This window comes from Sparus aurata, chromosome 8 (genome assembly GCF_900880675.1).
Source record: "Sparus aurata chromosome 8, fSpaAur1.1, whole genome shotgun sequence".
NCBI lineage: Eukaryota > Metazoa > Chordata > Actinopteri > Spariformes > Sparidae > Sparus > Sparus aurata.
This window is the reverse complement of record NC_044194.1, coordinates 13,741,822-13,795,081: the sequence shown is the minus strand read 5'-3', so window position 1 is coordinate 13,795,081 and position 53,260 is coordinate 13,741,822. Positions and strand designations below refer to the sequence as shown.

The window sequence follows — 53,260 nt, the reverse complement described above, 5'->3', positions numbered from 1 at the left end:
GATCAAGAAAGCCAGTTTGTCATATGTAGGTAAAAATGGACCAAATCTTGTGGGAGAGATGCTTACTGCACATATCCAGTGGGCTGCATAAGCAGGACGTAAACCTAGCTAGAAGCTAGAAAAAAGTTTTTGGTTTACCCGCTAGAAGAGCAATTCAATTGGATTGAACAAGCAGCGTCTGTGTGTCTACTCTGTAGTTCTTCTATATAAATCTTTGGCAGTTCACTGGTTCACTGTATCAATATTTATTCAGTGGAACCAAAGATATAGCTTTTTTCACACATTCTTCTTCCCTTTCTGGACCTGGAGTCTACAGGACTCAGTCACAATGACACTTAGCCACTTAAAGACATCACTGGAAAGCTTCATCTGTAACCACAAAAGGATTTATACTAGGGATGTCCCAGTCAGTTTTTTTTTTAGGGTTAGGGGTTAGTCCTTTAATATTTAGTATCTACTGATACCGAGTCCCGATCCGATATTTAACCTTAAGTAATATTTTCCTGGATAATAAAACTGCATTAAGGAAAAAAGTACCTACATTTTGGTTGAAACAAAGTATGTACTTTCATATGGCTCTTTCTTATTCTGCACATGCTATTGCAACATGGGCCTACCACCTTTCTTGTGTTAGCAGGTGAGTCTGTTATGCTGCACTGTAACAGCAGACCCTCGCGTACAGCCAGCTGAAGTGTGTGCGAGACGCAGCGCACGCTTGGTGTCTCCATATCATCCATTGCTTTTTTTCATATTCCTTACATTGTCACGTAAAATGAAGTGGACGCGTTGCTTGTCTATTTCACATGAATTCAGCATCTCTGAATTACCTGTTTTACATGTTTTGCTGTATGAGACCCCTGAAACTAGTGCCCATACCAGCAGTGCCGGCCCAAGCCTTTTGGGGGGCCCTAGCAGAATTTGAATTGGGGGCCCCCCCCTTTAATGAATATATAAAATCAAATCGATTTTTTTTCTCTTGATTGAGAAGCAAGCAGCCAAGCAGCTGTTTACTTCGCTTATGCCTCAGGCCGGCCCTGCATACGGCCCGCATGTTGTAACTCGAGAGTGGAGTCATTGTAATGTAATGCAGAGATGGTAGGGCATACCAGGGATTCAAAAACTCCAGATGACGAAGAAAACCCTGATCCTCTACCACAGAGATGAGCTGGTTATCCAGAGCGAATAATTTAATTACCTTCTCTGTAATATTTTATCGTACCAAATGAGCAGTATTAAATGCAGCTCTTTTGTAACCCCCGCTCAAAACGGTTGTATTGCAGATGTAACATGTCGCTGTTGGACTGCTTTTGTTTTCTACTTTAAGTTATTTCCACACTGCAGACATTTTATCCGCAGGTTTGCCAGAGTAACGTAACATGTGCATCTGAGTTCTGCCGCGAATTCTGCTCTGGCATAAAAAAACAAATCGGCCTTTCTCTCCACAAGCAAAATTGCCGATCCCTGATAAATAGAAAAATGCCCATATCAACCTCAATCCCGATCCTGCAGATCGGATCAGGACATCCCTATGCTACTTTTTTTATTTTCTACACAGTATATAAAATCTCCCCAAGACCTGGAAAAACCCTTTAATTCATACATTGGTGGGGTTGCCCTTTAAACCAAGACTGACTAAGGTTACTAGGGTTTCTTTAATGCTCCGTCTCTATGTCCCCTTAGGTAATTGATGTTTGATTCAATTTGTTTGGCACAATGTCCAGAGTTAGAGCTTCCAGGAACTCCTTCACAACCACATTACTCTTAACTCGTGCCTTTCAAAAACTGTTTCATATCAGTGATTCCCACAATAGACTTCAGTCTCCCACCTGAGATTTACTTAAGACACTGAAAGAAAGACATCTGTTCCCATTATAATTGGAGAGTGGACCATCAATTACCATGTAGCTATAACTGTAAAAGGAGTCAGTAAATCATTCTTTGCTTCTTCAAGGACCATGACTGCGGACTGTTTTGCTTTGCTTTGTTTTGCTTTGTTTCTTATTGTTTGGTTTACAGTAGTGTGATGTTTGGCTTATCTTCCCTGTTGTTCACACGTCTGTATATCAGTTTTCCTCTATGACAGGGAGTTTCAGGAAAGGGTCTATCAGCAACTCCCAGCTCCTCCCAGCCACCTCTCTACCCTGTACTTCCACTCCGGTCAAATTTAGTAGCAGAGGCCCCCTCTGTCGCCCTTCAAGTGGTTTACACAGCCCTGTACTGTTGTAATTATGTTATCCGTCTCCGTGGGGTGTGGCCGGGTACAGAAATACAGCTGCTTATTTTCTCGACCACTTTTTCTTCAGCCTCTCCTCTGTGACATGTGGGTCTTCTTGGGTGTGCACTGACGCTCACGGTTTCAAAGACCTAATGTTAAGAATCAACTCTAATAACAAGGTGTGGAGGGCCTACTGTCTGACATGTTCATTTTTCTTTTTTGTGGCTGACAGAAATAGGTCCGCAGGACTGGGAGACATGGGAATTACATGGAGTATAAGCTCACAAATATCAAGTAGGCCTACTTGGATAGATAAGATAGATGCCTAGAAATATACAGCCATGTTCAAACACAACAATACACAAGTATGAAAAATACCATTCAAGTAACAGTACTGCGTTCAAGTATTAGTATAATATACTTAAAGCATTAAAAGTGTTGACAGACAGTCAATTACTAAGAGCGGCCTATAATACTCATTATGCAGAATTAGCCTTTTAGGAGGGTAGTATTTAAATCTACTGGATTGTTACTGTTCATGTATTAAGCAGCATTTTAATGAGCTGGTTAAGATGGAGTTAAGTTTAATAGTTTCACATACTGTTTAATGGTTTTAACTAGTTTATAGAAGATGGAGCATATAACAAAATAATATTATACAAACCTATATCAAACATTTTTTAAAGAAATCAGTGGGGTAAAAAGGTACAATATTTCCCTGTGAAATGTTGTGTATAAAATGGAAATTCACAGGACAAAAAATGTATTTAGCAGTTACTTTTAGCACTAAAAATTTGAAGCTGTCATCTGATGAAACTCTTGAGAAAAAAATGTGTTTGTGTATGTTTCATTAATTAAACTGTATTGTGGTTTTATTACTTTATTACTCATGTTTTACTACTTGTAAACACTGACTCTGGAAATTGGCAGTAAAAGTATAACTGCTAAGCAATTACCCTGTAATCTTCATCCACAAATATTTACCTTTGTTACAAACAAAAATGTAATAAATTGCCAAGAGCAAACGTATAATAAAGTGGGATTGTATATTTACTGTAGATACCAGAATGTATTTAGTTTGTGGTAAGTTATTTGTTGTGAAACAAATGTTATCATAATGGCACAAGGTATTAAAGGATAAGTTCGCCCAAAAATAAAAAGTCAGTAATAACCTACTAACCCTTGTGGAAAGGAGGGTAAGTTTGTGGTCCACAAAACATTTCTTGAGCTTCACAGAGAAACAGTGTTGCAGTATGCTCCTAAACAAATGCTGGGGTGACTTAAAAAATTTAAAAAAGAAAAAACATTTAATATCTCCATATAGCTCATATAGTGTTTCCAAAAGCCTTAAGATCCCAAATTGATTTGAAATGATGTTATTCAAACTCCTTTTACGGCGTAATCTTGACTGTAGCTGTTAAACTAAAAGCATTAGTGAGCAGGGGTTGTTTTCTTAAAACAAGTCTCCATCTACATCAGCTGATCAGGAGAATGATGCAACACTGTTTGAAGCTGTGAAGCTCCAGAAATGTTTTGTGGACGACAAAACTTCCCCCGTCTTTCCACCAGTGTGGGGATGAGGACATGATGACTGAATTTTCATATTTGGGTGAACTAATGCTCAACCTACATAGGCCTGTTTAGCAGATCCACAAAAAAGTTGCTTCATTTTCTCCATTTTGTTGATTTTAATGCTGGTTTAGTCACTGAACACTGAATAACCTATTTTGCTGTGGTGATGGTAATGGAGGAAGCTCAGCCTTTCCATTAGGGACCTCGAGATGCTTTCAAATTGTAATTGCCTCAAAGTGAAGAAGGTTTTTTGTCTTTTTTTCTAACAAATGTCACTGATGAGTGGGAGGATTCAGTCACAGCCGGCTCAACGCTTTTAACAACAGCCTCGTAAACTCACTGTGTTTGCCTCCATCTAGCGGCTGGTGTGTATTAACCTGCACTTCTTGAGGAGGAGGCAGCAGAAATATGTCATTCCACTGCACCTGACCAGGCGACATCGAGACAGTCTCTGCTGGTCTCCAGCCTCCGAAACACACATTAAACCCTGTGTGTCAGTGCGCGTGTGTGTGTGTCTGTGTTTGTGTGTATGTGTGCGCCTGATGAACGCAGCGCTGAAGTGACTGACCCGAGAACAAAAACAGGTGGAGGCTACACAGATTAATGACACCACCAAGCAACAGGTAGAGTCGCTTTTTGACATTCCTCAGCTGCTGATACAACAGCACGTCTGTTCCTCGCGGAAGTGCGGAAGTTGCTTGCAGCCTGTTCAAAAGGGATCCCGTCAGTTTTCACAGGCGGGCTGATCGGAGCGCGAGGCTGACACTTCAGGATCACTGACTGGTGACTGAGGTTGTTTTTTTTTCTTTCTCTCTAATCCGGGAAGTCGCATCTGCATTCAGCACCCTCTCATCATGCCCGTCCACAGGAGGCAGGTAGGTAACCCCTCTGTTCATACTAATGCAGAGATTGTGTCGCTACACAATGGAGCTACTGCTGAGAGCTTCTGTTGTGCTCTCGTAGGCCTGCTGCTTTTTCGAACGTGACTGCCAATCTTGCACTTGTCAGTCTAAACAGGTCCAACAGAAGCCAGTGCTGTCCGAGACCTCACCCCTTTAAAGACTACACAGTCATGCTGTGATCTAGGACTGAACAGTTAACCGTAATGTAATAGAAATCACAGTATGGCTAAGTGTAATAGCCATATGAATAGAAGCTGCAGTGTTTTGGATTAAGGTGAAATGTGTGGTACTGAATTGCTGCAGAGGTGTCCAGGTCCACACAACCTGTCCTCCAGATGTAAGAGAACATGTGTGTTTGGTGCAAACCCCAACAGATGCCACATCATCCTGATTGTAATAGTTTTTCTGCCGAAATTTGAATTGTGACGCAAAAATGATTATATACTGTGCGGTACAGGCTATATTTTATATATTATTTTAGTGTTGTGCCTGATTGTTTATTCTGTTACATATGTGGATTTTTATTTTGTGTTTTTGTGAATATTTTTGGTCCCCAAAAATAATGCGACACATTTACATTTGACTGTTATTGCATATCCGTGCACATGTGTATAAGCACCCATATCCCATAATGCCTAACTCATTTTGAGTAGTGTGTATAGTGTGTATTGTGTATTACCGGTATTTTATCTGCTCAATGTGGGGGAAAACTATAATATCTCCTATTCATTGAGCCAAAAATATGAAGCCAAACTACTTTCATTTACTTGGCAAGCACCACATTTTACAAACTCTCCTACATTGGTGGGTATTTGCGCCTTAGAAGTTTTTTTAACTACTAGTATACACGGAGAAGAAGCAGAAGAAGTGGAACTTGTTGCACTTGAGATGTCACACACAGTCTAGACAGTAGAGCCAAAATCATGATGACGTTTTGTTTTTTTTACAGTTTCAGGGGAAGACAACACATTTATTGCATAAGAGTCAGAGGTGCAGACCAGTCAAACATTTGGGGCCCCCCAAAAAATTTTTGGGAAAAGGCATCCCTAATTGCTACTTATACTGGCACATTTTGCAGTGACAACTATAAACCCTCCTTTTATCACCCTAGCACTGTACTATGCACCACTCTTGCTTCACAATCAATGATTTATGTGTTGATGATCACTGTGGGTTTTTACAATGTTACAACACTGAAGTTTTTAGTCATTCATTTAGGTTTTGATTGTGCTGGTTTTTAATATTATTGAGATGTGAAAATGCTGCTAATGTGAACATGAAAAAAAGGTTCGATTTCATAAATCTTTTGTTTGTGTCTGCTTATTTAAAACATGATGGCACACTACATCTAAGCCTTTCTTATCTGTGGGTGTGCATAAACAACAGGTTATGTACTTCTAAAAATACATGAATGTAAAATTATGGGTCATCTTTTCGGTATCAGCCATTATAAACATGTAATGATTACTAATTCTTGCCCATTGCGAATCATATCTCAAACACGATATATTCCAAGATAATCACAATAAATTTTTTTTATCATATGATGTATCCCTACTATAATTAAACCAGGAACTATATGGGATGTTTGTGTACCACTGGTATCTGCATGATCAGAGTGTATTTCTAGCTCCGCCGCACCTTCTCTATTTTAGCCTCGCTGGAACTTGTGTGAACTGTGAATAGCACAGATTGTCATGACGGTGAGTGAACCTCTACATACCATGCCGTTCAGTCAGGTGAGATTGAACCTTCCTCACTGACAGTCCTCTTCGGTGAGTCAGGACCATCACAGGTGTCTCTCAGCACTGTGGCATTCACTGGCACACCTCCTACGTCAGAGTTAGACAGGATTCCTGGGTAGATAATGAACTTTCAGCTGATTTTCACAAGCTTATTAATACATATCAGTGCAGCGATGACATCAAATTATCCCTTATAATAAAATCCATACATATCACTCACAGTTACATCTTTTTAAGAATTAAATCACTCACTCACGATGTGTTAATTTGCTTTCCATGTGTAAAGGACTTCTCCTTGACTGACAATATTTGTGAACCTTTTGTTGTACAGCCGAGTATCGAACTGCTGGAATTAATGGGAGTGGTGAGAGAGAATGGCAATGACCAGACATCACTTCCTCCTGTGGTAAGAACTTAATTTGTCCACTTTAACAACATGTTAAAAGTCCTGTAGACCTTAAAATCTGAAAAGTCTGACTCTCGCTTATTACTTTCGTCAAACAGCACACACCACTATCGTATGACTATGTCCTGGTCGCCAAAACAATGGACAACCAGGAAAGGGAAGCATTCAAGAAGCAAACTGAATACATTGAGGAATTGAAAAAAAAGAACATGAAAGTCACAGTAAGAACTCTCTTTCCTTTAGCCGTTACAGGTGAACATGTTTTGCAAAGGTCATGATTAATTTGTTTACCTTGTCTTTGTTTACTCCTGTTAGAAAATTATTGATGATGATCTCGTCTTCTATGGGATTCAAGCCCCTAAAGAAATTTTTGAGAAGTACAGGTACCTGCTCAAAGTGTCTGATGCTTGTAACTGGAGCTCGGATCAGAACATTGTACCACTCAGCACCAGGTAAAACATGTTGCCGTAGCTATTTTTGACAATCATCAGTCATCAAAATGACTTAAATGCAATGATTGTTTACATGCTCCATAGGATGTTGTCGCAAATGATCTCCAAAAGTTTCACATTAAGACAATACTATTCTTTCTTTTTTTTCCTATGTGATAAGGAGACGAAATCCTACCCTGTGTGTTTGAATGAATGTGATGTTCTAAATGATCTGAAAGACAGTTTGATATCTTGTTCTGCAAGTTCAACTTCATGAGTGTTTTTCTTGTCCTGGTTTCAGAATAAGGATCGTTCACTTCATCTTGAATCACTCCCCTATCCGTACGGGAGGTGAGACACACTTGGTGTATTTACAATCCTGATGCTCCTCGGGTAACCAGAGACCTAATCTTTCATGTTATTCTTCTTGCCAGAGAGTTTGAGGGATCTTCTGAAGACAAAGGTTTTTGAGGCACGGTTCTGCTTGCACGAGGTAAAAAATCCCATTTCTGTCATTCATTACAATCACTGAGTTATTACTGGGATTTAAAACAGTTCACTGGGGCCTCCATGACTGTATGAATAAAGACCGAAATCAGGATCCACACATCCTCATACTGAAGATAGTGACACTATAATCTTCCCGTAAATCATGTAGCTGCTCAATTGTTTTGCTTTTCTTAAAACCTGCTGAAATTATGAAGTGAAGCCTGGCAGTGGCCTTACAAAACAAAAGATTGCTGCCAAATAAGAATTCACAGAGAGGCTTTGTGAGTCATCCAAGGAGAGTTGAATCCAGGGCAACTGGACCCGGTTGTAGATTCTTGTAAACATTTAGTCTCTTATCCATGGGGCTTCTTCTGTTCTGTGTGAGTTCTGCATGAGTCATATTAATGCAGTGAGTCATGCAATGCTGTGAGTAAGTGGGCATGTGTGTGTGCATACACTGAAAGGTGCTGTATGTGAACATATAGCATGTTTACAGTTTACACCGTGGGAGGTGAAGTCGCTTCCAAAAAGGTAAATGTCAAGGAAATCAATATTAATAAGAACATTTCCAGCCCAAAATACCAAACAGCATTAATCTTAATTAATCTTAGATGTGTTTTAATTGTATGTATAAGGCAGTAAAATTAGTTGAATAGATTATTTTTTCCACATTATAAGCCTCTCCTCACACTTTGCCTGTATGCCGTTTTAACCAATATGTACGAAGATCTTCTTCATGTTGGTTGTTTCCTTTGAATTTTTTTTCCCTTCTGCTTTCAGAAAAAGAAACAGAGAGAGCTGAAGGAGAGCTGGGCACGATGGACCGCCTGTCTCCAAGGGCAACCCATAACTGCTGTCAGGTTTGGACTACAACATAACAGCCTATTCATCACTGTGCTCTTTGCATTTGCAGTTAATACAGGACTATTGTTTTCCATGTCATCCCACCGTTAAATAGGTTCAAGTATTAACAAGACAACAGCAATCAAGTCCCCACCCACGCATGATGTGGGCATTGTTGGGGCTCATTATTTAAAGTGATGTACAGCACTTAATGCTGGCGCAGATCTGAGTTGTTGTTGTCTTTGTCTTCAGATACTCAACACAAACATGCACGCACCATGTTTCCACTTCGAAGTGAAAAACAGCATAAGCTTGGCGTCGTCCATGTCAGCCACATTAAGCCAGCATAGTGACAAGATTCACTGACATCATCACTCCACACTTTGTCAAAATCAGTCAAGTACTTGTTGTCCTGGAGGCGTAATTATTCAAGATACCAAGAGGCTGAAACACCCACATGAAAACAAATATGTGTTTCATGTTGTTGAACATTCAATGTTTCTGTCTATGTGACAATTAAACAGATTTTATACATTGTATGGCACAATATAATTTGCAAACGCTGGTTTAGTTAAATCCTTTAAAAAGCACAGTGTTGCCAGATTGGACAGTTTTCTGACCAGTTGGGCATTTTGGGGTTTTACAGTATATTTAGAATATAGGCATAGATTAAATTCATTTATATATTAGATATGACGTAATTGTATTTATTCTATTGAGAGGAGATAGGAGTTAGTATCATCACCACCCACAACTTAACCTTTAAGCACACACTTATAGCTGTAGTGTTTTATTTGCAAATCTGTGTTTTCAGTGTAACAGAAACCTCATTATGTGTTTGCATGAGAATGCATGTAGCCTACATCTCCCCCTTCCTTTTTTTTCTGTCTCTCTCTTGCATCATACATTGTGTGGGAGGAAAACTTTAACTGGGCAAAAAGGCTTGTTGCGTTATAGCCAGATATGTTATGTCAGTCATGATGTTTTCATTGTTGTCAAGGCAGAGGGCAGAAATGGGGGCATTTATAGTGGCATTGTCCCATTTAGCTTCCTATGTGTTCTAGCACACTCGTGAACACTTTAATAGCTCTTTATTATTAATATGTAATATTGAACAATTCTAAATAAATTCATTTGTATTGTTTTAACCAATCTGGCACCACAGAAACATTAAGACATGTACATTACGTGTACAACATATTAATATATTATATAAATTGTATATATTCTTAGAGTGTATACAGAACGCATATGCATAAATTGAATTAAAATGTTGTCATTCTATCTTCAATGTTTATAAATTGGTTATTAATTAATAGATAAAGGAGATATCATCAGCTCATGAGTTTAGTAATTTTCTTTTCTGTGTGTCTGTGTTAATGTGTGTGTTCTCATATCAGGAACTACTTTGGTGAGAAGGTGGCCTTGTACTACCTGTGGTTGGGATGGTACACATATCTGCTCATCCCGCCCGCTCTCATTGGAGTCATAGTCTTCCTTTATGGCCTTGCCTTCTTCAACAGCTCACCCCTCATGTAAGTTTCCCCACAGCTCCACCTTATCTGTGTCATAACAGAACATGTGCACTGTAATAAACAGAGTTCTTACTGTGTTGTAGAAAGGAGGTTTGTGAGGCAGACACGGTCATGTGCCCACTGTGTGACAAGAGATGCAAAGTGTGGCAGCTCTCCGACACCTGCACATATGCCAAGGTACACCAGTGCATTTACAGAAGACAGCTGAATGTTTGCTAGTCTGTTTGTGCTCACTGCTGGTCTTGTCTGCCTTCAGGTGAGCCTGCTGTTCGATAATAATGGCACAGTGCTCTTTGCGATGTTCATGGCAGTGTGGGGTGAGTGCTGTGTGTCTATATGATACAAGTATTCTTGTGTTGATAGATATAATCATGCATTTTCAATATTCAGATCCCAGTTTTAAGATTAGTGTGATTTGTCCGTCATAATTCCTGCAGATGGAATTGGCTCCATAGCCATTAAATCACATGAAATAGGCACATTTGATAAAAAATAATTGAAAATCAGCACGCAGGAGTCTTCTCCAATTCCATTGTTTCTTCGCCCAGACAATTTTGGCTATACAGGACAACTTGAACAAATAACTGATAACTGAGACATGCGCTGCCAATGAGATGCCACGTCGCTGAGAGAACCTTCTCGTCCTGGCTACTCTCATCTTAATCAGCCCTGGCCATCTGGCAGTGGGGGTGGTCATGCAGTCATCTATAAGAACATATCACTGTATGATTCAGTTTTTCTGGGCAAGATGATGATTTACTTGAGTGAAGTTTTCTAACATCTGTGGGAAGAGTCCGGTTATCAAGAACAGCAACCGCAGTCTTGACATGACTGTATGTGAGGAAGTGTGTGAGGGAGGCCTGAGATACAGAAAGAGCAAGAATGTGTCATGGTCAGAAAAGTGACATTGATAACGTCCACAGCTGAATGGAAGTCCCCAATAATAATCCCATATAAAAAAAGAAAAACTCATGGAAAACAAGAAGTAGTACACTTTAATTTTGGTTTCACCTCCTGTACAAAAGTTCAGCAAGGTCTGGAGCTCATATGGTGCAATTTACTATTGCAGAAGCAGTTTCCCGTAAGACGTAGGGATCAGTTCCTGAGTTTTCTTCTGCTGATTCATTTTTTCTATTTTTAACTTAAGCTTTTAAACCTAACCCAAATCTGGTCCAAAGTTGTTTAACCTCCTAAAACTTAAACACAACAACTGTCTTTGTAACTGGATGTCTAATAAGTTGTTTCACCTGCTAGAATGGCTTTTAATGCTTTAGTGCTCAAAAACACATCACTTTTCTCATAGTGTCCAGTGCAGCACTGTATTCCCCCTCTGTCTGAAACGCTCTGTTTTAGCTCCTGTCTCTTTAAAGGAAGAGCAGGAGCTAATTACCCGGTCTTCTCTGATTGGTCAGCTCACCCATGCCTGACCCAGCACTGCTAAGAGCAATTGAGGCGCTGTGCTTAATCAATTCTTACGTGCCAAACTTAGGTGTTAATTAAGCAAATGTGTAACTCTGTGACGTAGTGTGATGTTCCAAAGTCACAGAATTAAAGGCAAGACTACTGACAGGGCGTTTCAGGAGCAGTGTTGTCTGTAGGAGAGAGGACCTTCTGTTGGTGCAGACATTGACCTTTTTAACTAAGATCTTTTACATGCACAAGAACCTATACAAAACAGGTCTCCTTTAAAGATATATTATGTAACATTTCTCCATTCCATCCTAAAAGCGAACAGAACTTAGATTTTTGTTGATTTGTATACTGAAATTATCTCAAATGTTTCTTACAATGATCAAACCCAGAGAAATCGGTAGTTTTACTTCAGGTAGTGATGTGTTTCATCTTGTCGCCTGTTGCTATAAACTCCAAGAGACAGTGAGTAGGGGAACATGACTAATTACAAATGGACATGAATAAAACTTGAAAACACTCATCTGTGACGATTCTGCATGAGTCACGCCGATGGATTTTGAATCACCAATGGCAGTTGTTTCACAATGAAGACAACAGATTCCATGATCACACAATACTTACTTCTGTTATATTAAATTAAGAGACCCTAGTGGCGGAAATTGCATACTATGACTTTAATGCAAAACTGCTAGGTGGCATAAATGATCAATATGACAATGAATTTTGGTTTTAAAAGCTCTCTGTTGTCCAGTGCACACATTGTTGATCCATCACATTGTATGAACTCAGCTCTGATCTCCACAGCAACACTGTTTCTGGAGTTCTGGAAAAGACATCGGGCTTCCTACGTGTGCGAATGGAAAGTGTCTGATTGGTGTGAGGAGGAGGTATGATCAGTTTTTATACGTTGTTTTTATTGTATTAGAATAACACCAGGTCAGCTCTCATTGGAATTCATGGCTGTGCTTTTTTCAATTATGTAGGAGGAACTGATCCTGGAAATTGTGAACAACGCCAAATGTGAACCAAAAAAATATAAGCACTCGTATCTGCGCAGCACTCTGGTTTTGATCTGCGTCACAGCTATGGTAGGTCTCATCTTAACCCTCTTGACATATTATATTTAAAGGGCTTGTGCATCTTCAGGCCAGATTGAAGTCGGCGAGGTTCAGGTTTTAGCATGTGCTGCAAAAAAGACGCCGTTAATGGAGGTCCTCACATGTACAGTGTTACAAATTAGTATTTTTGTGTTTCTGCAGATATTGGTAATCATCGGCCTGACACATGCCTTGGTGGTGTTCAGGGTGATTGCAGCCGTGCTCCTAGCTGAAGGATCATGGGAGTTTCTCAGCAACCACTCGAACAGCGGAGCAATGATGCTAGGGGCCGTCCTGCATTACCTCATCATCACCGTCATGACACGGGTACACAGGTCTCTCAATGTGTATCTCTGTTTCCTGTTAGAAATACCCTCTGTGACTCTGACATGTCTTTGTCTTTGCAGATCAACAGGATTGTAGCCATGAAGCTCTGTGAAATAGGTACGATTACTGGGCCTACTGTAATATTCTCGTTTTTATTTATTCAGGACCCCATTTGAAATCAGACTTACACTTTAGCTTTAAAATATTTTCCTTTAACAATTTCATTTAAAAATATAATGGGTTTTACGGTCACACACTGTTGATGGAATAGTAAATAATAAAGGTTTTCAGTTGCTAGTGTGGCTGGCAGTGAGAGCAGTCAAACAAATGCAGGGGGCTGAAGCAAGCAGGCAGGTAATCAGACAGGAAGCAGGTCAGACACACAGATAACAGACAAATAACTCACAGGAGCTTTCAGGCTGAGGACACTTGAAGCAGTTTTCCTTTAACATGTTTTTTATGAAGCTGTGAAGGCTAAGGGCTTTCACCTGTTGGACACTTTCTCCCAATCTCCATGTGGGAATAGACCACAAATCAGTATTTTTACACTTAAAGAGACTATTTGTCTTTAAAAAGTTAGTGTTGCCTTAGAGTTTTGAATTGACTGTAATTCAGAAAATTATATGAACTATTTTTGGAATGATTCAAAACAAATAAACTTTTCTAGGCATATTAACGTATTACATGACTATTAATATATCAGTATGATACATCATATAATTCAGCTGTCCTTTAATCCTTTAGTTTATGAAAATCACTGTTTAGTTTCTGTAAAAGTCTCTGAATGAATCAACATGACCTTTAAAAGCTGAAAATACTACAAGTCAGTCCTAAAATATCTTGTTTACCTGAATTTGTTATGTCAACTTTGTCACTGGAAAACAGCTGCCGTAGCTGCTTATGTCTGAGCTACTTTGATCCTCCATATGCGTATATGCACATATATATGTATAATAAAGCACTGTAAAACCACTCCCAGTTAACTTTTGTCAATCTAATAGTGTGAGGGGGTAAAAAATGAATTTAATGCTAACCTTTAACCGTGGTAAGCAATGTTTTAACATTTTGTTAAAGTTAATAACGATGACTTATCTTAAAAATGTTATTAAAGATACACAGTGATACTTTACTTATATATTAAAAAAGAAAGATCTTAGGAGGGTTTTAACTCTCAAACAACGTATGCTGGGAAGGAAGTCTGCTAATATGCTGATTGAAATCTGTGCAGTGGATTCATCCAACTGATCATCAAGTCAAAAGACATTAAGTTAGAAGATTGTTAGAAGAAAAACAGGGGACACACAAAATATATATTTTCTACAAATGCACAGGACCAGTATACATATCCATTGCAGCAAGCACAGTGTCTGTGTAATGATCATGTTCATGAAGAGCTCAGGGCTCAGGATGGACATTGGAACTGGGCCACCACATACACTGATTGGGGAAATGTATAGTGTGACGAGTCAGGTGATTCAGACGAGGTGAATTGAGGGCAACTAGAGGGAGCATGAGGCATGGCATGATGTAGATTTTTCAGAAAATACAATATAGAGAAGAGAAAGAGAAAGAGAAGTAAATAAGGGAGATGAGGAAGCAATCATTAAAATATGGGCTCGGGAAAACCCGAAGGGTCGTAAGACAAACCTGAAGGTTTGCAAAATGAAGATCGAGGAAAGCCGCTTATTTACAATTACGGTACAATACAGAAGTTTGTCTCCCCAAGCCTCTAAAGACGACCAAAATGAAACAATATGAAAAAGGGAACAGTACACTTTGAACTGCTTACAACTCGCTACATGTGACAAGAGGTCATGAGGAGACATTTCTTCAATTGAAAGGGTCACACACCAAAAAAAGGATGTAAAAATAGAGATGTAGTGGGATATCTTTGACTTGGACTCAAGAGTGACTCAATAGAGCTTTTCACAACAGATATTTTGACTCATGGCAGGAGAATCAAAGGTGTAAATAATGATGTAACTGTAATTAATGATTGCTATGTCCGTTTGAACTGCCCCATGTTTAGCGAGTCTAGTAAGCTGGACCAGCACTCCTTCATTAATTGCAGCCATCATGAGGTCATTGATTGCACCTGTGTTTTTCCTGCTGTGATATGGAAGTGCTGAATGAAATGCTAATTATACCTTAATATATAATAATATAATGTTGGCATTTTCACTCAATTATTATGTAATAATATAAATAGATTTAAGTTGTGTAGCAGATCTTTTTGTGTGTGAGATTGTGCCATCCACTGACCGGATGGTGAACTGCATGAACACTGACATGAAGCCTGTCTCTTCCAGAGAAAACAAGATCATTTGCTGCCACAGAAAAGAGTTTCACAGTCAAGATGTTCACCTTCCAGTTCTTCACCTATTTCTCCTCCCTCTTCTACGTAGCCTTTTTTCTTGGCAGGTAAGAGCCGACGGACTCTGATGCTTTCTAACATGATTTCAACCATATAACTCAGCTCTCAGGCTCAGTTTCCCAACCTAAAGGACTTTAAATAAATGTCAAAACTAAAGGAGCTCATTGACCTTACTTTTAAACGCCCGTTGTCCTAATATACAGAACCTGTGACTGATAATGATGTGTTTTTGTAACGTACGTGACAGGATAAATGGCCATCCTGGTGGTTATGTTCGAATTGCAGGGAAATGGCGGTTAGAGGAGGTGAGTTACATAAATATGGATCCTGTGAATAATGACTAACTGCCCTTTTTTAACTAAGTATTCTTGTATTGTATAGTGAAATATTGTGTCTTATTTCAGTGTCATCCTAGTGGATGTCTCACAGACCTATTCATCCAAATGGCGATCATAATGGTGCTCAAGCAAACCATCAGCAACGTCTTTGAGTTTGCTGGCCCGTAAGTTTAAATCGGATTTGTGATTATACACTGTACATGTGCACTGTATATCTACTTCACTGGGTTGGGTCTGTGTCTCTTGTTTGCATCAGATGGCTCTGCAGGTGGTTGAAGAGAAAAAGGACACAGAAGCTCCAGAGGAAATGTGCCCACTGCTACCTGAAAGACGAGTCAGAGGCCAAACACGGAGCCGAGCTGTGCGATAACTGCAAGCTGCGAGACTGGCTCAGCAACTACCGTCTCAACGATGTGGACTCCTTCAGCCTGTTCAATGAGTTTCTGGAGATGGGTATGTACTCTGCTGAACACTGAGTTATCACAGGGGGCCACGGCAAGGTTACAAAACAAAACCAATAAGGCAAGAAAATGTGACAAGCCATAACAGACAGAGAGAGGCAAGTTAAGACGCCCCTTGGAGACTCCACAAAGAACACAAATAGTGCACAGCAGAGTTGCTTTACTAATCTACGCGCTAACAGTTTAAAATGCATAATACAGTGACTTGTTCCTTATTTAGCCTAGTTTTTTCAGTGAGATGTCATGGTGGAGTTGCCACTCTGTATTATTTACAGACTATGTTTAAATGGATTATAAATGAGTTTGCAAGCAAAAGACGTACGTGTGTGTGTGGGGACTTAAACAAGTGCTGTTATCTACAAAAGGGTGCTCCGCAGAAAGTGTTCTTGAACCACTGGGTATATTATGAAGGATTAAGTATGATGGCCCTACCACCAACTAATGGTTTATTCATTCAGTAGTTAAAAACTGATCATTTCAGATTGTAGAGGCCTAAAAGTATATGTCAAGTAACTTCAGGTGGTAAGTAGTGATGTCATGATACTAAAATTTCTAACCTGAATACAATACCTTGAAAAATCGATATCGATATTTGATACCACTGGAAAAGAAATGACATTGAGGGCTTTAAGATAGAGAGAGAGGTTTATTTAAAGATAGATACATGGCAATAAAACAGCAGAAAGGCTGTAGTAAACATTAAATATCATGTTTTACCGTAACTTTTGTGTTTTTCTTTTTATAGATTAAGCTTTTTGAGAATAATGTGTCAACTCACTGTCGAAAAGAATAAAGAATGTGAAAAGCGGCTGGTACAGGTGTATCGACACTGCACAAATGAATATTGAAACCATTTCAAATACTCATATTTATCAATATTTTTTTTTTATTTGTGGCATAGACACCTTTATTAAGCAGTAGACAGATAGGAAATATGGGAGAGAGAGGGGGATGTGACATGCAGCAAAGGACCTCCAGCCGGAATCGAACCGGGGTCGGCTGCGTTTATGGAATGCGCTCTAACCACTCGACCACCTGCGCGCCATATTTATCAATATTTCAATATTTCTGACAATGCTAGTGATACGTAGGATGGCGCAAGTCCACGTAAATACTGGTCTGCTCTTGGTAAAAAACTTCTTTGTTCTCTCCTCAGTGATCCAGTTCAGCTTTACCACCATATTCGTGGCAGCATTTCCTCTGGCGCCTCTGCTCGCCCTCATTAATAATGTCATTGAGATTCGATTGGATGCCATTAAAATGGTCACTCTGGAGCGCAGACTGGTTCCCAAGAAAACCAACGATATCGGTGAGGGTCACATTCGAGTCTTAGTTGGCTTTATGGCGGTAAAATGATGTTGCCCTGTTAAAAATGAATGTTTTGTTTCGCTTAGGTGTGTGGATAGACGTGTTGGAGGCTATCGGTGTCTTAGCTGTCATAGCGAACGGGCTGGTCATTGGTGTATCTTCAGACTTCATCCCTCGATTGGTGTACGAGTACCGCTACGGCCCGTGTGCCAACGGCAACGCGACAGACGTTGAGTGAGAATTCTTCTTGAAAATGTTTATATACTGTCATGTTGTGTGCAATACCCACATTTGAATACATTTCTTCTTTGTTTTTTAAAGCTGCATGGCTGGCTACATCAACAACTCTCTCTCCATCGCACGAATGGGCGACCAGAGCATTCTCAAGGAGTTTTCACCCAATCAGATGGTCACTGCGAGTGGCCTGAATGTTTCTCAATGCAGGTTTGTTCTCCTTTTAGCTTATTTGTCTTCAGCAACTGACACGTTTTTTAACCGGCACGACTCTGACATTTAGGATAGAAACCCAATTCAAAACATGTCATTTGAATAACAAAACAGTGGAAAGTGCTCATTCTGTTGAGTGAATTCTGATAATGTCTGGCTTCTGTTACTCTTCACAGCTACAAGGACTACAGGAGCAACGAGGACTACAGCCTAACCCCACAGTTCTGGCTCATTTTAGCTGTGCGCTTTGCATTTGTCATCCTGTTTGAGGTGAGCCTCGACCATGACCTTATAAGAAACTGCTAACCACCTTTTCTTATGACCTCCTGTTTGTACTTTTATGTACTGTAGCAAGACGACTACGTCTAATTCAAAACTGAGGATGTCACACACATGTTTCGGTGCAGTGAGTTTACATTCCTAACATTTTGTTCTCTGGTTGCAGCACGTTGTCGTCATATGCAAATTCATTGCGGCCTGGTTTGTGCCGAGCGCTCCCATGCAGGTCAAGAACGACAGACTCTTTGATAAACTCAACAGGCTAAAAGAGGAACTCAAGTGAGTCTTAAATGATATGTGGTTAGACTGGAATGACACCCAGTTTCCCAGAATGAAAAACGCTCTTGCTCCTTTGTTTTCAAACTGTTATGCAATAACGTAATATAATATGACACATGCATATCTCGTGATTTTGCTTAAGTGTTGTACATACATAGTAAATACAGCGGTTCCCAAAGTCTCTCTGTCATGCCCTAGATATGGATTCACTCATCTGATACGCTGGGTCAGTCGTGGTGCTGATACCTATCTTATTTGTTGGATCTGGTATCGTCCATGGTGTGTCTGATTCACAAAAAATGCACTTTCCTTATCATTGGCAGTCTGAACATATAGTGTTTCTGCTGACTTTGTTTTTGGAGCCACCGCAACCCCTGAATTAATCTACATCAAAATGAACACAGTAGAGAAGTTGGGTCGTTGCATTTTTCTTTCTTTTATTTCAAATGAAATAAAATCTAGTTTAAACGTGGCCCTTGCTGCCAGTTTTCACAAAAGACACAAGGTGCCCCTGGCATATTTGTGGGGATCACAAAAGCAACATTCTCAAATTCAAATTTGTGTGGTTGATTAGCATAACTTATTTTCTTATCAAATGTCTGTGTATCTTGTGTTTTACATGTTGTTTTACTGTCTGAAAAAAAATCTAGCAAAGCCCTTCACAGCCAACGATCTGACTTGCCATAGCAGGAAAGGCTCAGATACAGCAAATTACATTAATGATGGCTCATTAACAATGAGCCACAAATTAGTGCTCTTATTAGTCACACCTGTGTTGGAAGTCAAAATGTCTGCACTGAAAAATGTCTAATACCCAAGTGGTATTATTGTTGGCTCCACTGTTGCGAAGACAACTGGATCGTTTCCGTTTTTCCCCAGAGTTACATAAAACAACAACACAAGAGTGAAAAAGTGTCTTTATTCAGTCAGTGAGTCTATAATAGAAATGGATCACCGCTCAACCTTCCTTCTTCCAGGTGACCCTGTGCCCAATGGAAGGCAAAATTATATAGTGAAAGCGAGGTTTGCAGTGAACCAAAATGAAAAGAAACTTCCCCCTGAGCTTGACATTTTAATTTTTTTGCATTAGCATTTGCACGTGACAACATTATTTCCCCAGTTTCTAAAATAAGAGTAAAGGAATGGCAGCTAGGATTATACAGTACAGCCAGCAGTTACTCCTGAATTAATTCTGAGAAGTATACATTTAAAAAAAAGACTAATATAACACCCCCCAGATTTTTGCGAGACTTTATTTACTGGGTTTCACAATTACATACAATTCTGCCACCAGCGCATTTATACAAAGGAACAAGGTTTATATCCACTTTGTAAAAGTAGCAATTTACATAAAGCTTATGCCAAAACAGCTTACAATATTCCATTGAATTTAAGGCTATTTTAATTGGATATCTAACATTACCACAATCTCGGTGTGATCACGGCCATCAACATCATGTCATCATAATCATCATTAGCAGTGACAGTAACAGTAACAACCTTTTTAAAGTCTGTTTTTAAGATGTCATCACTTCTTATAGATGCTTCCACTAACAAATCCTATCTTTCATTTCTTCCAGTTCATTTGAAGCGTGACGGCATTAAGACACTCAAATGTTACACGTTTTCCCCCCTGAGGACATGAACCCAGTGTTGCCTTGTGCATTGAAAGTGTCCGGACTACCACAGTGTTGAGTCAAACTTCAAAGCCATTAATCACCTCCCTGAAGAGTTCAGAGCTCTGGAGGACTCCCGCTCGCTCTTATTGTTTGCAGTCAAATGTGAAGTGTTGGCTATCTGGATTCTGATCTGTGAAATGGACTTTGAAGACAGACTAATTTTTCTCGGACAGAACTGATTGTACAGTAACTGATTTTACTGACATGAGATAATTCTTATTCTATTTTAAGAATGCACTGATAGCTTACTGTTGGATCTCTATATTTGTGAGACGTATGTGAGTGTTTTTATTAAACGCCTAAACCTAATTTATACCGCTCCTGTACATACAGTACCGATTGTTTGTTACGATGTTGCCTTACACTGTAAAAATGCACTGCGATGAATGTCTTTGCTGCAGACAGATTCTGTTGCTGACTTTTTGTCAATCAGACACAGGACTGTTTTGCATTTTACTATTTTGTATTATTGAATAAAAGGGGGAACTTTTGGCCTCATGTAATGTCTTTTGAATTTAGGCTCAGTCAATTAAAATATGTGTCATAGTTGAGATTTTGAATTGAAGTGAAAACTTGCTGTGCAGTAGTATTGTACACTATTTCAATAATAGTTATGTCAGTGTTTTCTTCAGGGCTTCAGCTGGAATTGAGAACCCAGACCAGGTTCTCGTACTCTATTGTTTATGTGACTTTTGGGGATTTAATTGGAGGATTTTGCATTCTTTCAGTACACAAGAGTCACATTTAGTGGTATTTATTAGTCTCAGTATTTGTATCTCTTTTTGTTACCTGTTGTGCTTAACTGCAGACTTGATCATGAAAAACCTTGATTACTTAAGACTTCTGATAATTAAATTTACAGCTACAATATAGATCTGTTATTAGAAATTGAAAACTCATTAACATGGTATGATGGTTGACAGTACAAATGAGTTGGTAGCAAAAGAAAAAAGTTTAAAGGCACAATAACAAAGTGTCAAAGAATGTGTGTCAAAGGTTGTTAAATACTAAAATTATGACTAAAGTCACTACAATAAACCAAAGGCCACTGAAAACATGCATGTGATGTTTTTTTTCTTCTTTGAACAACCTGGTAACCCAAAGTTCTTCCTGTACAAAGTGCCTACATTTGAACACTAGTAGAACAATAGGTTAACTTTAGGGATACAGTGTATTCGTATACACACCCTTGTGTGTATACATATCCTATGCAGGTCATTATTATGATATTAAAGATGTATTATGAGATTTTAAAAAATCATGATTATGAGATCCATTATGAGATTTATTTAAAGTCCAGCTTGAGATGAGTGAAGAGATATGAGATAAAAGCCTGTCTACAATGCTTAGACTAAATGTCATAATTCAAAATTAACAAGTCATTATGAGATTTATGTCATATTTATGACACTTTATATGACTCTCAAAATGAATCCTTTCATCTCATAATTTCCACGATTGATCTAATGATTTTCACTATTTCTCATTATTTTTATCACATAATTGTGAACTTTCTATCACATACCTTTGGCTTTTTTTTACTTATAATAAGTCTACATAATAACTATACATTGGGAATATTCTCATCAAGGCTCAGTTTTCATCCTTTGTTTTAATTCAACTGGCGGAAAATGGCTTCCATACAGGTGGATGTATCCTGTTTTAGTTTCCCCCAACAACCTGTCTTCACTTTTTACAGTTTCACTGTAGCGCAGGTGAAAGCCGGTGCACGCGTCACGTGACCCCGGGGAGCCAATAGGCAGCAGAGTTTCAGGTCTCTACAGGTGCAGGTGATCAACCAGAAGTCGGACGTCTACACAGTCGCCTCTGCGGCTCCGCTCCACGTAACTAAACTGTAATAAAGTAACGCGTTACTTACAGACAGTGATGTAGGTCAGGTCCGATCTTCACTCGGTTAATTTCTCACCTGAGGAAGAGGAGGAGGGAGACTGCGGCTCATGGCTGTGATTTACGTCGCTTTCTTGTTGGTGTGCTGTGTTCAGTGGGACAAGACTCTCCTCGCTGCCGGTAAGGAAGAATAACATGTATTTACTGTAATCATATGAACGCTTTCATTGTTTACTCTAGTTTTAAATACTCTGAGTGTGTTCATAGGATTCACCGTGTTACTGTTTAATGAACTATGAGTCATTCAGACTGACGGGATGCCGGCTGGGTAAACACCGGGTCAGTACACATGTGGTCAAGTGTGTGTGCAGGGTCAGTACCTGACACACGGTCACATGATGTTGCTTGGCAACATGGAGACCAGACCCGGACTTTGGATCCGGATATATGTCCATTTGTTTTAAAACAAGGAAAACATAACAAAGCAAGTCAGTGAGGGGCCAGAGAGAAGGACCTGAAAGGAACCAGAGAGGGACGAGAGAAGGAACAGAGAGAAGGACCTGAAAGGAACCAGGGAGGGAACAGAGACGGGAAGGAACCTGAGAGGGCAGTCGTTCGAGTTATTTGTCGGTTTTGGTCACCAACAGTCACGATGGGCGCATGCGCAGAACAGTCTGAAAAACAGGTTTCCAGCGGACAGTCAGGCTGTCTCAGATGTGTCTTAAATGTGTCCTTACACAGGAGCAGTCAGCTGATGTGAGAGTTGTACGCACTGAATATGTCCTCGAACAGCAAAGAAGAGTCAGTGCTGCCATCTCATTCAGCAAAAAGCACTTTGCTCTCACTCTGCCAGGGTGAAAGAGTAAACAAGTTCACCTTCATGCACCATTAGACACACCATTAGTGTTCGATTTTGGTTACACACCATGAAGTAGAGACGTGACAATACAATACAGCTAACACTCCTATTTTGACGAGACTATGACATGATGGACACATTTAATCAACTTTTATTTTTTTATTCTTTTATTTGAGTCATTATAAAGTCAGTTCAGGCCAGGTCATGGCAGGTTGCAGCTCAGGTGTCAAAGCAAACCCTGGCCTCATAAAGGATCGGTGCTCTGTGTCAACAAAGTTGTAGCCATATGCCACTTTCAAGGTATACTGTAATACATACTGCAAATGAACATTTGTTTATATATCTATATATAGGACTAGGGATCGTCTGACTGGCTTTTTCAAGGCCGATACAGATTATTATAAATCAAGGCGACAGAATAATTTTACGACCGATATTCAACTGCAGTAAAACAAAACTCTCTGTGTCAACAACCATGGTGGTCTAAAGTATACTTTTCTCAGGTGCTTTACTTGAGTTTTTTCGATTTACTGCTACTCTAAACTTTCTCTCCACTACTTTTACTTGATACATTTAGTTACTAGTTACTTTGCGGATACAGATTAGTCAGTGTTTGTAAACCGGTAATTTTGACGTGTGAACAATCAGACAGTGTTGTGGGCGGTGCATTGTGTGAGAGGATGCTGCATCAGAGCCAAAGTAGCACATAGTCACAACAGTGTGACAACGCACGAATGGATAGAAATGACGTGGTGTGTATCTACATGATATTGATTTATATGTATGCCATCGTTATCAGTATTTTACTTTTGAATATTAGGGTTCTCATCAGTATCGGTATGTCGCCCTATTTGGTTTCTCAATCGTCGTTTTCTCAGTATATTGGCACTGCTACCATAAATTGGCTTAAAAAACATTATGCTTTTAATCAAATTCCATGCATTTTTCCCTCAGAAATTAACAAAAAATCAAAAGAACACAATCTCACAATGTTAAAGAAAGTGAGAAAAAATTCCTTTTTCTGTCTCTTTTTACCTTGATCTTGACTAAAAGTCAATGGGATATATTATAGGCCGAGACTCATCCTCCATCCGAGTTTTGTGTAAATCCATTCAGTAGTTTTTGTTTAATCCTGCTGACAAACCAACAAACTAACTGGCACAGACGAAAACATGACCTCCTTGGTGGAGGTCAAAACCAGTAGTTGCAGCTCTGAATGTGTCCCTGACTTGAGGAATTAGAGTCACTTTTTGTACAGAAATAGTCTAGCTGTTGCATCATAAATGTAACAAGGACTATTCTAACTCCCTCTGTCTCTATTTGTAGCTCAGACCTGTGTGGATGAGAGCAGGTTTAAGGAGCATGTGCTCTATGTGGGGCAGCAAGAACCTCCGTATCGGTTGGACTGCCCCCTGGAGCTTGTTCAGCCCCAGAGCTCCCCGCAGCTCAAGCTGACCTGGCAGAAGGACTGCCAGCAGCTTGTCGCCCAGGAAGGGAAGGCCTCCCTGGAGTTTTCCATCCTCAGCTTGGAGGACCAAGGGAATTACACATGTATGCGACAGGACAACAGCACCGCCTCGTTCACTGTGCGTCTCATAGTTAAAGGTACATATTATTCCCATGTGATAGTGCAATGAAATCATCTGTGGCTCTCTCTGTAAGCTGTTATTTGTCTCTGCAGTAAATGAGAGTTTTCATGTGCTTGAAGAGGCTAGTTGAACGGTTACACCTGCAGGAAGGCAGTTTGTTTCAACCTGCCGTGCAGTGCACATGAAGGCCCCTATTGTCTGAAGTGAACACAGATAACAGTGGTATGTCTTCACACAGAGTCCCAGTGCTCCAAAGCCCCAGAGTTTAAACCTAATGGGGGCCTGACCAGACTCTGGAGGAATGTGGGATCTTCTGTGATACTGAACTGCACCGCCCTCCTCCTCTGGGACCCAACAGAGGGGCAATGTGACACCACGTTGCAGTGGAGGAAAGATGGCCAACCCCTCACCAATCACACACTCTACACACAGAATACTTCATCTTGGTGATTTGAAAATTTTAAGACATCAGTTTTTCATCATTTATAGCATACAACCCTGATTCCAAAAACATTGGGAAGCTGTGTAAACCATAAATAAAACATTCGATTGTTTGAGATTAATACATGGGCCTGGGAACACTTCACAAAACAGTTGTCTCTAAACACAGTTTGAAAGTAATCTGTTTTTATTTTTGGTTACCCTGCTTTCTAACATTTCTGGAATCTGGATTGTACCTGCCTCAAAAAAATTGTCTGAGAGTTGAAGTAAGCTCAAGTTTCCTGACCTACTTTTCAGGTCTCCTGTTGCCGGCCAGCTGATGGTAGACAGTCTACTGGTGATCACCCTCAGACAGCTGGACGATTTTGGGCTCTACAGCTGCACAGTGAGGAACGTTTCCTCTGACTTTCGCCTCGACAGTTCAATAAGTAAGTCGAGTTAAGATACCGTCCTACATATGTTGGGTCTTTTACGTGCTGTCCTGCAACTAGTGTTATCTATCTCAAAAAAATTACCTCCTGAAAGAATTATATTTGAAAAACTATCTCACACAAACAGTCTAATAGACAGCCTGTGTGGGTACAAAACCATTGCAACAGCTCTTTTTTTTACCAATGGACACAAACAGTTAATCATCTGTCCTTTGGCTCATGACCAGTCTTTCCAAAAAATTTATTTTTGCAAATATGTAAAAATGTGTATCACTGGCCATGTGAATGTTCCTGTTTTTGTCGGACAAGGTGTCCCAAAGGTATCTAGTCCCTCCCCCTTAATTAAGAGACCCTCTGCAGGTGTAAGTGTGACTGGAGGGTGTAGGGATCAGATTGGAGTGGGGCCACCTTCACACACACACACACACACTCGCCCTCCATGTCAAATGTAAGCCTCCTACAGTGAAAACTGTGGCCACCAAAGGGTGGGGATATTTGCATGGGCCAACTGGCCGACCTGCCACGCAAATGGGACGAAGTTGATTGGAGAAAATAGTGAATAGGTGCCATATATAAAGAGAAGCACCAGTCATGTCTTGTATCTACGCCAGAAAGTACATTGTAGACCTGATGCATCAAAACTATGATGAGAAAGTCAGTCAGCAACGCACACTATGACGACTCGCTCGCAGTGGATGGATACTTAAAATAGTGACATACTTTTTTTAATTTCAATATTGGTTGATAATTTGATGCTTACTTCCTGCTCAGGCAGCCCCAGCCACACAGCTGCTGTCATTGCAGCCATCCTCCTCCTCCTCCTCCTGGCTGTAGCCGCTGTTGTGTACTCCAGGTGTCACCTGAACATCAAACTCTGGTACAAGAACTCCTACGGAGATTATGAACTTAATGGTGAGACTTCTGTTGATGTGATATGAGGTTTCTATACTCATGTATAAGACTGTAGTAATAACACAACTGTGTGTGTGTCTCCATGTCCTCAGATGGCAAGTTATATGATGCCTATATCTCCTATGTGAACAATGATCATGACAGGAAGTTTGTCAACTTTATTCTCAAACCTCACCTGGAGAATAAAAATACATACAAGGTGCATCTGAATGAAAACGAAATCCTACCTGGCTCAGGTAAGACTTCTGATATACAACCGATTGTTTATAAAGTTTCTGTTGCCTTTAATCTTCATAACGCAGGATTTTAAGATTCTGCTGCCACATTCATTATCATGATATCCTGCAGCTTGTAAAACCAATTTGAAAAATGCAAACTGCAACATTTGCAACACATGACCAGTTTCTCTCATGTTAATTTTAAGACCTTTCAGCTCCCCGGTAACAAATTGTTCTCTTTTAACACTGATCTATGAACGACAATATTATGTATCTCCAGAGCCCTCTGCCGAGCTGCTGATGAACATGAGTCGCTCTCGCCGTCTGATCGTGTTGCTTTCTCACGCTTACCTTGATCAGGACTGGTGCTCCAATAACTTCAGGTCAGACTCACACGGATTCATTTGAATGTTGAAACAAACAACACTTTATATTTTGTATCTAAAAAATCGCAGCGGCATCATTGTAATACACCACATGAGGTCAGTGTTGCTGCTGTTTACTGCAGAGTCTACACTGTGTCCCATCATGATGTACATGTGTTTTCAGACAGGGCCTTCTGCACTTGTTGGAGATATGTGAGCGTCCCATCCTCATCATGTTGGATGGTCAGTCCAAACGCATGAGGCCTGAGATCAAGCAGCTGCTCAGTGAGCATCAGCACTGCCTCACCATACTCACCTGGAGGCACAACTCCGTGGTAAGATACTGTATATATACTGTAATATATGTACAGTTGAAATATGTGCAAAATATGTAGTATGTAGAGTATTTCCCCTTGAAGCCACTATTATGTTAAATTAATTATGTGAAAAGACATTTTTAAGATCTCTAAAAGCCTCTAAAAATTCTGCTTTAAATTTGAAGTGTTTTGCTATAAGACTTAAATTAATGGGCAGCAATCAGAGTTCAGAAAAACATAATTTTTTTTGTGAGTATTTAACATTTAAAAACTCACTAATCTAGATCTGCTTTCTTATGGCCATGCGGGTTTGGTTTGATCAGATAACATTAAATAGAACGTGAGGCTTATCTCACCTTTTGATTCAAAATTGGCTGAATCCTGATCAGTACTTGAAAGTATCGCCTTCCTCCAACTGAACCCAGCATGTACAAACTAATAATGAGGTCAAAAGTATCATATTGATGAAGTTGATTTATCAATGCAGTGGAAATTATTTTGTAGTTGTTGCAAAATCGGAACAAAAACCCCAGCACACTGTCATCTTTACTTGCAATCTAGGAGAAACCATCTTTGGTTGGTTGACTTATTGAGCCAAAATAATCACTTCATGGGGCCAGAGGTTTCTGGCCCCATGAAGTGATCATAAAAATTTGTGTTGTTTGAATAATGAGTGTTATTAGTCAGTAGTGTTAGTTTATTGCCACGGGTATCATTCATATTATTTTCTGAGTGATGTCAGCCTGTAGTGTGACCTGATTCTCAACCTAGCTAAGATGTTGTCTTCTTTTGTCTTGTAAAATAACTTGATAAAGGCCAGCATACCAAAATGTTGTTGTTGTTGTTGTTGTTGTTAAGGTTTTGCTCTGTGTAGCTGTGGCAGAGTAAAAATGTGTTTAGAGCGCCATTTAGCTCAAAAGAAATATAAATCTTAATAAGAATTAAAATTCTCCAGAATATACCAATGTTATAAACCTTTCAAGTAAAGCCTGGTGTAATGTGCCGTGTGTTGTGTCATGTGTGCTCGGTGTGTACAGATTCCCTCCTCGGTCTTCTGGAAGGAGCTCGCCTTAGCGATGCCTCGCAAAGTCGTCTTCCGCAGTGAGTCTGCAGGCGACGCTCAGACGATGCTACAAGACGACAAGGACCCCATGCTGACCCTCAACCCCGACTATCTGGACTGCAGCTCAGACACTGACCCTGCTGGAGATCTGGGTAAGAACCAGGGCTACTGGACCAAACAGTCCTCAAGCACTATTGTTAGGTGGAATCTTTACATGATTATAATTATGCAAAAAAAAACATTTGCGTAAATGAAAAATGCCGTTCATTGTTTTGCACATGCAAATGAAGAAATGTCTACCAACCCTGCAAGTTGAATGTAATTTAAACTTGTAAAGTCAATACTTAGACAACATACTGAGGCAAGCATGCTCATGTCAAACAACCGGCAGGTACTAACACTGATCCAGAGATGTAAATGCTTGAATATAAAACATTACGGCCTGTATTCTTGCCTCAGTCAAACAGAGACCTTTTCTCTTTGTCAGCACGCAGTGTGCCATTAAAACCTGATCTGCATGATCTAATTTGAGACTAGTTTGAATCAACAAACACAGACTCATGTACAGTTAATCTTTAACCTCAGAACTAGTAAATCCTATGACATGATGAGATTGCACATCTGCTAGAGCATCTTGTCTGTGATGTTTTGTATCAAGACAGGTGAAGTAGATATAAAGGTGAAATGCTTTCATGTTAGAGGAACAGCTCAGCATTAGAAGAAGAGCAGAAGCGGTAGATGAATAGATCGATATCACAGTTTTATCTTACTCTTAAACATGAAACTACAAGCAGTTAGCTTAACAAAGAATGAAAACAGCTAACCTGGCTCACTCCAAAAGGCAACAAAATCTGCCCACCAGCACATTTAAAGCTCACTAATTGACACGTAAGAACTTGTGTTTTAACACCATTTCAAAGAGTTACTCTGGTAGATGAATTTCAATATCTTTGGATAAAGCCAGGCTAACTTTTTCCACATTTCCAGTCTTTATGCTAAGCTAATATTATGTTCAGAATTACAAAACTGCCAAGTGTGGCCACTGACGAGTTGAGGCCAGCTCAATTTTGATTTGTATCACAAGTTTCCTGCGTCAGTTTGTTGCTTCATTTCAGCAAAAAAGTACATGTGGTCTGTGGCTTTGTGCCTGTACACACTATAAGCTAACCGGCTGCTGGCTGTGGCTCAATAATGAATCAGGAGTCGAGATGTTTATTTTTTTATACCAGTTGGACAAGTACACTTTCCAATTTTTGGGTGAGTATAATAGCATTAAAAAGTTTAAAGGTAAAGAAAAGGTATTAAAGGAAAAAGGAAAGTGAACAGAAATTAGAGATGTGTCAATCTCCACAAGCAAGACATATATATGTCTCAAAATGTCATACTACTCCTTCAAAGGTGCAATATGTAAGAATTGGCCACCTCTTGAGTTCATATGCCAAACAAGATGAAACGTGTCACCAGATAAACTGCTAACTGTAGCTGCTAATAGCTAGTTAGCTCAGTTAACTGTGCAGCCAGCGGTCAGGACTGGGCACTCAGAGGGGTTTTAAGAGAAAGGATGGGCTGGGGCTCACTGGTTATATGTCCCTGCAATACATGATGCATGATTTGAGTACATACGTTTTTTGTCTCGTACTAAATGTCCTATGTATTGCTTCTTTAATGTGTCAAGGTGTGGCATATTGTCCCTGTATGGTAAAAAAGAATGTTATCCTTAAATGTGTCTCTTCCTGTTGCAAAAACATTTATATGACCAAAACCAAGTCATTAAAGTTCAGGGGAGAATGATACATAATGTTACAGCTCCAACAGTTAATCAGTGAAAAATATAATGCCCTTGCTTTGTTAAGGATACGTGTTTAATCTTTTTTGTCTTTTTGTTGCAGGGCTGCGTCTCCCTGTGTACAAGGCTCTGGCCTGTAAAGCTCCTGTCCTCCCCACTGCTACCATCACTACAGCTGAGCCCAAACCCTTAGACATCGACGTATCGGATCTGGGATCACGCAACTACGGAGCCCGCTCAGACTTCTACTGCCTTGTCACTGAGGAGGACATGTGATCCACTGTCCCCTCATTTGTGTCTTTCCTGTACAAAGTGGCGTTAAAATCAAAGTGTTAACTTCATTGTTTCTAACTACCAAAGACTTTTTTGCTGTTTTTTACTGATTTTACTGTAAACTGTACAAGAAATTATCTGAATTATCTGTGTCAATCAGGAGAATAATTACCTTAACATATATAATATATAATTTTGTAATGATTTTTATTTCACATCCAAGGTTTCTTGTGAAGTCCCCAGCAGAGGGCAGAGCAACGTCAGAAAAGATCATCTGCTGCTTCGGTTTTTTCTTGTCTCAATTTGACAGCTGACAGGAAAGAAAAATACATGTGAGGCTCCTAAAGTCAAATTTGAACACTGGTATCCGTTTGTACGTCGAGTGGAGCAGTAGGACACTCATGACTGAAGAATTCACAGTTCTTGACCTTTTCTGCACAGGTGGAGGCTTTGTGTGTGATTTAACCCTGCTGTGATGACAACATGGCAGTCACGCTAATAAAGCAGATTGACAAAATGTCTGGCTAATACTCTGCAGGGCCTGGTGATCTCTGTCCTCATGGAGCAATGATTACTTGCAGTGAAATAAGTGCTTAAATAAGGGTGCAGCAGGGCAGGTCTGGTATTGTTCCTGTCTGAGCAGGAGCAAATATGTAAATAGGGCGCGGCCGACTTTTCACCACGATAGTGTCAGTCTGTCACAGCCGCAGCACGCACACGAAAAAATGCTCGCAAAATGACATTTCACTTCCAAACCTGTCTCTTTATTAGCTGAAAAACATCCAGATGATACATCTGCCTCCATACAACACAAAAGCAAATATTAAAACAGAAACACTAGGTCACCATTTACACCACAGAGCAGTAATAGGTAAAAATTTAACCAGAGTTTTTGCATGAATTAAAATAGAATTAAACTCTTATACTTGCCAAGTAAAGTAAGTTTCAATGTGGTCTGAATCTGAAAAGAAGTTATGTAAGAAAACACACAAGTACGAAAAAAATATTGTATTCATTGAGAAAATTTAGCGTTCACACTGACGCACTTTTTCAGAAAGGACAAGCCTCACTCATAATGGCATGTCAAAGATAAACAGACATAATTGTGCTAATACAAGTTCTGTTTGACAAAGCAATTATAGACGTCACTCATCAGCATTTCGTAAGACCAGACTGAGATTTTCCAAACTTAAAAAGCACATTTCTTAGATACAAAAGTCAACTTTGCAGGCACAATCATTATCCCAAGATTTATTTACATCCACATGACGAATTTCTATAAATCTCCTGTGGTTTAAACTCCTTTAACTATATAACTACGACACATAACAAACACATTTATCTATCAAAAAATTACAAGTTTAAAGTTCATACCTACAGTATAAAAAATTTGATTTCTTTGTAAAAGAGAAAGCATATTTATAAAAATGCAGAGTAAGTCCCACATCTGTTTGCACTGATGCTGTAATTGAGGTGCGACAGTGAGACGATAAGGCACAAGTGTCCAGCAGATTGTCCAAAAGCAAACATTTGAATACATGTTGCTCTGGCAGAAAAGAAATCCCTGATTCCACACTAAAACAAACAGTGTTCCAACAAATAAGAGAGTACATGGTTAAGGTGCACACATTTGAGTCCATCAATAGTCCGAACATACTGGATACACATTTGTTGAACTGCGCTGTCCATTGAGTTTTAAAAAACCCACAGGAAGTCCTTTTCCATCACATAGATCCTCCACCACTGGTGTGTTCATGTTTTCATCACAAATTACGGCGGACAAAAACTGAACCTATGTCATGTTTGAATAGTATTAAGAGTCTATTTACATCCGCACATCTGAGAATATATAATCCAAATGCGGGTGGTACAGTGCAGACTGCTCACCATTGTTGAAGTGAACCAGATTAGCCTTGTTTTAGATAGTCGTGTCTGCAAAATCTGGTCTTGTGAACCCTTTCTGTAACACAAAGAAACAAACAAAAGCAGTGTTATCACATTGCATGGATGTGAGACATGGAAACGTGATTGTGTATTATTTCTTAAAGGATCTATTCAAATTTTTTTTCCAACTGTAAACCACAGAGGTCACCCTGTGTGGAAATGTGACCTGGAGTGATTTCTAAGCTAATTGCTTAACTTGGACAAACCTCTTGTAGCATGTAACAAGGTGGCGCACGTGTCTGAGTATCAAATGTATGTAAGACAAGTATTGACACATTTTTTGCTCCGCTCAGACTTGTTCATTAGGAAATGAACTGAACCTGAGCACCACACCCTTGGGGAGGGGCAGGTTGTAATCTGCAAAAGGCAGTAAACCTACCTGGTCCTGCCCACGACGGGGAGGTGCAGGACTGTGTGCGTTGAAGGAGCAGCAGTGTGAACAGATATATGGGTTTTGAACATGTGCCACCCAAACAAAGAGGGAGTTGCAGTGACAGAGGAATGTCATCCGTCACATACATAATCACACGCCCACAACATGTCCTTCACTCTCACTCTTCTTCACATTCACGAACAAACACGTGATGTAAGATCTAAGGGTGGGGCTCCAGAAAGGGAACACTTTCCACTGAGCTTTGACTTTTGTTCAGCAGTAAACAAGAAGAATCTAACTCGTTGTCACCTTGGTTACAGGACTGGACTGGACAACTTTGAAGATTCTTATAGTGTCATACTAAACTGGGGGCATGTTTTACTCTGATGTGAGTCTTATGGAAGATATGTTTTACTGAACTAAATATGACTATAATATTTAAACACTTAAACATGTAAACCTATTCCAGTAGTAACCCAAAATTAAAAATTATGAACCTGATAATGGGCAAAAGAAGACTGAGACTCATAATAGCTCCTTTTTAGTATCTTTTACAGTCGTCTTACCTGTTTGTATGAGCTGTGCAGTTTCTTGTACTGGAACATGTTGCTGAGAACTGTGGCTGCTGCTTTGGCTGCTTTTGCTCTTCCAGGGCTAGAAAAAAAAGATTCAGCCAAGGTTAACACTCCCTGCAGAAACTCTTGTGTGTGAAGAAACTGTATGCTGTAATACTTTTTGTAACAGATGTATAAATGTCTGTATCAGGGTTCATGTGGGCACACATCTAACTAGCACACTGAACACTCACCTGTTGTCATGTTCAGTTTTGATGGCAACCAGTTTCTGCAAGCCATCAAAGAAAGCAATGTCTCTGGCAGCTACGGAGCTGCTGGTCACCAGGTTATTAAGAATACCACAGATGTTGATCACCGCATCACTGGAGGGTTCCTTCTCACGTCCGTTGGCAGGGAGCTTGGTCACCAGAAGGTTCACCACTTTCGTGGCTGGATAAACCAATAATTATTGTTAGGATAGAATGTTGAAACGCTGCATGAACACACAATTTTCTTATAACAGTTTTGTAGTTAAATATGTAGATTTTATGTATTTTTTGTCTTGTTTTATCTAATGACAGTCATGGTGTTGTTTGGTTTTGTTTATGTCACCAGGTCACTCTCTCACACAATCATTACGAAACAGACTAGCTGAGTTTTCACTGTTAAATTTCTTAATAAATATTACCAAACAAAGTTGTGTTAGTATTTAAACTTTCATTGTTACACTTTAGTAATTAATATTCAAGGTTATGGACAGCTTGACCAATTCCAATCTCGATTTGCTATCCTGAATGTTGAAGTTTGGAATATGGAGAGAGACCTAATCTTTTTTTTTTAACTGGATTATTTTTTTATTTTTGAATTAGTACTTTTTGTAATACAGACCACATTGATTCAGTCAAATGTTTTTCAAACACAATTATTTCAGTGCTTTAAATTCAGTGTTATTTACATTTCAACACCATGATGCAAATATTAAATACATAGAAGCGTCATAACCATCTAAAGTCATCTCACAACGCACAGGTTGCTGGCGTTTGACTCGGATAGGACAAAACAAAAATTTACCAAAGAAGTTACAGGTGTTTTAATTTCCAGGCAACTCAGAGGTATTAAATCATTTAAACCCAACAAGGATTTAAAAAAAAAAAAAAAATCGAAGAAACTTACCCATATCATTCTTATTTGTGCAGTGGCGGGACAAATTTCGGAGAAGGCCTGTGAGAGAACGCAGCTCTAGATCATTGTTGGTTCGCAGGTGGTCCAGCAGCACCGGCAGCATGCGCTCCTGCTCCAGAGCCACTCGGCTCAGCACTGATGCCCACTGCAGGACGAGGAGAAAGAGAGAGAGGAAAATCAGATACGATACTTTTGCATTTTGAATGATTTTACAGGTGAAATGACGAGTAAGTTGCTTACCCTCCTGTCTCCAGCGGTGATGTTCTGCAGCGCTCCAGCAGCGGCCTCGCGGGTGGTGGAGTTGATCTCACACTGATGCAGCACGTTGTTGTACATTTTCACTATCTCAGGGTGCCACAGCCACTCCATACCCTTCGGCACCCGGGCAACCTCGGTAAAAGTGGACAGATCCCGGTTCTTGCTCTGTCAGGAGAAGAAAGATAAAAGGACGCAGAGTTGAGATAAATAGTCTGCTCCATGCTGACAAAATGCTGATGGGTAAATCTCACGTCTGCATACATTTTTGGCTTTCCTGCTCTGAGGTGTAAAGCAACCAATGGCTTCACCCTTCCCTGAGGCCTGATCTCTGGTTGGTCCTTCCAACCGCATCAGAGCCGATGGAGGAATCTCACCATAGAGCTGGTAGGAGAGGTTCCTCAGGACACACATGGCATTTTCAACCCCCTGCGAATACACACAGACAAATCAATACACAAGCCTGGGGTTTTGTGTGTTCTGATTGCCATATTAGTCTTGTTATTGTCTCACCTTATCTTCCGCCTTGTTGTCCTCAAGCGAGGCCTTGACGTAGTGAACCAAAGAGTTTACCAGTCCATCAGTTTCTCTCATGTGCTGACGAGTCTTTTCGTTCACAGAGCTCAGATTCCTGAGAGCGAGTGAGAGGTTGAAAGCTTTAATTTCATCATGACACATCACTCAGGCAGCAATGGAAATATTCCCCGCATGATAAATAATTTGGAGATAAAACACCTCCGGCGTCACATGAACAGAGTAGAGCCAAAGCAACTTAAGGCTGAAGGCTGGAGTGACGCAGGGGCTTCTAAAAAAACAACAGTAAAAAGAGATGGTTGTGGTAAACGCTGGAGCAGCTGTCAACTGATCTGACACATGTCAGGACAAGTTAGCAAAATCAGCTACCAAATGCGATCATGACAGAAAAAGATGAAGACGGGTGAACGAGGAAGAAATACATTTCTACGAAGGAGCATGCTGCAACCACAAAGGGAAGAGGACAAATGAGTGAGGTTCACCTGAGGCATCCGGTGGTGTTGTAGAAGATCTCTGCCTCAGAGGGTGTTTGCTGGACTTCATTAGTTTCTCCGCTGCTGCCTGACAGAGGAATGAGGATCTTGTCGGTCAGATCAGGAAGGGTCTCCCTGGCCAGTTTCTGCTTCAGGTTGTCTTTGGATGAAAGGTTCCACAAGATACCTGCACAAATCACACCAGCAGAGTGTCAGCTAAAGTGACATTTATGTCTCGTTTTCTTGTAGTTTCTTTGATTATTTGACAATCCTTAACCTTAACATGCTGGGAAACGGGCTTATTCGCTTTCTTGCAGAGAGCTTGATGAGAAGATCAGCACCACTGACTGACGTCTATCTGTTCAGTACGAGGCTACGTCCAGCAGCTCATTAGCTTAGCTTTGCACAAAGACTCAAAATAGGTAGACAGTTAGCCTGGCCTTTATACAATGGTGACAAATCTACCTTTTTTTTGGTCACACTAACAGGATTTAACAGCGTTAACCAGTCAACTTTAGAAAGAGCTCGAAGGCAGTTTTTGTGAGCACTGAAACGGCTTACCTGGCTCAGTCAAATTTCACAAAGAAAACCTCACTGGTTAACGCATAGTAATTTGTTTGTTTAACCTGGGCAAAAGGCCATTTACCAAACACTCCTCCCAGTCTTTCTGCTAAGCTAAGCTAACCAGCTGATAGTCCTAGCTGAAGCTAACTGTTATCAACACATAATATTTTGTTAGTTAAATTTGTGCAAAAAGCTGTTTTCTGAAACAAAAGGCAGATTTGTTACTGTGTGCAGAGCCAGACCAACAGTTATCCCCCGTTTCCAGTTTTTCTGCTAAGCTGAGCTAAGCAGCTGTAGCTTTATGTAGCTTCCATCTTTAAGAGTGGTATCAGTCTTCTCTGATAACTGTTCCGCAAAATGTTGACCCACCTGCTTTAGGATCACATTGTCGAAACCTTTGAGTGACACTCAAATGGCAGCGGAGGTGGCACTATGCGGGTAAGATAAGATCTCTGTGTCACCTTTTGATTATAATGCCAAAAAATTATCTAGTCATCTATCACAAGATTCTGAGTGGTTACATGACGCTTGTGATTTTTTTAGTGATCAGACAGATACTAATCGAGTTTTATGGCCCAGAGAGGAGATAGTGGCAGGGCCTTCACTCATAAAAGGGCGTGGTAGATACCGTCAGTCCACAGGCCCAGACAGCTCCCACTCACTGCCTTAACACCTTGTTCACACACCCTATAGAAAAGCCTCACACCACCTCACACTGCTCCACCTTCTAAACTTTTACAAAACACATCCATTTGCACTTTATTTCCAGTGAACACTAATCTTGTGAGAAAGTATGACTGCTAGTTCTGCTGAAAACAGACCACTGTGAATAAGGAACTGGGGTTTAGTAACAGTGAATTCTCATAATCTGTGGATTCTCGTAACAGCATCTTGTTATAGCTTGCCACCCGCCTGCTATTTGTTTGGTGCAGAATAATATCATATTTGATAAGTGTATTATTCGCTTCAATGACGCTTGGCCATTGCCAAGATCAAGTTGAATCCAAATTATGTGACTAACTCATTTACATTCATTTTTACTTGAGGCGAAACAAGCGTTCTGAGATCACCTCTGCCTGTCTGGTCATGTTTTTTATTTCTATGACTGCCATCAGGATTTTCCTACCCGTGATGTTTTTGCGGAGCTCATCATCGGGCTCCTTCAGCGCCTCCACCAGCTGTGGGATGCCGCCCTCCTCGATCAGGGCCACCTTGTTTTCCATGTTCTCGTAGATGATGTTGCGTGTGGCACCGGTGGCAAAGCGCTGCACTTCTTGGTTTTCACTGTTGAACAGCTTCACCAGCTCACTGATGCCCTTCAAGCGACGCACCTAGAGAAGGAAAACAGTTCTGCTTAGTGCATTTTCTTAATGTTTCCCATCTCTATTTCTCCCATGATTGAGTGATTCAATGTGTTTTCATGAGCTTACAAATGGATTAAAGCCCCTATATGTAGAATTTCTATTTGATTCTTGCATCTTTAGTTATAAATAAAATAAAATTTAAGTTGTTCACACTAAAAAGTCTTTACAACCTTAAAATTGTAAAGTTGTACAGTGTACTATGATTAGGATTCGCCAAATTCTGAAAAACAGAAGCTTAACATTTGTTGGAAATACATGTATTTGCTTTATTGGCGAAACATAAATGAGATAAAATTACCTTCATTTCTGTACAGTAAATATTTCTAAGGTGCAGAAATGTTATTGTAACCTTTGGACAGAGGCAGGTTAGCTGTTTCTCTCTGTTTCCAGTGTTTATGCTAAGCTAAGCTAACCAACTGCTGGCTGCATATTCACTGTACAAATAGAAGTGTGGTTTCAATCTTGGATCAAGAAGTTAAATACATGAATTTACCGAAATGTCAAATTATTTCTTTGTAGTATTAAATCATTTTAAAAACTTTTAAAACCAGCTCACATGATGTTGTATCTTCAGAGCTAAAGACAACTTCAACAAGCTAAAAAGCACAGGGCCAAACAGGGTGAATAAGCAGCCACAATAGTGTGTTACATGAGATAAGAGTTATAACCTCTACTGTGTATCTGCCATTCAACACATATACAGGGCAGAGTCCAGATATGTTCACAGCGCTGACAAAGTATCATGTATAACAACTGGAGCACACCAGAAGAGAAAACTGAAGCTACTTTATGTCAACAGAATTGATGAATCGTCCACAGTTGGAGGAAAACAATTTTCATAACTGAATTCCATAATAAGGGATCGCAGTGGGAAAAGACCCAGAGGAATTCTGACCACATGTTTCATCGGTTTTTAGTACCTCGTTTTTGGCGTCATTGTCACTGTAACACTCATGTTGAATGTAGGCGGCGCCCAGGACCTGCAGCTCCGGGTCGGGCTCTTTCAGGTTCTGCACTGCTGAAGGCATGTCCAAGGCCATGATCCTACAGAATGGAGCAAATGAACAAACTGAAACCAAAGAATCTAAAACATTTACAGTCATTTTGTAATTACGCAGCTGTTTGTAAGTTGTATGGCAGCACAAAACGTCTTTGGGATGCTTGAATGAAAAGCATCAGAGCAGCCACAGTAATTATTTGAGGATGATTTGCTTCTTGTCTGCAAATTTCAGCTGGTTGGATTTCTCTCAAATCACACAGTGGTCTGCATAGCCGCTCAGCTAACCTCGTGCTGTGGGATGTGTGAAATGCGAGGCCTGAAACTCAGCTGCCACACCCAAAACCAGTCCTGCCGCTGTGGAGCCACCTCCCAATCCACAGCTCTGAGGAAATACTCGCATCACACACTCCCTCACTTAAACCGGCTGAAAGTTGTGACACCACCGTACTGGTGTGAATCGCATTCACTAGAATGTCACGTAAATATAACAAACTGAGTCACCAGTCTCCAGCTGATATCTCTGTCAATGGGTGTTATAAACTAATTGAAGGAGAAGACTGGAATTATACTATATTTTTCTTATTGTCAACAAATTCCATCAAAAGGCCAAAACTGATGTTGCTTTAGATGTTTCTCGAGACTGTCTGCCTTGACTTCCCTGTCTGTGGTTCTCAGCTCCGAACCCTTCTGTTCCTACTGAAGACATAAAGCTTGAAAATAAAGCTCAATAATTTCCAAACTGTACCACAAACTGGGGAATATTGAGCATTTGTTTGGGACTATTTTCTGCAGTGGATTAATTCACATTTGGTGCACCAGTGCAGGCAGCAGGACAGGGTATGTAGAATTGACTCAAAATAAACTACAGTGCCCACGTTCACTGTAATAAAGGGACACAAAACTGTAGTTTTTGAACGGAGGGCACACGGATGCAAAGGATTAAACAACTGTATATCAGGCTTTGCTTACACAGAGACTTCTTATTAGTAGGATCAGTTTATTGTTGTTTCTCTTGGGATTTGTTGTCAATCAGAAAGTTAAAGAGAATCACCAGACTTATCTTTTACCCTCCCCATATCAATCAACATCCACATGCACTGACTTTGGTTCTTGAGGTGGATGAAATCTAACCAGTCTGATGTGAACGCAGGCACTGATTTTCATTTGTAGCCTACACTATTATCAGTAATCGTATGAGAACATGTGTGTGATCTTCTCACCCGCTGAGGTTGCCCATGCTGCCCTCCATCTGCCCACTGAAGATGTCCATGCCTCTGCCCACACTCTGCATGCTCTTGACTGACATGGCGCGGGACAGCGTGCCCTGACGCTGCATCAGGTTCCCCTGGGAGGCAGAGGCCACCCCAGTCACGAACCCTCTGTCCACTTTGTCCATCCCACCACCATACATGCTTCCACTTGAGGATATCATGGTCCCACCAGACATGGTCCCACCGGACATGGAGCCCATGCTCATCCGGTTTCGGTTTGTAATCCTGTTGATGGTGCGGTGGGAGGGGCCTTTGAAGGAATGTTGTTGCTGGACCATCTCCACCTCTCCTCCTGTCATCCCTCCGCCACGGGAGAGAGTGCCACTAAGAGATCGGCGCATGGGTGCTGCAAAGTTCATGCTGCCTCCTCCTTGACTCACCTGGCCAGTGTAGCCATTGACCGCGCTCTGAGCGTACTGGTGGGCATAGGTGGCGTCCCGGTCGGAGACCATGCTGCCAGCATCGCTGCTATCCATCATCCAGGGGTTCACCTGCATGGTGTGCTGCCTCACGGCGCTCATGGAGAGGGGCTCCGTTTCTATGCGGCTCTGCTGCCTCATGCCCCCTTGGTAGCCTCCTAAACGTACGTCTTCTCGATAATAACCGCCGCCACCACCACCACCCCCACTGACCCCTCCACCGCCGACACTGATCTTGTGGAACTGGGCCATTTCTGGACCAGCAGACCGGCAGCTGAAGCCCGACCTCTGGGTGGAAACACGTGGACCCTGAGGACGAAAAGAGGAATAGTTACAAACAAATGTGTACTCACTATGAACTGCATGTGTGGGCGGATTACTTCTACTGCATATCGGCAAAAATAATTTCTAAATATAATCACAAGGAGGTGACTAACATTCAGGAAGCACAGGTCACACCCTTAGGGTCTGTTGTCATACTGATTTTTCATGTAAAAATATAATTCATTCAGGAGAGAAGATCAAATAAAAAACTGAGACACACTGGAGAGCACGTCAAAGGTCTCTCGAGCTCAAACATCTGTGGCACAAATCCAGCGTCTCTCTGTAGGAATCTAGAGGGTGGACTTGAAAACCCTGAGCTGATCTCATCACAGTCTGCTGTGAAATACCACACCTGCTGTGTCCTGGGTGACTCGCTGTGACACCAGCAGCGGGTCATTGATTTCCAGAGTTTGCTTTGTTTAGTGGAGACTCCAGCTGAATGACACGTTACACGATTGGCTCAATATTTCCAGGATGTGTGTGAAAATATATGCTGAAACGGTGAGATGATGTAGTACTCACCATTGTCCTGGAGCCTGAGTACATGTAGGATGATTTGGAGCTGTAACCTGCTGGTTGAAGGGTGTTGAATTTCATGGTTGAAGAGCCACCGTAGTCTGGAAGGAAGCAGAGGAACAGAATGATGAATGAATACCCACATTCAATATCCTATCAAATTAATATATCAGTGACACACAACTGCAATTACTGCAATTCATTGTCATGTCCTAACAGTAACATTAGATTCACACTTTTTCCAGTCTGTCTTGAGACAATTCTCTCGTGCCCACATAAACGTTTAAACGTGAAAAAACTGAAAGAAAAAGCTGAAGTGAGGATTTTCTCGCTCTGATTTAAAGTGATGTGATATTTATCACCGGTGAGAACATGCCCTTCCAAGTCTAAATTAGTCATTTCTCACTTCCTTTTAAATCCCATTTTCTTGTAATATAAAGTTTCACAACCAGTCTGCACTTCACAGGGAAATCCTGACATAGTTTTTGCATTTATCCTCACTTTGTGGGTGAGGCTGAGGGGGATGGGTGGGGTAAAGTCTACGAACAGGCTGAGGCCGAGACAAAACAAAGACAAGCGGAAGCTCTCTGATCGCAAAAGAAGCACGGCTGTGGTGCTTAAGATGTGCTGAGTTAGAGCTCTCTTGCAATTGAATAAATAAACAATAAATAAACATTTTCTCTTTTTGCAAGTGAGGAGTTCCCAGTTGTCTGCAATTCTGAAAGCAGCTTGACTCAGCTGCTGACTGTGATCCTGAACCGACTACTGGGAGGTCAACAGTGCACAGACAACGAGACAAAGGCCTCTTCTTGAAGTCAGCATTCACAAAGACAAATGTAGGGATTTTTCTTATTGTTTTGAATTTGTCGAAAAACACTGATAAATGTTGTTTTGACAGCATGCAGTAGCAGAAAGATGTTGGCTATCCTGATGTACAAGCTTCACCAACAAGGGAACTTTAAGGCGTTTGTTGTGTCAACCGATCTTTGAGCTCTGCCACATACATGAATAATACAGCAGCCGATCGACCCTGACCAGTGAGAGAAACAATTAAAATGTAATCCTTTTTTTTTAAATTTGGAAACGTGAGCTTTGTGAAAGTAAAAGACACAACGACCAAAGAGGGAGGATGATTATGTGGAGAAGTCGAATGGAATCATGGGAGTTGTTGTCTTTATTATTAAAACAGAATGTGCAGCAAATGACAGAGAATCAAAGTGCTCCATCACAAGTGAGCAACACAAACACTAGCAACAACGGGGTGGATAGGTAGTTGTAGTCCTTTAAAACATACATTTCTTTGACTTTTTGTGTATCAGACCCAGCTCACTTTACACATGGAAAAGTTTACAGAAGAAAAAGGATCAACGAAAAGAAGAAAATATAAAAAGTCTTCTCTGTGCGACAAATGGCACCGTGAAGGAAGGGAGATTTAATCACTGCGTGACAGCCACAATGAGGTCACACGGCTCTTTTATTAAAACGATGAAAGACATACGGTTCGGAGTGCAGCAGGTGTCTTGTTGCGCTGGTGATTCAATTGCGGAGACATACTTTTAACAGTGGGACCTGAGCGGTCACCAGCTCTGACGTCTCTGATTACCCTGCACTTGGGTCGGACACACAAAGACATTCTCTCTGCGCAGTGTGTGAGCGTTTTACCCTCAAACTGTCCTACTGGAACTTAAAGTGCCGACACATTATTAAATAAACAAGGAAATGTAAAAGCATGAGCTGCCTTCACACACACGCACATACAAAAATATCCCATCAAAAGGCCAAAACTGATGATGCTTTAGATGTTTCTCGAGACTGCCTGCCTTCACTTCCCTGTCTGTGGTTCTCAGCTCCAAACCCTTCTGTTCCTACTGAAAACATAAAGTTTGTTCATTTCCAAACTGTACTTTTCACAAACTTAACTCAAACTGGGAACATGGAGTGTTTGTTTGGGACTATTTTCAGCAGACAATTCTTATTAGTCGGATCAGTTTATTGTTGTTTTTCCAGGGGATTTGTTGTCAGACAGAAAGTTGAAAAGAAGATCACCAGACTTATCTTCTACCATTCTCATATAAATCAACATCAACACGTACTGACTTTAGTTCTTGAGGTGGATGAAATCTAACAAGTCCACAGTGAACACAGGCACTGATTTACATGTGTCCAACTTACACATTATTAAAGAAAAGGGGAAGTGTGAAAGTGTGAGTTGCCTTTACACTCCACACACACGAACACGCACACGCACACACACACACACACACCAAACCAGTTGGTATAGACGAGTATGACACCTTGGCCCCACCCCAGCCCTACCCTGACATCGCCTAACATAAATTAGCAACAGAAAACACACCTTAAAAACTCCCTCGGCAAGGTAACTGAGCATTTTTTCCCCCTTTCTCTGTGGTGTCTTGAAAAATGAACAACGGTCATGAAGCCAAGACTTCTCACACACACACACACTCACAAACTATCTGCTGGGACTTGTTCACCTGCATACAGTCACTGCCATAAATGCAGCAGTTTTTAAAGAGAGTAGATACAGAGGTGGAGGCTTTCCCTGCAGTGTCATCTGCGTTTTCTTCTCACGTACGAACACTGAAGCATTTTTTCTATATATTTTTTTAATTTGTATTCACAATGAGCTTCTCTAAATGAATCAGTGCCTTTATTGTCAATGAAATGCAGCGAGTGTCCTTGGCAGTACAAGAAAGAAGAAGTGAAAATAAAAGAACAGAAGAAGAGATCTGGGTGTTAAAGTGGCTCTGTGGAGGCTGATTGTTAGTTTATCTCATTCGACTCCATTTTTACACTGACATTAGCTGCTGTTGCTCTCTGTTAGCAGAGTGAGACCATGCGTGAAGTAACATCCTTTGGATTGCTGCAGAAAAATTGTGTCCGTCACAAAGAAATCCACAGTCCAGCGACATTACGCAACGTAAACCAACCGTCCACCATCCCGCAGAGACAACTTCTATTCGATGACTAACTCTTCGATGCCATGTGATTTTCTGACTCACACAAAGACAGACACGGCATCGAAACGCTAGTCAGCGATAAAAGTAAAAGTCTCAATCTGTGTGCTCGACTATACTGTATTCTGGACTGGGTTCCCTGAAACTAGACAGGCTTTAAGCTCCATGTGAAGCAGCTGAAGCGCATCAAACTCCTTCCTGGGTCTCATTTTTCACATCACGTCACAATCTGCTCACATACAGTCAATAAATGGAATAAATGTAAATAGCTCCAAATTATAACATAGAACCACTTTAATGAAAAAAAAAAAAAAAAAAGAAGTTTTTTGTAAAACCATCTCCTGGTGAGAAAAGACAAAGAAGAAACAAAGCAGTGATAAAAATGTATTCTTAGCACCATATTATTATACCTAGTCGGAATGTTGCAATTTTAGTGATATCCACAGTAACCATGACATTAAAAAATCAAATACTGGTATCTTGTTAACGATACACACGTGATAATCTAGCAAAGATGTTGGGCATTGTTTTATTAATGAGTTAATCTGGTTGCCTTTTCACCCGGAGTTGATCGTAATCGTTCCTTCTGGACACATCACTTTACAGTTATGGTTACAGACAGATTTTAAAAAACATCTTTATTTCTATAGATGTCACGATAATACCGTTGTCGTTAATTCGCGTGGCCGTGATAATCATGTAGTGAGAATCTGATATTGTATACGCCTGTATACAATGCAAATCCTGTGATGAATGTAGCAGAATCATTGCACATGACAGATAGTCATTGGGAAATATTCGCATTGTTACGCTAGGAGTGGAGTCAGAGATACACATTTACTATGATGAGTCAATTAAGGGTAGAGTGTTAAGTACGTCTGAAGTGAGTTCAGAGTGAAGCAACAAACCACTGAAATGTGGCTAAAATGAGGGTGGATATGACATGATGGCAATTTATGACTTTACAATATGTTTACTCCCCGCAGAGCCCCGGGCGAAGGACGGGAAGAGATAACACTGAAAAGCATCTCGCCCAGCCTACTGGGTGTACACTGCTCTATAATGGAGGTTAAAAAACAGAATGCTGTGACCCATTTAGCAGAAGAGTTGTGTGTGTTTTTACATTCCAGCTATCAAACGACAGGCGCAGTACGTGTTTCTGTTGAAGCACGTATTGTCGGCGCCGTTGGGAAATTGCAGAAACAAGAAGGGTGAGATAAAGATTCTACTTTCAGAGATCATAAAAATAAAAACGGACCTGACATCCAGCTGCTCCCTGTAATCTGAGGGAACACAATGAATTATGGGTCTTGAAGGAATGTCTCCATGAGAAACGCAGGTAGGTGTACAGGCCTCAGTCTACAGATCACCAGAGGCGACACAAGACAACACTGTGTCCTTGTGGAGCTCGCCGCTTGACTCCAATTCAGCTCTTTAAGCGCATCAAACCATCAAATGTGTCATAACGATATAGTAAACTAATTACAAAACTTCCTGGAAATGTTTTATTTCCCCTGTGGGAGTCTCGTCCCTGCTAATGTAACAGTTCCTCCTTGACTGTCTGAGTGCCGCTGGGCTCAGACAATGTTAACCTCTCTGAACAGACAAACACGACTGCTGGTTCTCACGACACCATCATCTCCCAGGTACCTCTGCGCGAACCCTCACCTCCTAAAGCTGAGCAAGACCTGAAACCCAATCCCACAGAGGGCGACTTTCACCTCAGCCTGCTATCAGGGAAGTTCATGAAAGCGGCGCTTGTTTGGGCCTGTTACACATTAACCCTTTCTCATGTGCAGGTACACTTCACACAGGATCGCTGCAGAATGAGACGGACATGAGGAGCAGCTGATTGGACTGATTCCTCGATGATTTTTGATGCAAAGAAGTCAGTGATGCAGATGAGACAAGCATACACAAACACACACACACACACACACACACACAGGGAGTGTGACTGCAGAACACACACTTACATTTGAAAGTAAAAGTGATCACACTGATCTGAGTCACTTTGGGGATTTACGAATAAAATAAAAGAGAAAGCAACTGCGACCAGTCTCTCGCCAACTCTTTGGAAATTGGATTAATCATTTAAGTGATTCCTCATGCGAAAAGTCACCAAAATGTGAATATTTTCTCATTTTATTGGTCTCCAACAGGGGTACACTGATTGTCTTTGTGTTTTAAAGTGATAAAACTTTAAAAACAAGATGTTTGAAGACACTATGATGGACATTTTCTTTCTATGTTCTAACACAAAACAATCAGTAAATGGGGACAAAGTTCAGTAGATAAACCAAAAAGGGGAAAATACCGGCCAGTTGACAATCTATGGGTGTGTTTCTGTGACGTGAAATGAACCCTGGAGCGCTTTTAAATTCAAAATTTAAACAGGATCTCGTATTTGCTATGAGAGATATTCAATAGGTGATGTGTAATTTCTTACAGCTCTAATAACAAAACCACAGGCCATAAAAGGCCAATTCCATGTCATTTATTTGGAGTTAAGCCAAAGGAAACCAGGTTACATGTCTGACTGGTTAGATAACACCTTCAATTACCCGTCTACAGTACAGATAGGGGACCATAAAGTCAGCACCGTGCCAGACAATGACACCTGTAGCTGTGCGGACTGTGAGCGGTTCACGTCCCTGAGCCTAGTCAGCACAAAGTGCGCTCTCGCACGGAAACACTGACACGAAGCGGGACATGTTGCCCATGTAGCTCCTAATGAAAAGTGAGTTGAGACTTGCTGACATTTACCTGACATGGCGTAGTGTGAGGCTGATCCGTTCTGACGCGGAAGTGTGGACTTCTCCGCCATTCTCATCTGGACCTGCTGCTGGACGCGCCGCTCTCTGGCCACCGCGTCCGACACGGAGCTCCCGTTCCCGAGCTGTATCTCGGACGGCAGCCCGTAGGTGGTGACCGAGGTGTTCGGCTGTAAAGCGGAGAAAAATGTGTTATCTGAAGCCATGGCACTCATGGTGACGAGTTTCGAGGAGATGGGCCGCGGAGTAAGTGCGTCTGTATAACACAGTTGTGTGGACAGACTGCGTGCGGTTGGAAGTGAGTGGAGGAGCGCAGAGAGGCGCGGGGAGCAGCGGGAGGTGGAGCCTCGCGAGCTGATATCACAGTACCTGACTCACAGGTGCTGATATCTACTTCCGCCGCATTGGGGTTGTGCCGCGGTCCATAATCTTTATTGTAGTTTGAATACATTCCTCTGGACAAAGTCTCTCAGTGGCCATGAGCCGTGTTACCAGCCCAGCATCTGGACCGACCACGTTCAGCCCTCCACACTGTCTCCACGCTCGATTATACGCTTTCCTCGTGCCTCTACCTGCCCCGAGCTCCTGACTCACCGGTCAGCTATTCTTTTAGATACGAATCTCAGCGTGCGGCTGGTTCAGTCAGTTTCTTAAATCAGATAAGTTTTTAAGGAAAGAAAGGAATAAAACGATTTCACTTTCTTTGTGCTGGAGGTAGACCTCTGTAACTAAGTACATGTAATGTGGCCCCTATACACCAAAACACAACATTCAGTAAACATAACAACCTCTTAGTAAACACAGCAAATGAAATGAATGAAATGAAATATGGCCCTTTCTGAAATATGGTTATGTTTTCTGAAATGTTGTTGTGTTTTGACCTTCGGGGGGGCCAACGTACAATTTACTCAAGTATTAGGCCTACTACTTTTTACAATTTAAAAAGTATTGTACTTTACTGAACATTTCAAATCCATGCTGCTTAATATTTCTAATGCACTACAATTCGGAGGGAAATGTTTTTTAATTCCATCTGTAATCTTTATTTCCTTTCCGCTGCTCGGTAGATTAAGATTTTAGACAGAAAACAAATAAGAAGCTTATAATAAGAATATGATGCACTGTTATAGATTAAACCACCCAGCGGTATAGTTAAAGCCAGCTCCATCCGGAACAATAACAACAGTGATATATACATATAACTTAGAACACAAATACATATAATAGAATAGGACCACGTTTTCATAAACATAAAAAGTAAACAAGTCACACTTTCAACACAGGACTTTAATCTGTAAGGGATTACTGGGCCTACTTTTTATAATTAGAGTACTTTCCTCACCACTGTTTGACGAAGGTTGAGCTCTGATGGAAACACACTGATGTGTGCCTGAGTATTTAAAGTTTTCAAAGTATATTCCTGTTTAATGTGTATTTGTCTTTCTTAAGTGAGAGAAGGGTCATTTAATGCATCATCTTGGTCCCCGCAGGCTTTTTAAACAATGGAGGTAAACAGTGAAAGTGTGAGTGTGGACAAATCAGGTTGAACAACTGTCAGTCATTCAGTCCAGTGATTAATAGTCAGTGAATTTAACAATGAAGTTGGCCGTACTCCCTGTTTCATTAGCACCATGACGCAACAGTTCAAATGTTATAAAGCTTTTGTTTACAGTGGTGTAATGTATCTATGCACAAGTATGAGTTTTTTCACTTTATGCTGCTTTGACCTTCTACTCCCCTACGTTCATTAGACATTAGAGACCATTTAAACAAATATATAAATACACACATATATGATGATGTGTTATTGTAGATTCAGTAATAGTCAATACTGATATTTGCTCCATCATCTGTATCAGCTGCCACATTAAACTGGTCATTCATGCATCACCATTCACATTTCAGTTGTATAATATACGATTCTGTAAACGGCCATTCTGCACGATGAGTTCTTTTATTTTTGGTACTTAAAGTATATGTTGATGCTAATACTCGTGCACTTTTGCAGGACTTTTCTCTTCTAACAGAGTATTTTTACATAGTGGTATCACTCCTACTTTTACCTTTGTAAAAGACCTGAGTACTTCTTTCACCGGTGGTTGTTTAGTTTTGCAAAAACAGAAGAATTTATTTGTTTATTAAACAGAGATGGATCGTAAACATAGTTACATAAAACCACTGTGTCACATGTTCTGTGTAGAGGGCCTCAGCTGAAGCTCATCTATCCCTTCCAGTCTGTTTCTCAGAGTGAGTTTTGTGCCAGCCAATCCAGTCAACGAATAAAATTATGTAAGGCGTTCATTTTATTTCATCCCCACCCCTCAGTGGAGGTGTTACTATTGCCTGATCACTGGATACTGCTGTACTTTTTGAATGTAATACATGTACATCCCATAAACTCAACTCTTCAGTTGGCAGCAATGAAGCACATTGAGTTCTCACTTGTTCGACAGCTTTGTGACAGTGACGTTCTTCGTCAGTGATGTTCTCACAAATTGATATGTTGAGTTTAACCTTGCAGATGACGGCACCTATGAACAGCGGACTGTCACAAGGTGTGCCACAGTCTCACTCTATTATTAAGCTGGAGCCACACCTTAGTTTTATCTGGTCTGTTTTATTTGAGCCTAGCAACTATGAGTCACAGCGATAGTAAAGCCATAATATAAAGCGTGAGAGTCATACATCTGGTTTCTGCCTGTCTGAAAACCGACTGTAAGGTTACCAGACATCACCGCTGGAGCATTTTTCATATCAGATTGCATCAAAGTACTGTGTAAATAAACATCTCCCTTATTTGCTTTATTTCCTGGAATCATGACTTCCTTCTTTCGTTTGGATGCATTTGAGCAGAAAAACAAAAGATGAGTCACAGCCACACTAAAGTTGTTAAATCAGCAAATCATTTCCCTCGAGGAAAGCAGATCAAACTCAAGTTTACACTGAACTGGATGCAGGAGACAGTCGTCACATCCTTTTCTAGAACAATAATACCAGACTGTAGGGTTAGTTTATTACAAGTAAAAATCCTGCATCCTGAAAATGTACTTAAAGAATTAAAAGTAAATTACTCAATGCAAAAGAAATGTCCCATGTGACTGAACATCATATATTATTCTTTTAGGTGATTATTACTCCGTCATTCATATAAAATAAAGATTGGTTTGTAGTTGGTTGGGGTGGAGATGATGATCATTTCGTTGATATTTAATGTGCTGATTATTTTTCTTAACTAATCAATTGATTCTTTGTTTTGTTTTTTAAACTCTGAAAATAGCGAGAAACCTCGTCTCAATTGAAACGACACCTTCACACCGAACCAAATTGTTGAAAAGAAAAGCTGCAAATCTTCACATCTGTAAAGGTGCAACCATCAAATGAGCAATCATTAAACAATGACAGGTGATGGTTGAGTTTAGTGTGCAAATATACTGATGTTAGCCAAATAACTGTAGTGAGATAGAAAAAACAATATCTCCCTCAGAAATGTGGCGCAGTGAAAGTATAAAATGGTCGTGAGAAAGAAAAGACTCAAGTTAAGTCAATATCGCCTTAAGTACTTGAGTTATTGACTTAGTTCTGGTCCGTTGCATGCGGTAAAAACTACTGAAGCATTACCGCTGGATTCATCTTCCATCTTCTCCTCGTTACCTGAATAATCACCTTTTTACGCTTGAGCAAATATTTCTTCACATTTTTTCCAGATCAGTTCACACCTTGAAGAAACCACCGCTCAGCTTCACAGGCAGGCGCTTAACTGTCTTTGTGAAATTGATTTTCACATTATAATCCAAATAGCAATAAAGTAGATTAATCTTATAAGTATAAGCATCTAAAAGATGAAATAGATTCTGACTCACCATTACCACTGAGGCTGTGTTGATCATAGACGTTTTCATCTCTGGTGTACCTCCTCGTCTGTGCAGGTGATCTGCTCTGTTGGGATGTTAGAAAGTATTAAGGCATATATTCACAGACACCGCCCTGAAATATGGCAAATTCTCCTTTCAGTTGTAAGGTTACAAACGAAACAAAGAGATGAGTCAAGGGAGAGTATGACACCACAGGGTGTGTGCAGAGGAGAGATGCAGGTAGCCTGACTGTGACATACAGGATGGGAGAGGAGAAGCAAAGTGCATTTAGCTGTTTAATTCTACTGAAGAGAAACGTCTCTTCATGGGATGTGAGGGGGACATTCTTGTTTTAGAAATTTGCACAACAGATTTTATGTACAATGTGTGATTTGACATTAGTGCAGCTTTTTTTTTAAGGATGTTGCAACATTTCATGGTATCTCCCTGAGTCACAACAGCTGTCTTACTCTGAAATCCCTGCCCAGTTCAGAGGCAGAGCGACAGAAAATCAGCCTAAAGGTTATTGACTCAATGTGTGTGTGTGTGTGCGCGCATTTGTGCGTGTGTGTGTGTGCGTCAGAGAGAGAGTGATTGCATCAGGGAGCGAGATCGGCAACCTTGTTCATGACTACTGTCTCATGCGTCAGCCAACTGTCTGTTTGAGGTAAATCTCTGAAACCGTTCTACATGCCAAAAAAGTGTTCACATGCTCACACACGAACATAGAAATAGATACAAGTTCGGAAGAACTGTAGCAGCAGGTATCTGGGGACGTAAAAGGCCCCACACATGACCCTGAGGCCGAAACAGATATTTGGCAGGTGGACCAGCGATCACAGGAGCTGCTGCCGGTTCAAAAAAGCAAACTGAACTTCAGCATTATTTCCTCACTTGATACACAGAGAGGCTGCCATCCTTCTGTCCTGCCACAGCAGACCCACACTGACACTCCTCTGCTTAGACGTGACACACACTAAAATGAGAAAAATCATTTACATTGCTTCACTAATGGTGCTGTATTTTGATGAAATGCTAATTTGACTGATATGTTTCCAACAAAAAAGGTTTTGTTCAAGTAAAATGTCAGTTTGTCTCACAAATATATATTGTGTTTTCTTTTCACACAATATTGACATGAACAAATAGTTTTTTTAAAAGATGACAATGAAAAGTAAAAAGAATAATAAATAACAATGCCCACATCCCATCCATTATCATTAAGTCAGATCTTATAAATCATGGCATTACTATGACAGAATAAATGTTGGCAGAGTGTGTTCATGAAAACCACAGACATGTTGAGACATTTCTTGAGTTTCAATTTTCTATTCATGCTTTTGCTCTCTTTAGGAAAATATCATGTTTTGGCTTAAAACACCTGTTTTGAGACTTTTGTCTCAGAATTTTCGAGCACAAATTGTCTAAATGTCTCCTTTAAATCATCCGGTGGTTTTTTATGAATAAACTTGTGAATGTTAAAAAGTAGGCTGGAACTACAGTCAGCTGCTCACGTGTAACTTCACCACCATCCCTGGCACATCTGGACACGCCAGTCGGATCATAAACATGCAACCTGAACGTGACATGGCAGATAGTCTACAACTTGTACACATGTGAACATATCAGTGGTTTGCAGAATTGTTAGCAGCAAACATTTTATCCTGGCAGCCAGGCTGACTGTTAGATTAACATTCAAACCCGACCCAATCCCAGATTCCCAGACTGAGTCCGGATATCTTTATAGACACTTAGTTTAGCTCTCAAAGTTTAATTTTTTTTCCAAACACATACAATATGCCATCTTTTTAACCAAGATGTTAACTGTAGCTTTACATGTTATACGCAGGTATACGAAGAAGACATTTTCACACTTCAAACAGAGACTCTGGCCTCTACAGGGGCCCTGATCCTTTTCACCCTCGGATCTGTGCAAGGTTGGCCTGATCATTAATCGAGCCTGAAGTCCACTCAGCTTTTAAAATTACCACTATTACTTCACTTTACTTTACTTTTTCTACTGTGCTCACCAGCTCGTTGTTAAGTGTGTCAGTCTGCTGTCTGGTGCTGAGCAGGTAGTTAACAGAGAGATTTTAGAGCTATACATCACGCAAAAGGAGAAACAAGAAATAGAACAGTGCAGAATTTCAGATATAGGGATAAATCAGAATACCTATGTGAAATTGAATAAAAAATTTCTTTTCAGATGAATGTACAGAAGTGATGAAAAGAATACACTCAAATGTAAACAGGTTGTGCAGGTGTTGTAATGTAAATGCTAAAAAGAACCAGTTGTGGAGGTAAGAACAGGATGTAGAGAACAAGCTAATGCTCATAAATATATCAACCTGTGAAGCTTTGACAGCCTGTAAACAGTATTTAAATTATTATATATGTACAGATCTGTCAAGTTAACATGAACAAATTTGTATTTCATTTGTTTGCCAGAAAGTCATGCACACTGCAGACAGGTATGTACAATATGTTATCCTACACGGTGGTGTACTGGAGGCAGCAGCGACCCTGGTTTGAGTCCAGCCCGGGGCCCTTTGCTGCATGTCGTCCACTCACTCCTCTGTTTCCTGTTACTCTCTGAACCGTCGTGTCAAACAAAACTCATACCACAGTAAAAAGAGGTAGGG

At 40.5% G+C, this 53,260-nt stretch overlaps 3 protein-coding genes and 1 long non-coding RNA gene across 5 annotated transcripts; 2 read left to right on the top strand and 2 right to left on the bottom strand.

Annotated features, from left to right (window-relative positions):
- The first annotated feature begins 4,159 nt into the window (after positions 1–4,159).
- LOC115586450 (anoctamin-9) lies at positions 4,160–21,199 on the top strand. Its single transcript, XM_030425523.1, has 24 exons — positions 4,160–4,662; positions 6,766–6,840; positions 6,939–7,061; positions 7,156–7,292; positions 7,573–7,622; positions 7,706–7,764; positions 8,541–8,620; positions 10,004–10,138; positions 10,222–10,315; positions 10,395–10,455; positions 12,356–12,438; positions 12,535–12,639; positions 12,811–12,975; positions 13,056–13,092; positions 15,285–15,396; positions 15,597–15,654; positions 15,754–15,851; positions 15,944–16,140; positions 17,305–17,457; positions 17,543–17,690; positions 17,778–17,900; positions 18,080–18,173; positions 18,349–18,461; positions 20,042–21,199. Exons 1-24 carry the CDS (start codon positions 4,642–4,644, stop codon positions 20,055–20,057), a joined length of 2,337 nt encoding a protein of 778 aa, XP_030281383.1. The 5' UTR covers positions 4,160–4,641; the 3' UTR covers positions 20,058–21,199.
- Positions 21,200–21,733: 534 nt separating this feature from the next.
- LOC115586476 (uncharacterized) lies at positions 21,734–22,383 on the bottom strand. The gene is made up of 3 exons (XR_003984881.1): positions 22,263–22,383; positions 22,068–22,162; positions 21,734–21,993 (listed from the first exon to the last, which is right to left on the bottom strand). It is a non-coding gene; the product is annotated as an uncharacterized LOC115586476 (long non-coding RNA).
- sigirr (single immunoglobulin and toll-interleukin 1 receptor (TIR) domain) lies at positions 21,921–30,772 on the top strand. The gene is made up of 10 exons (XM_030425542.1): positions 21,921–22,168; positions 24,174–24,452; positions 24,675–24,882; positions 25,175–25,305; positions 26,080–26,220; positions 26,313–26,456; positions 26,719–26,821; positions 26,988–27,138; positions 28,158–28,335; positions 30,073–30,772. The coding sequence occupies exons 1-10, from the start codon at positions 22,099–22,101 to the stop codon at positions 30,243–30,245; spliced, it is 1,578 nt and encodes a 525-aa protein (XP_030281402.1). The 5' UTR covers positions 21,921–22,098; the 3' UTR covers positions 30,246–30,772.
- A 212-nt stretch (positions 30,773–30,984) lies between these two features.
- pkp3a (plakophilin 3a) lies at positions 30,985–50,711 on the bottom strand. 2 transcript variants are annotated; one of them, XM_030425522.1, is made up of 14 exons: positions 50,628–50,711; positions 46,760–46,937; positions 41,022–41,116; positions 39,706–40,484; positions 38,406–38,529; positions 37,248–37,452; positions 35,567–35,744; positions 35,064–35,181; positions 34,815–34,979; positions 34,536–34,718; positions 34,287–34,440; positions 33,368–33,563; positions 33,126–33,213; positions 30,985–32,202 (listed from the first exon to the last, which is right to left on the bottom strand). In XM_030425522.1, the coding sequence occupies exons 1-14, from the start codon at positions 50,664–50,666 to the stop codon at positions 32,161–32,163; spliced, it is 2,544 nt and encodes an 847-aa protein (XP_030281382.1). In that variant the 5' UTR covers positions 50,667–50,711; the 3' UTR covers positions 30,985–32,160. The 2 variants fall into 2 exon arrangements, with proteins under 2 accessions (XP_030281382.1, XP_030281381.1); XM_030425521.1 differs by lacking the exon at positions 50,628–50,711 and having other exon boundaries at positions 46,760–47,055.
- Positions 50,712–53,260: the final 2,549 nt, after the last annotated feature.

Bases quoted from the DNA above. Each gene is read 5' to 3' on its own strand.
- LOC115586450 (XM_030425523.1), top strand. From the start codon at position 4,642: ATGCCCGTCCACAGGAGGCAG. The intron at 7,623-7,705 runs GTGAGACACACT...TCTTCTTGCCAG, and splicing joins CTCCCCTATCCGTACGGGAG to AGAGTTTGAGGGATCTTCTG. The intron at 12,439-12,534 runs GTATGATCAGTT...TCAATTATGTAG, and splicing joins CTGATTGGTGTGAGGAGGAG to GAGGAACTGATCCTGGAAAT.
- sigirr (XM_030425542.1), top strand. From the start codon at position 22,099: ATGGCTGTGATTTACGTCGCTTTCTTGTTGGTGTGCTGTGTTCAGTGG. The intron at 24,883-25,174 runs GTGATTTGAAAA...CCTACTTTTCAG, and splicing joins ACACAGAATACTTCATCTTG to GTCTCCTGTTGCCGGCCAGC. The intron at 26,457-26,718 runs GTAAGACTTCTG...ATGTATCTCCAG, and splicing joins CGAAATCCTACCTGGCTCAG to AGCCCTCTGCCGAGCTGCTG.
- pkp3a (XM_030425521.1), bottom strand. From the start codon at position 46,982: ATGAGTGCCATGGCTTCAGATAACACATTTTTCTCCGCTTTACAGCCG. The intron at 38,530-39,705 runs GTGAGAAGATCA...TCCATTCTGTAG, and splicing joins AGCATGGGCAACCTCAGCGG to GATCATGGCCTTGGACATGC. The intron at 37,453-38,405 runs GTACTAAAAACC...TTCCTTCTCTAG, and splicing joins ACAATGACGCCAAAAACGAG to GTGCGTCGCTTGAAGGGCAT.